The sequence below is a fragment of the Polypterus senegalus genome, chromosome 18 (genome assembly GCF_016835505.1).
Source record: "Polypterus senegalus isolate Bchr_013 chromosome 18, ASM1683550v1, whole genome shotgun sequence".
In the NCBI taxonomy this organism is placed as follows: domain Eukaryota; kingdom Metazoa; phylum Chordata; class Cladistia; order Polypteriformes; family Polypteridae; genus Polypterus; species Polypterus senegalus.
Window position 1 is genome coordinate 56,866,407 of NC_053171.1, and position 72,089 is coordinate 56,938,495.

The window sequence follows — 72,089 nt, forward strand, 5'->3', positions numbered from 1 at the left end:
GACGTGGTGATTGCGCTTCGGGACGCTCTTCAGCGTGTCGCCCCATTCGGGGAGTCCCAAAAGAGTTTAGAAAGCTTACTATATATATATATACTGTACATATACTGCATATATCTATACTAATAAAAGGCAAAGCCCTCACTCACTCACTCACTCACTCACTCATTCACTCACTGACTGACTCATCACTAATTCTCCAACTTCCCGTGTAGGTAGAAGGCTGAAACTTGGCAGGCTCATTCCATACAGCTTACTTACAAAAGTTGGGCAGGTTTCATTTTGAAATTCTACGTGTAATGGTCATAACTAGAAGCTATTTTTCTCCATTCACTGTAATGGAGTTGAGCTCGAAATTCGTGGGGGGCGGAGTTTCATGTGACATCATCACGCCTCCCGCGTAATCACGCAGTACGTAGAACACCAGGAAGAGCTCCAAAAACCGTTGAAGAAAACATACATTATATAATTAAGAAGGCAGCGAAACAATAAGTCTAGCTTATGATGCTGCAAGTTATTGCGAAGCTAGCCCACACGATGCCGAAGAGAAAAGGTGATTCTGAACATAGAACCATAACATAAAACATAAAACTGATGGGAGGCTGAGTATATGTTTACTGATATTGCCGGTAAACCCGTGTGTCTCATTTGTGGAGCTAATGTGGCTGTAATTACAGAATTTAATCTAAGACGGCACTATGAGACAAAACATCAAGATAACCTGAAAGACTTGAATGCAATGCAGAAGATACAGAAAGCAGAAGAATTAAAGAAGAATATGACACTTCAGCAGACGTTTTTACCCGTGCAAAATTACAAAGTGATTTCAAGTGAAGCTACTTTTATGGGAGACACAAATGCACCAGTGCAACTTGCCCCACTTTCCCTGTTGCCAAGTAATGTCGAACCAAGTCGGCACAACGGTGTTCTCAAATACGCACTTTGCTGATAAACTGAGCACACTGCGCACTGAGTTCGCACGGCGCTTTGGTGACTTTGAAGAACAAAAAAAGAATTTTGAGTTGTTTCGCAACCCATTTGCTGTCGATGTGGAAACTGCACCTGTGCAGATTCAGATGGATGTGATTGAGCTGCAGTGTAATAGCACACTGAAGGCAAAGTACGATACTGCAGGGCCCGCACAGTTTATTCACTCCATTCCCACAAAAATGCTCCAGCTCCGTCTACATACGGCTCGAACCTTGTGCATGTTTGGTAGCACATATCTGTGTGAGAAGCTCTTCTCAGTCATGAAGACTAACAAAACAGCACACAGGAGTCGCCTCACTGATGAGCACCTGCAGTCCATCCTGAGAATCTCCACAACACAGAACCTCACACCAAACATAAACGAACGTCTTGCCAAAAAAAGATGCCAGGCATCCAGCTCTGATAAAATGACATATGAGCAAAGACAACTGAATGATTTGATTTGTTATTGCTGAAAAGAACAAATTTTATTTATATTTCCAGGTTTTGTTATGCACCATGTTCATATTTAAATTTGTATAATTTTGACAGGATATATTTTTATGGAGAGCAAAATCTTTTGGGATATTTAAAATTTAAGTTTATTTTTTATATAAAATTACATAAGAGTAAAGAAATTTGAATGTTTGTTCTTTTAACGTTTACTTTATTTCTAACTTGTATAATTTAGACAGGATATATTTTTATGGAGAGCAAAATATTATAGTTATATAGTTATTTAAGGTTTGAGTTGATTTATTCCGGAATAATATTCTGTCAACTAAATAAAAATTCCTTCTATTTAAAATTTAAATAGAACTTGAACATATACGATAGTTGTGTGTGTGTGTGTATATGTATATATGTAGATATGTATGTATATATATATGTTTATATATATGTGTGTATATGTAGATATATATATGTATATATGTGGATGTATGTGTGTATATGTGTGTGTGTATATATATGTGTATATGTGTCTGTATATATGTATGGATATCTACAGTATATATATATATATATATATGTTTATATGTGTGTGTGTATATATATATATATTGTCAGAGATGTACGGGGACACTGCCCGGCCGGGACGCCTGGACAGTCCCCAACGGGGACAATACTTCTCCTCAGCCATGAGAGGGCAGCCGCCCGGGTCTATTTGGGGGCCACAGAGACGGAGCTGGGATGCCCGTGTGAGGATGTGGCCACCGCCAGGGGGCGCCCGGTCAGTTGGGGAGTCCTGGAGGGCAACATTTCCGCCATACCAGGAAGTGCTCCCGGAAACGGTTCTAAGACGACCCGGAGTGCTTCCAGGGGCTTTCCTGACACTTCCGCCACACCAGGAAGTGACGCCAGGGGAGCACCTGGGACTCATCCGGGTCCTGATAAAAGGAGCCGCCTCCTTCCAGACGGAGAGCCAGAGTTGGGAGGAAGGAGACGAAGCTGGTGAGGAGGAGGAGGAGGTCCAAGAGAAAGAGAGAGAAAGAAAGAGGGAAAGAAGAAAAGAAAGAAGAAGAAGAAAGGAAAGAGTTGGTGAAAGAAGAAGAAAGGAAAGAGTTGATGAGAGAAGGCATTGTGGTGCAGTATAGGAAAAATAAATAGCGTGTTTCATACATCCTGGTGTCGGTCTGTCTGTGTTGGGGGTACGGTTTCCACAATGGCGCCCGAACAGGGACCAACCCCTGCTAAAAGGGGGACCCATCTTTATAAATATTTTGTGGAGCCAACCCGCACAACAGACGGCGCGCTACCGCCGCGACACGCAAGCCTGCGCTGACGCCTCTGGAAACGCCCGCTGTAAACCACGCCAGACGGACGTCTCTGTTATGGGGAAGAAAAAGGGCAACCGGGCCCTGAAGGTAGCGATGCCTCTACCCGGCGTCGTCGTTGCGGCTGCACGGGGCGGCGGGGCGGCGGAAGAAGCCGCCGGCGACAGCGGATTCGAAGACGGGATTCGGGAGGTAAGTCTCACGCCGGAGGGTGATACGCTTGGCGGGACTTACCCTGCGGTCGCCTGGTCATGTTTTTTAGCAGGGGACTGCCCGAATCCGCGTCTGTGGCCGAAGCATGCCGACCCGTGGTCTGACAACGAGACGACGACGGAGACGAAGAGGAGCCGCTCTCGACTGCAGAATGGCTGCGGGGCGGAAGCTGCCCGGAAGTCTCTTCCCCGAAGACGTCTGCTCATAGGGTGGAGGGAGCGTTGGAAGACCGGAAGTTCCTCCCAAAACAAGTACGGATTGACGGTGTGTGTTGTGTCCCGCCGGTGAGTACAAGAAGGCGGGACCAACGAACGTCAATCCTGGGACACCCGAAGACCCAACGGAGCATGCGCAGGAGCTCCACGGCTCCCAGCCGGCAGGTGAGTCAGAGAAATGTACGACTTCAGTGCCGGCTGGCTTAAGTGACTTGTTATTGGCTGTACAGGAGTTAGAGAAAGTCTTTCGTCCTGTACAGCCTCTCTTGCAGGTATTACAGAACCTGACGAGTGTGCTCAAGACGCTGGAGGAGACTACGGACGCGCCCCTGAGAGCCGTACTGGGGTGGTTAACGCGGCGCGACGTGGGATTCTCCAGTAAGTCTGATGCGTCGGTACAGGTAAGTGACACCGGTACCGAAAAGGATTATGGAATCCTTAGCGAAAAGAACCTGGATGTAACGGAAGGGATTCAAGTAGCAAGGGTTCCGACAGTAGATCGGGGGACGAGTACTGAGACCGCAGTACAAGCAGAGTCGGGGCGGTGCGGCTTGTATGTGTCGGCACCCAGACCACCCGCGCCAAGAAGCGGCGGTGCTCGGAGCCCGATCGAGAGGGGTGCAAACGGCAAGGGGTCCCGCTTTAATTCATAAGGGGATCCAAGCTGTTGCGGCACCCCAGAGCAACGGGAGGCCCGGAGAAAAATGGAGGGTCTCCGGACAGGGCAAAAAGAGTGAGCAAGAGCTCGTGTGCGGCGAGAGAGATCTCTCCGAGGCAATGGAGAGCTGCCCCGAGCCAAGCTGAACGGATACAGGCACGGGCGTTCCCGTCCTGTTTTCAGGCCCGGAGAACACCTGAAATACAAGGGGTGCGCCGGTGTTACAGGTGCCATGGAGCTGGGCATTTGTGGAGGCGTTGTCCGTATGCCCCGAGCAGAAATGCCATTAGGCGGCGTCGGGACGACGTCTCCGCACCTGTGTCTTCTTTTCAGGTCCAGACCATGGAAGATGGTACGCCGACCCCAAATGGGAAACTGTTCACCCTGCGGGGACGGGCCGCTTTGCGGATGGGCTTCAGCTGGTGAGGGGGCAGTGTCAGAGATGTACGGGGACACTGCCCGGCCGGGACGCCTGGACAGTCCCCAACGGGGACAATACTTCTCCTCAGCCATGAGAGGGCAGCCGCCCGGGTCTATTTGGGGGCCACAGAGACGGAGCTGGGATGCCCGTGTGAGGATGTGGCCACCGCCAGGGGGCGCCCGGTCAGTTGGGGAGTCCTGGAGGGCAACATTTCCGCCATACCAGGAAGTGCTCCCGGAAACGGTTCTAAGACGACCCGGAGTGCTTCCAGGGGCTTTCCTGACACTTCCGCCACACCAGGAAGTGGCGTCAAGGGAGCACCTGGGACTCATCCGGTCCTGATAAAGGAGCCCTCCTTCCAGACGGAGAGCCAGAGTTGGGAGGAAGGAGACGAAGCTGGTGAGGAGGAGGAGGAGGTCCAAGAGAAAGAGAGAGAAAGAAAGAGGGAAAGAAGAAAAGAAAGAAGAAGAAGAAAGGAAAGAGTTGATGAGAGAAGGCATTGTGGTGCAGTATAGGAAAAATAAATAGCGTGTTTCATACATCCTGGTGTCGGTCTGTCTGTGTTGGGGGTACGGTTTCCACAATATATATATATATATATGTATATATATATATATATATATGACAGCAACACTCATCACTCACAACAGTGACAAAACAATTACATTGACAATCATGTTACGTTATTTTCAAAATGTTTCCTTTTCTTTTCATTGCTTCTTTAACACACTACTTCTCCGCTACGGCGTGGGTATTTTGCTATATGTATATATGTATATATATATATATATATATATATATATATATATATATATATATATATATATATATATATATATATATATATATATATGTATATATATAGAACTGTGTATATATATATATATATATATATATATGCCAGCAACACTCATGACAATGACAAAACAATTACATTGTCAATCATGTTACGTTATTATTAAAATGTTTCCGTCTCTTTTTACTTCTCCGCTGCCAAGCGCGGGTATTTTGCTATATATATATATATATAGATATATATATAGATAGATATGACAACAACACTCATATCAATGACAAAACAATTACATTAACAATCAAGTTATGTTATTTTAAAAATTTTTCCTTTTCTTTTTCATAACTTCTTTAACACACTACTTCTCCGCTGCGAAGCGCGGGTATTCTGCTAGTATATACATAAAATACATCTGTCTGTCTATCTGTATGTCTGTCCGCTTTCACAAGAGAACTACTTAATGGATTTAGATTGGGTTTTTTTCTGTAATTTGCTTGAACATTCCCGTGGATTCTGTGACTTTGTCTGTTTGTGCTAAGTATCATAGTTCACTTGCAGTAGCGATTTATTTGCACAAATCTGAGATAGACGCTGTGGGCTGAGGAGAGGGGGCAGGGCTGTCCTCACTCACACACCAGCCTCAGTCTGAGTCGGTCTACCTCTCACCATGTGTTAGAGCGTACCTTGCCTCTGCTTAACTAGTGATACCTGTTTGTTCAACAGACATTATCATCTAGAGATTGTTAAGGAGTAATGTTTGACGTTTTTGAGAGAGGGATCAGAGCTCCGTGTGTTTTAGTGGGTAGCTGTTGATTGCCAGAGATATCACGGCCATGCGCTTTTCTGCCCATGCAGGGAACACTATCAGATACAGTGGCAACGTTTGACTTTGGAGAGTACCTACCTTCCACTTGGTCAGATTTAATTTTTTTTTTTTTTTTAATTTTTATTTTTAAAGTTTGTCCTGTTTCACTACTATGTGGGTGTAGCCACAGGGGGCAGCTAGTATAATATACATTTAAAGTGTTCAGACATTTTCTTGAGTCAAATAAAAAGATTTTATATTCAGTTATCCAGTATAACAAGAACATACCTTTAATTTATCTAGAGTATTTTTCTGTCCTCAAATATGCCAATGTTTCATAATGCAAATATAGCAATTTTGAAATTGTTATTGTGATCTGACTTGTACCCACTGTTCCTATTTGTTTTTTTTTTTTTTTGCTGGCTGCACCCCATCAGTGTATGCCACAGGAAATTCCAGAAGAAGTGTCTTTGATGCAGCTTGTTTGTGCTGAACCTACAAATCCTGGTATAATCCAGCTCCTCGACTGGTATCATGGACCTCGGGAAATTGTTATAGTGATGGAACTAATGGAGTCTTCCGTGGATCTCTCTCAGTTTGTGAAAATGCAACGGAGTCCGCTCAGTGAGACTCAAGTGAGGAACATCTTTCGTCAGATTGTTAAAGCTGTACAACATTGTCATTCCCGAGGAGTCTTTCATCGGGACATCAAACCAAAAAATATCCTTATTCAGATTTCTACTGAACAGATAAAACTAATTGATTTTGGGTCAGGTACTCTGCTACACAATCAAGAATACATAAGATTTTGTGGTAAGCTTTTGACAACCTTAACATCCATATTGCTGGTATTGAGATGGTCAAAGCATAATTGTGATTTGTCTGCTGCTCCCTAGGCACCTGGCTTTATGCACCTCCAGAATGTGTTGCACGTAAGAGTTATGCTGCAGTTCCTACTACAGTATGGTCCCTGGGGGTCACACTTTATATGATTCTTTGTGGCCACCTTCCATTTAAGACGTCAGATGAAATCATCAAGTACAGGTTTAATATAACGCGTGATCTCTCGGAAGGTAAAAGAGGAACACTTTTGAATAATTTATTTAAAACAGTGGCGTTCAGAATAAATTTGGGCTTTACTAGGAAAATTTGGAAAACAGTATTGAAAGATTAGGGCCATCTGTCACAATAATATATGTTTACAATTAGTCAGAAAATATCAACTTATTAAAAAAAAGGCAAGAATAAAGCAGCCCTGTCAATACTGATTAATGCCAAGCAAATAAATAAGTAACTGCATGAACGTCCCCAAGGCGTAGCACAAAATCTGGTAAAACAATGAGTACCTCTGAATTCAAGGAATGCCATAGCTGACTCTTTTTTTATATTCCACCATCAGAATGCGAAGATCTAATCAGACAGTGTCTCAGCTTTTCACCCAAATGGCGCCCCACCTTGGAAGACATCCTAGTGCATCAATGGCTTTGTTGAACACAGCCAGAGAAGTAGGAAAAGGTCAGTGGAATTTTTTAAAAATTCCATCTATATCAAAAATTGATTATGTAGCATGTGGTCAAATTGTTATTGAAAAGAACACAAAAAAAAAAACAAAAAAATATGAACATATCACATAACCAATTTAAAAATATCCCTCTCAGTATGTAACCCCAGCCCCTGTGAGGAACCAAATTGTACAAAGACAAGAGAAATGACTATAAGAAGCCTTCATGACATGAGAGAACAGTTCACAGCCAGACTGAAAAAGAAAAGGAGGTTGACATCCTGTTATTACAGATCCCCAGACATCCAACCACCCAAAAGACTGGTGAACCGAAACTCACTTCTTAATGCTGTGGCCAGATGATCCATTGATCTGCAACACAAAGAAGTCAACAAGAATCAGACTATAGAAAGAAAATTTTCAAGAGTCTGCTGATAATGAATGAAAGGGGTTTTCTGCAAAAGACCATTGCTAGCTTGGCATAGGCAGTATCCAGGAAAAACTACCTTTAGATTGGATGAAGTGAAAGTTTCAGTAGAAGGAGACTTTGAGGTGAGAGGGAAATTTGAGCAGAAAAGTTCAATGAGAGAGACAAAAGATTGACAATGAGTGACATAGGGAAAATTCTAAAACATGTAGAGGAAACTACCAGGGACATTTAGGGAACAGAAGTAATAAAGGAGATAGGTGGAAAAAAACCTTTGGAAAACATTTATGAGTGGTGATATATAAATGATGAAGACAGTTAAACTGTGTATAATGATGATTAGAGAGTCTCTGGAAGACAACATGATGTTCTTAAACATTTCATTCCAGGATAAGGTGATAGAGGATAAGAAATCAAGTTGCTTCATTGAATATAGATGCAGGGCTTGTAGGAAGCAGCAACAGCAAGGAAGAAAAGACAAAACAAAAGAGAACACACTACTTGTCCTAAGATGTCATCTTGGTTGAAGATAAAAGATTCACAGATGAAGTACCTGGAATTTGTGTCTGTAACATCCAGAGTGCAGAATCCTCAAACCCTTCTGTCATGACATTAATACCTAAATGTGCCCATGGTAGAAAATAGAGATGGGAGGTCCTCCTATGTGCAGAGCTTCTAGGACAATGCTTAACTTACCAGAGGGATCAGACACCGTGGCTTCTGTTACAGCTCAAAGCACCTGGTGAGTAATGTCTCTCTCCTCTGTGAAGTGAGTTGCAGACAAGATGTTTGCCTAGGTTAAGAAATGGACAGAAGGGGATCACAGGAGGGTTTGGAAAAAAGGCTCCTGTAGTAGGATCAGTCTGCAAAACTGGGAAATGTTGTTTAACTGATTTCTTGAGCTAAATCGAGAAATGTGTGCAAAAGGCAAAATAAACAATGATAAAAATAAAACAAAGCAACCAAAACCCAGACAAGAGGCAAAAAACACAGTCAATGATCAGGCAAGAAGTCAAAAACCAGGCAGGGAACGAAAAGCAATCACAAAGGGAATTCAAAAAGCCTCAGAAGGTTTTATCTACAGATCTCAGTGCAAAAGGCTCACCTTGTATCTGCTAATTAATTCAAGGTCACAACCCTGGAAACCACACCCCTAGAAACGTGGGACTCAACCTTCACAACAGTACATTCCATAACAGGAAAACGCTATAAGACCTCAAATCGTAGCCCTAATCATGACACCAGGAATGGAAGGAGCTGTTGAGAAAGTAACTGTGTGAGTCAGTTGGCTTTTAATAGACAGAGGTTTTTAAGTTCTGGAAAGCAGACAGAATAAATGATATAGTTGTGGTGAAAACACTGACTATAAACCTGAGAGAAAGATGGAAACTGGTAAAATCATTAATGAATTGATGTAGCTGACTTCTAGGGTAAAAGGCAGTACCAACGCAGTCATCGATATATATCTTTTGTACAGGTCTGGAGGAAAGAAAAGAAACGCTCTATTTCTGAGCTGACAAGAGATGTTGGCATACCAAGCTCCCATTCTAGTACCCATTGCGATGCCAATGACCTGGTGAAAAAAGTTGTTCTCAAAAGCAAAGGCATTATGGGTAAGAACCAATGCTGCTAGTCCGTTGAGGGTGTTCAGGATAATTAATTTTGCTTTGTGGAGAGAAAGGGCCAAAGGCTCAATGATGAGCCTGAAAGGGAGAGGGGAAAACACCTCTGTGAATTAAAAAGAGCCGAGATGTTTGAACTGCTAAAAAATCTTATTAATTAACTATCTGGATCAGCCAGAGAAACCCAGTCCATGCAATTGATCGGCTTTTAAGCATCTAAACAGAAATCTATGGCTGTTGAGGATAAGCAAGGAATACATCAGCTAAGTAGAGAAGACAACAGATGTTGTCAGCTGCATGACATGCCTGAATAAAGACAGCTTATGCCAAGCAAGAAGTTTGGACCAAAACTTGGCATCAGAATTCATCAAGAATTCTGTTTTGGCAGAAGAGTGATCAGTATTATATTGATTGAGAAATTAAATTTAGTTGAAAAGATGACAAACTAGCATCTGAAAAAACTGGGTAGATAATGGATCCCAAGAAAAGTGGTGGGCCTAGCTGTTTCAATTTGCTCATGGAGCCTAAAGCTTCCTTAAGTTCTAACTTTGGTAAAAAAGAAGAATTCAAAAATGAAGCCTTATGCTTGGTTAAAAGTAGAAACGGTCAGACCTTTTAAAAAGAAATTTATATCATAAATTGAAGAGCTTGAATTTTCAGAGAATAACTCAGAATAACATGAAAAGCATATTTACGAATATCTCACCTCATCTCATTTTCTGAAACCACTATTCCTAGAGAGGGTTGTGAAGGCAGCAGGCCAAGCAGGACAGCCCAGACTTACCTTTCCCCTTCTACGGATTCCAACTCTCTCTTGGGAAATCCCATGGGTATTCCTGCAGGTGTTCCTAAGCCAGAGGAGTATTATAAACTGTCCAACATGTCCTGGGTCTGTGGGACATGTCCAGAGCTGCTCTAGAGGAAGCCACCCAGGGATATATCTCAGCTGGCTCCTCTTGATCTGGAGAAGAAGTGTCTCTATCTATTGATGAGCTTCTCACTCTATCATGGAATGGCAGCTCAGTCTCCCTGTGAAAAAAAAACAAACTAATTTCTGGATTCTCATTCTTTTGGTCATCACCACTACCCCATGAACATAGGTGAGGACAGTTATGTAAACTCTGAATTTTGTCTTTAAACTCCGCTCCCACTTCACCACCATGGATCATTGCAGTATCTGCAGAATAGCTGCCACTGCTCTAATACACTTTCAGATCTCATATTCCCCTTTTCCATCTTGAACAAGATCCTGAGATACATGAACTCCTCCACTAAGAGTTTTATTAGTGCCTGGGTTTATTTTTTGTGGCAAATGCATCACACTTCTAAAGTCTGAGTGCTGATAATATTTTCATCTTAGTCCCAGATGTATATTATCTAGCCCTTGTGTATTGGATTTTGAATTCAGATGTTTGTAAAAGGCTACAATTTAATTATTATCTGGTATAAATTATTAATGATTTGTGTATGGAATCAACCACAAGAAGGTTTGCATGCTCTAAAGATGGCTGGTGTGCTTCAAGTTCTGAGGTTTTCTTTCTTTCGAATGAGTCAAGATTGCTAGTATATAAATAGTGAAATCGGAAATTGCATCTTTAAACACCTAACCAAAGGAGGGCAGGATTATCCACTGTACTAACATTTTAAGATATGAATTATGTCAGGTGAGCTATGAGTTTTTGTCAGAAATCTCTATTTTGGAGTAAACACAGAAAGCGGTAAGAGCCCATACTGGCATACATGACAGCAGGAAAGAGTGATTATGAGATGAACGTGGAATCAATAGTAGATTGGGAGTACTGCGAACAGGAATTAAGATTATTCTTTTCTGTAGGTATTCAATGATAAAACTAAGTTTAAATCCATACTAAATTTACAGAAAGCCTAGGTGGTGTTGGTTAAGCATTGACACAAGGAAGAGGGTTTTGTTTAAAAGAGGATTCATCAAAGAATTTCTGTCATCCCCAGAATTATTTCAAAGCTTTTCAAGTCAGTGATGTGCAGTATGAGAGCTAAAAAAATGAGAAGGACCATACCCATAACATAAAACTACAGTTCTCCAAGAGAACATGCTAGAATCTACCCAAAGAATTGTACAGTCCATGGGGCTCAGGTCGAGTTTGATTAGCATGAACAAGACCTTATATTCATCTCCTAAACCAGTGGCAGTGGTTCTCAATGATTCGACTAAACCTTGCCCTTTTTGAACTTTTAAAGGTGCCAGACAAAGATGCCCACTCTTACCATTGTTCTTGAATCTCTCCCTTGAGTCGTTATCAATTGTCATGAGAACTAGTGAATTATTTACTAAAAACTTGACGTTTTGCTCCCACCATAAAATATCATTGTATGCAAAAGATATTCTACTCCTCCTGGGAAATGTCGCCAGTGATCTCCCAAAGAATCTTAAATTATCTGAGTCTTACGAATGTCTTTCATATTATAAAATAAAGTGGCCGATATCACTTTATGAAGTTTGCTCCTTAATTCAATGCCCCTTTAGCTACTCCATTTAAATACCATGGCATTGACATTTTTCCTTCATTGTAAGACATTCTTACTCTCGTCGCTAAACACTCAATAAGCTGGGTGAGCCTCTGACTTCATGGTCATGTATGCCCTTACCTTTCAGATCTAGATGGGCTATTATTAAAATTAATATTGTACCCCACCTCAATTTAGGTAGTACAATGATTCCACTCTCACCCACCCACCCCCACATGTTAAGTACCGGTTTAATGTAAGGTCAACCTGTGGTACAAAAAGACCTATCATGAAATACACCACACTGCTTCAAGTCAAAGGTAATAGTGATGTTTCCCTGTCAAATCTTGAGTTTTACCATTGGGTTTTTCCACTGCACCCAGTATTGCTATGGCTATCCCTCTCTGTGGACCCTCCCTCATGCTCACTCCTGGAGTCCAATAGGGAATCTTCAAGTTCTATTTCCATCCTCACCTTCTCCAATATTAAACTTAAAGGTAGGTTCTCCAAGTACTTACGCTTTCCGATTATGGAGTAAGGTGGAGAGACGTCTTGGCCTGTTTAGCCAAGCACATACACATGCACAAACACCCAAACACACACACACACACATTTTTTCACAACCTGACCCTGTGCTTTGGAGGTAGTCAATTTCTGTTCCAGCCATGTTCTTGTAATGGTATTCACCCTCTGGGTGATCTACAGTATTTGATGAATCAGATCTTCCCTCTGCTTCTCCTTATATTCCTTTTTCTTACAGCTTAGATCTGTTTTTAAAGCTTGCAGGGTTCCAATCTCTTCGGCTGCTGCTTGCCATCATTTGTAAATTTCTCTCCTGGGAGCAAATGTATATAAACATTACACTCAAATGTTTTGTAAGGTACTGTACAGTACTACCCATTATCAAATAAGTCAGTGTGGCTCTGAGATTTTTCTTCCACTCCTTCTGTTCCATGGAATTTAGATTTTGAAAATGTCTGACTGGTATCAAGGAATCCAAATTATCAACAAACTCAATTTAAAGCTGTCCACCTCCTGTAAATGATAAGCCTGGGAATTGTCCTCTGATCCTTTGTTCCCTGAACACACCATGTACTGTAATGCACATGTATTGGGACTGTTCTTCTGTTTTTGGTTTGGGGTATCTGAATTTCTTATCTCCATTCGCTGATTTTCTTACCTTCAATCCCCACATTTTTTACTTGTTGACTTTCTTCATTTTATTTGTTCTCCAGCAGAGACTGTTTGAGTTTGGGACAAATGCTGCTGAAGTTGCCCTTGCTTCTTGATGGAAATATCCTGATTCTGTTTCTGTTTCTGTCTATAAGTCATCTTTTTAAATTGAATTGTCAGTGGTGAGGATTTAATGGGGAATCTGGCTGTTGTATTGAAAAATGGACTGATACAGTACCGCTGGTCCAAGCAAGGATGCCCTGGTCCTAGTTGCAGCCCTAATCCTTAGCTTCTCCTATTGTTAATGGGGTCGATGTTGTGCTACTCCTTTGCTTGTTGATCCTTTGTTCTTTTTGCTGTTCTTAATTTGTGGTACTACAGCTCCCCAAACACGACACAGACAGACAAAGTCACAAGTCCAGGACCACACGGGCTTTTTATTTTGTGGGAAACTCTGTAAGTGTTTCCCACCTGCACAGCACAGTACAAAGTTCAAAAGCTCAAAAAAAACTCTTGCTTCCTTCTTTGTCTTTTTCTTCTCTCTCTTTCTGCCTCCTCCTTCGTCCCTCTTCCTGCTGACTCAGGCTCCCTGAGTTGAGGCAGTGGGCTTCTTTTATGCAACACCCAGGAGTACTTCCAGTGTCTCATAAGAGTGATCAGGAAGCAGTTCCTGCAGTATTCCTTGGTGGCACCCCTGGAACCCAAAAGGGCTGAGCCAACGAACTCCAATTCCTAGTGTGACCTGTGGGAATCCGTGGTGCCGTAGCAATCCAGGGGGGCTGGCATCAAACGATCAAGGGGAGATAACACCCCATGCACGCTCTCTTCCTGGTCCTTCCAGTATGAAGGTCTCCCGACTGGGTAATGGTTCTGGCCGTCCACCACACAAGGCTGGGTTGGGTTGTGTTATGAGATGGTGGGGTGGGCGCCAAGAATTGGGTTTTCTTTTAATTCTTGTCAAAATGGCTTTTGTTTTCTTTTAAAATGTTGGCTTTTATATTTCAATAAACATTTGATCACAAAAAAGTTTAGATTCTTGTACAAAAAAAAAATATATATATATTTTCTAAGCCAAAGAAAACCAAAAATGATGGAACTTTTGGTACTAGAACCAAGGCCTCAGATGCTCCAGGAACTGTCAGGTTGGCCAGTGGATCTAAAGAATAATAGTGAAAACAAAGATTGTAGAAAACAAAAAATTAAAAGAAAGGAAGCGGTACGGTTGCATCTCCCTACATTCACCATTCCTCTGACCATGCAGACTCCAAAACCCTCTCAAAAGAATCCCAGCAACACTTCAGTCCATAAAAAAGCCCAACAACTCAGAATCCAAAACTGGTACACCATCCACCCTCTCCCCTTTTCCAATGCACTTGAATAAGAGAAAGGAATGAACAAAAGGAAGCAGAATGAAGAAAATATGTTTAAGAACTGTGATATCCCATGTAGCGGGAAGTGGCCCCAGCCTACACTCTGGACATCTGACAGCTCATGAGCCGAACAGGATCAGTGGAGAGATGAGACACAATCAAAAATTAAAGGGTGAATGGTGCAAGTTTATTTACAAGCTGCTGTACAACAACAATGCACTAGTGTCAGGTGGGCTTTGAGACACAGTCCTTCAACACTGACACTTCTTCATAAATAAATAAAAACAAAAAAAAAAAGGAAAAATATGGTGTACTTACAAAAACTGTGCACTCCTACAAAAAACTACACACACTCCAATAATGAAGGTTGTCGTCTTTTATACCTGGCTCAAGACGCTCCTCCAGCAGGAAAGAAAAATGCACAAAAACAAGTGTGTGTGTATATACAAAAATAATTGCACCAAAATCGAAAACTATCCCAGCACCAAATAAGTGTATATACCTCCACCAAAAATAATCACTAGGAGATATATAACTATACATACAAAAAGAATACGGTATATACAAAAGCCTCCAAAATTACAACTACTACTCTAAATAGCGCAGCAGTACTTACTCCTACCTCGCTTTTAGGTCTACTGACGACCCCCGTTGGCTGGTGACTCCTTAAATGTAACCGGTGTTCTGACGATTTGTCCTACTTTGTCAAAGTATCCTACCGTAGTTTATTGTAAGTCGTAACATTAAACTTATAAAGTTATACCATGTCATAATTTCACATGTTGTATTTAGAAGTCGTCTATCAAATTTATGGAAATGTTAACATTTCTCAATTTATTATATATGCATCATTTAATGCCCGAAAGAGAGACAGCCTGATGCAAAGACGGTCATTTCTCGTGCATGGACTGTACAAGATTAAAAGTCACACATGCAAAATATACAACTTATAAAATGTTGACAATAAATACCTATGCAGTAAACTGTAAAATGCATTAATGTAGTAAGGCTAAGTTGCGTAATTTTGGTCTGCGCATGCGTAGTATCAGTAAGTAGATCATTTCGATGGATAGAATGTTTCGTTAGAACACCGGCAAGATTGTCCAGCCTATCTGCCAACCCGTGTACCTCACGCACCTGTCCAAGTAGACGCTAGCGCGTTCACGCCATGCGCCGCCACACGCCCCAGGCAGCTATGTATTTAAAACCAAACTCTTGCGGGTCGCGCGTGTATAACCCCCCGGTACGCCCAACTGTTATGCTGAGCTCAAGCACACCCGTTGCCTACTCACCAGTAAGTAAAACCATTTTTTTAACGTCATGGGATCCCCATCTCTGACTCAATCATATGCCGGCTTTCTCTTTTAGGCGCGCCGCACTTTAAACCGCCTGCACTGGGCAGGCTGCGAGGACACCGGCGTGTAAAAAGGTACACATGCGTAGGAGCCCGTACCGGCCATTATACCGGCTCCTCGTGTGTCCAGACGCATCGCGCCTCACAGCGCTCACCCGCGTCCCCAACACACAAACGGTAAGCGCTCTTCCTTACAACCATGTAAATGCCGCTGCTTTGATTTCAAGGCTGCTTCAACTTAAATTTTACCACAAGAACACAGAGCTGCAAAGCCCACACAGTTTGGCTGTGTTCATGTGGGTTTCAGTTGGACTATTCAGAGAAATGCAAGGTTGTGGCTGATTTTTCTGCACAAAAAGAAATTAAAGATAAATGGCATTTTTTGTGAAAATAAAGAGCAAAATAAATGTTTTAAATGTGTTTTTTCACTTTGATCCAAATGTAATTTAACCCAAAAAGGGAATTTCTGGCTGACCAGGTTATATGTTTTATTTTATACAGTTGACTAACGTTAAAGGTCAGTATTAATGGCACAACTTGGACAGCTCGGGTAGCTTTGTTTTCTCTGAATTGTCCAACTTGTAGCTTCGAGTTCACATGTCATTCAAACGGAATTTCCGATTTACTATCTATGAGAGCACATGAACACAACATTTTAGATCACACTACAAAAGCATTATGAAAAAGAGTCCAAATGAATAAATCACTGAAAACCAAACGGCATGCAGAATATTCCAAAAATAACAATAGCCTGGGGGGTGGGCACCTATGTTTCATTGTACATGTCACCGGAAGGCTGATCTGCCCTGAGGTGCAGCGATGTGAGGAATGAGAACAAAGTGACTCAGAACAGTACTCTTGAGGGGTCAAGATGAGTCACCAATAACATCTTTAAGAAGAGACCGAACAAAGAACACCAGTCCATAAGCCATAGTGAACAAAAAGAAAAACCGTTTACTGGTTCAGGAATTATAGGCTCAGTTCAGGAACTGGATTTAGGACAGATGCACAGGTATTATGGGCAAAAGAAGAAGATGAAAAAGAAGAAACAGTCATTATAAGGAAAGAACAGAAGTGGTCTAGAAGTTTGCAATGGCTACCTCTATTACTGTTTTTGGAATCTCATATATTTCACAAGCAATAAGAAAGTCATACTTTTTGTCTAGGTTAACAACAAAGCACTGCAGTCTAGCTTTGTGCGCCATTCTTATTACAGGACTCATGATGCTGAGAGGACGTGCTGCGGCAATTTTATAAACAAGGGAGGCAGCAGAGAGCTGCTTAGAGTTAACTAAAAAAATACACTTTGCTCCTATAAACTTGTGTTTTGGTTGCCACTAATGAACTGTTTGGGAATTTTTAAAGCTGTTTTTTCCTTTAAAAGGGTTTTTTGTTATGTATACTTGTTTTTGTTCCTTGTATTTAAACTAGCCTCGAAGAGGCAGTAACTGATCTCAGCAATAACTGATATCTGCATCTGTAAATAAATAACTGTGTCATAGCAATAAATAGTTCATAAGTTACAGAAACTGCAATTCTTTAGTTTAAAAAAAAAAAAGGCTGCAGTCGACTTCAAAGCAATAAAGTGGAAGCCGTAGTTAAGTGGCCAGCGTTAACATGCCCGATCCGGCACAAGAAGCTGTAGGAGCAGAAAAGACAGTAAAAAAATCAACTAGCAGCAGATATTCACTAAGCAAGTTTTATTTATTTTGATTGAACAGTTCTTAGTGGTCTGGAAGTAGAGCAGTTAAGTGGGTGACAGTGTAAGGGTTCATTAATACAGGGAATACAAACTGAGATTGGAGAGCTTTTAAGTAAGGAGTAATAAGAGAGCAAAGTTAGGGGCAAAGAAAGAAAAAAATAAAGATAACCTCATAGAAGGCCAAACAGCAGACATTGGAGAGGGAGACTAGAGCTTAAGGGGCCAGAAGGTGTAAAATAGTTGTAGCAATTCTATAATCTAATTTCTTTTGCTTAATTTTTTTTTAGTTTTGCCATTTAAGTTAAATCTTTTATGAATGGAATTAGGATATAGTGGGTTGGACAATGGATGGATGGAATTAATATAGTGGATTGAGAATGCTATTTTAAAATGAGTTAATGAAGAACATGGGGGCATAGTTGGAAACTTGTTAATGGTAAATTTTGTACAAACATTAGGAATTTTTTTACACAGTGAACCACGGACACATGGAATAAGCTACCAAGCCTCATTGTAGACAGTAGGACTTTTATTTACTTTCAAAACTCGACTTCTTTAGAAGAATTAAGTGGATAAGATTGGCAGGCTTTTGTTGGGCTGAATGGCCTGTTCTGGTCTAGATTGTTCTAATGATGTTTTTTAGAAGAACTAAGTGGATGGGACTAGCAAGATTTATTGGGCTGAATGGTCTAGATTATTCTAATGCTCTTTCATATTTGTGCCTTGGAAGGACTGATGTCCTCAGCTCTCTGACCTTTAAAGAGTAAACTGAGATTTTCAAACATAATAACGAGCATTTGATGATCCACAAATTTAAGAAACCATATTATTGGTAGTTTTAGGCAAGAAGAGTTAACATTAGAAGTACAATCCTGTGACATTTTTCAGAGAAAACATAGTTCCTGTCCTCCAAGTCTTAATTTTATGAGATGCTTGCAATGGAGTTGTCAGGATTTTACATTCACGACAGCTTATTGAATTCAGCAAGACGTCCTTTCCATTCCATAAGTTACAGAATGCTGAAATGTCGTGCTACCAGAAAAGAACTTAGTTCAAACCTCCATCGAGGCTGAATGACAACTCTTCTTAAATTATAAAATGTAAGTTTGTTTTTAACTTTTTACTACTATGTAGTGTGAGACCGTGGCTGTAGTGTGTGACTGTGATGTGTTTTTCAGGCTTATATCCACAAAGAGAAATTTGAAAGTAAATTTCTTTTACAGAAAATAAAAACAATAATACTAATAAATTAATTAATTGTGCCTTTCAATCTGTTTAAAGGAAAGTTACAAGATAAAACCAATAAAATGCATAACTGTAGATGGTAGCAACACTAGATACAGTAAGTATGCTCTGAAAATACACACAACCGAATTCTGTCCTCATCATAAATATCTTATGCATCAGAGTCTTTAACCCTATGACTTACAGTACAGTGTTTTGATCTGTTTGATATATTTTAATGTTTATATTTTCTTGCATACAGTACTATAAGAACACCACTTTCAGGTACTAGAAAAAATGCACTTATTTAGTACTGTTTGATAGTAACATTCTGCGGTGTTTGCTGCCTTGCGCCCTGTGTTGGCTGGGATTGGCTCCAGCAGACTCCCATGACCCTGTAGTTAGGATATAGTGGGTTGGATAATGGATGGATGATATTAACATTAATATGAAATCATTAATTAATTGTCCTTCTAGCAGTAATGATTATTGGAAAGGGTGCTTCAAATCCTGATCAAAGCATTAACTTTTGTTCTCTGTCATGAATATCTGCAAATCAGTTACACAGCAGACGTCCTTGAAATAAAAAGGATACCAATTATTGTCTTTCAAGCCCCAAGTTCAGTCATTGTGTGAAATTTGCATATCCTCTGCATGTCTAAGCGAGTTTTCCTTCCAAAGCAAATTAAGTTTTAATTATCATATACAATTATACACACAGTGCAATATGTGGTGAAATGCTTACTTACTTGGACTCCAAGACTGGGTATTAAAGAAGAATATAAAGTGACAATAAACGATAGACACATTTAGAAATATCAGTAAAAATCATTATATCCAATGAGTATGGATATTATAAAAATATGTAATAAATAATTTATATAAAAAAAAAAAAAGAATTAACAATAGGACGTTGTTTAGCTCTAAGCACTGTCCTCATTTAGGATGCAGATGGACTGTGGACAGAAGCTCCTCTTTAGTTCCTCTTAACTGGCCTCCAGACAATAGTACCGTTTTCCTGACTGCAGCACAGAAGAGGCCATTTTTGGGATGGCTGGTATCTTGGATCATTTTCTTTGCCCTACTTTGACATTACTTAGTTGTAGATGTCATGGAAGTTAGGGAGTGCACACCCAGTGATGCATTCAGCGAACCACACCACTGTATGCAGGACCTTGTAATGCTGCTGCATGCTGTTCTCAAACCAGGCAGTGATACTTCCTCTCAGGATATTCTTTAGTATCTGGGATGGAAGCCTAAAATCCCTGAAGCAAATGAGGTAGTAAATCAGTTATTGTGCCTTCTTCACCACAGTGTCCAATGGCTTGGACCAAGTTAGGTCCTCTGTGGTGTGAACACGGAGGTATCTGAATCTGTCCACCCTCTCCACCTTAGTGCAGTCAGTTCTGAGGAGGTGGCAGTGCCTGTGCTGTTTACTCCCAAAGACCACAACTGGCTCCTTTGTCCTGCTGACATTCAGAAGAAGCTTGTTGTCCTGACTCCAGTTTCGCTGACTCACGATTTCATCCAAGTAAGCCTTCTGTTATTGGAGACTAACAAAATACCCAAGTTACATTCTGTGTTTGTCAATCGTTGTAAAGATAACAGGTTTCATTCACTGATTCGTTTCTTACTGCATCAATAAACAGCTCGTCTTCTTCATCTGAGACCTGACACACTGCATGCACGTTTTTTTTTTTTTACACTGTCTTCCTTTAGCGGGATATTGACTTTTTCTACCGTGTGCTTTGTTTCCGCAGTAGCTGCACTTATGAATATGCTTGTATGTATCAGACGCTTCATATTTTTGCTGCCTTCTCAATTGTGTAATTCGGTTTTTGTTCAGCACTCTTTGGAACTGTTGCTTTTGTCTGCGCACTCGTCAGTTCACGTGAGCCGCTCGGTGTACATGCATCGAAGTTTCCCAGCTGTGCTGGTGCCATCTCGTGCGATGTCCATGGCTGTATGTAATGTTAGCTAAGACCCGGCACTTAAAAGTTTCTCTCGCAGTTTCACTGAGTTTGTGCCAAACACCACCCTGACCATCTCATCTTCCTCTGCATAAGCACAGTCCTTCACCCGTGAATATTTAGCGACAGTGTTTCTATTGGATTGCCGCTGACGGACTGCCTTATATGGGCAGGCACTAAATTCCAAACGCCAGCAGCAGCCTGTCTATGAACTTAATTTAAACTTTAGGTTTAGACCGTGCTTTGTTTCCGAAGTAGCAGCACTCATGAATATGGTTGTATATATGTCACTCGCTCGCTTCTTATTGTTTCGCTGCCTTCTCAATTATATAATGCATGTTTTCTTCAGCGCTTTTTGGAGCTCTTCCTGGTTTTCTGCGTACTGCGTAATTACATGGGAGGCGTGATGATGTCGCCCCCACGGCTTTCGAGCTCAACTCCATTACAGTAAATGGAGAAAAATAGCTTCCAGTTATGACCATTATGCGTAGAATTTCGAAATGAAACCTGCCCAACTTTTGTAAGGAAGCTGTAAGGAATGAACCTGCCAAATTTCAGCCTTCTACCTACACGACAAGTTGGAGAATTAGTGAGTGAGTGAGTGAGTGAGTCAGTGAGGGCTTTGCCTTTTATTAGTATAGATTAGGCCTATCATGGCTCTGTAATAAGCAAACTTGACAATGATGCTAGAGTCACGTGCAGCCATGCAGTCATATGTGTTGAGGCAATACAGTATGGGACTCGGAACACAACCCTGGAGACTTTTGTTGAGAGTGAGGGATTATAAAATGTGACTACTCACCTGAACCACCTGGGGTCTAACCTAAGCTTGGTGATGAACTTAGAAGTGTTATTGTGTTAAATGCTGAACTATAGTCTATAAATAGAATTTGCATGTAATTCCGTCTTTAATTCTCACTGTATATGGGATGAAGGTGATAGCATCCTCTGTTATACAGGGTTTCCCACGAAAAAGTGGCCTGCCTCCACCTAGTGCAAAGAGTGTACATGAACATGCTGAAATGGGCACAGAGAAGTATTGATGCACAAGGAGATCACTTTCAGCATCTTCTGTAAATGTGAGTACCAAATTTGATCATTTTTCTTTTCGCCACGTAATGCAGTCGTCTCGGTGGAGGTGGGCCACCCTGTACTTGAGCAATATGTAAACTGTAAAAGTTCCAGTTCTTCAGTGGTAAAGAGCATACTGTTTGTCTGTCTGTTATGACTAGCCACAGATTTTTTTTAAAGCATATTAGTATGACAGACTAGCTTAAGGAGAGATTAAATATTACCATAAACAATGGTGCAAGCTGATCGTCACAGAACTTAAAAACACATCTTGGAATGCCGTCTGGACCTTCCTGGTGTTTCACTTTATTAAAAGCTCTCCTTATGTTGTGTAAGTGCTGTTTCTTCTTTGTATAGAGCTCCTGACTTAGATACGGTGTACTGCTGGATGGTGCTAGCGCCATTTATGTCAAAGTGTGTGTAGAAATTAAGTTTGACTACTACAGGGGTGTTGGTATTCACCATGGTGGGTTTTAGATTCATGCCAGCTCAGTGAATTTCATCAACGAGATACCAAATAAATCATGTCACAGTTTCCGTCAACACACTGATGATGTCATCAGAGCTGTGTCTAAACATTTAACTATCACTCACATATAAGAGCAGAGACACTCCGACCCCAAAAGCCCAAGTTATAGTTACATTTTCAAAAAAAAGTGTCAGATTCCTAAAATCAGTAGCACTTATAGAAAGGTATTCTCATCTCATGTTGCTGCTGCCATGTTTGTGATATTATTAATTTTGAAATAAATTTAAATAAGATACATCAATATAAATAAAACATTACAAACATGAAAAAATAGAGGAAAAAAACACCTTCCCCATGGCACCCCCACTCCACCATTTATGTCATCCAAACTGCCCTCTAAAAGAGGCCTGTAAAGGATCAAAAGTGCTCAGTGCTTACACAGACCTGGAGGAGAAGTACAGTAGGCACACGAGAGCCCAGAGCAAAGAAGTACAATCAGACAAGCAAGTCTACATTAGAAATGTGATACTGACTACTGGCCAGCGATATTCTGGCTAAGTTCACAGTGGCCTGCCATCTCTTCAGGATTGAAATACTGAATTGCTGATCCACGCTGCTGAATCTCTACTTGAGCATCCTTCATCTAGATCCCAGTTCTCTTGGATCTTGCTATTTCTGATACAGAAACTTCTGGGACACATTGCCAAATCCTCTATTGTGTTGCATTCTTGTCTCTGGATGGACGACTGGAGTACTGGACAGATATATTGCACACATGCATTTTCATTGCTTGTTCAGCTGAATTATCCTCTGGCCATCCACTTCATAACCATATTCCAAAATCTGAATTCCATGTCCTGACTAGTTTTTCCAGGCCATAACTTAAGGTATTGAACAAGTAACACAATCACATTATGCCAGTGATGGTACATAAATGTTTGCACTTCACTTCAGCAGGAGGGCACCTTTTATGGGATGGGGAAACATTGGAATATGTTGTAGTAAATGGAAACATTGGATCATCAGCAATTGCCTGGTGTGGCAGGGTTGAATTTGCTGAGCTTTTGAGCCAGCTGTTGAATGATGTTTCCTATGGTAGGCCTGCCTGTTCTTCATGGTAGGTCAGTCCTCCTGATTGGACATGACATGCCTGCGGTTAATAACAACAGTCGTGTAGCATCACCACAAAAGGCTTGAGGAATCAACTAGGTATTCTGTTTCCTTTTACTTGGTGAACACTCACCCATAATACTACCAGCAGATTTGATCTGTCTGGCTATTTCTTCTGTGGAACCTGTTTGACTCACGTCCTTGGTCACTAAATTAGTGACGTGTGTTTGGGAAGTCTTGTTAGGTATGGATTCTTCATGGATTTTGCAGATCTATGTCTTGTGGTCACTTGCTTTGCTCTTCTCTGAGGGAAAGAACAGACAGATATATTAGACTTTCAGTAAGTGGCTTAGCCACATCCTGCGTCCACCTAAATTTATCTTCATAAGAGGTACAGACTGAAAATCGCAAATATGTATATATTATCACAAGTGTATGACTGCACATTGACAGTTCACACTAAAGACTAACCACTGATATCTTCTCAACGAAGTACTTTGTAAAAATATAAAGTATCTTTATTTACTAATAAGAATTTATAATAGCAAAAAATGGAATTAAATACTAAATAAAATTTAGAATTAATAAATGAAAAATGGTGAATATCAATAAAGAATATAGCATCAACTTAGCAATGCTCAAAATACAAAACATGAGCAAGGAGAAACACAACTGTACATTTAAACAACCGTCCAATACTAGAACTTGGTTTAAGAAGACTAATGTCAAAATACATTTGCCGAAGACTGTTCAAAACTGCTGCTCCTAAGACTGAGACAAAGCCACAGCCTATGATCAAAAATCCAGACAGCAGAGATGTCTATAACGCAAAACAAATAATCCAAGAAGAGTGCAAATGGAGGAAGAACTGTAATTAATTCAATCTTTCAGCAAAATGCTTTGGGGTTTGACCTTAAGTAACCATTAATCAGTCGCAACACTTGTGACGTGAATAGCAGTTGGCGGCCCATCCCCTCAGGCTCCCTCCACATTACTACACTTCAGTTTAAAAATGCAGACATTAGTTTTAATTTTTGCTGTTTGTCTACACGACTCCAGCATTTTTAACTCTTGAAAATGGATGCTTTGGAAAACCTCTGAAAACAGTATTGCAATGTCGATGGGTGAAAACGTAGACTTTTTGAAAAAACCAACTCTATTCACACTTTAATTTGTTTGTGCTTATTATTGATTAGATCCTGCTCATTACAACAACTCATTCTCTGATTGGATCCTGTTAATTTCCAGTCATTTTAGAGTGGACAGATATACACCATTTGAACATGCTAGTGTGAGATTGTTTGAGTTTACAAAATGCCATTTTTAAATGAAAATACAGTCGTGGACACAGTCTGAGGCTTAGCTCTTGATTGAAATGAGTAACTAACAATTAACAATAATCTAACAAAAGACATCAAAGAAAAAAAAACAATTTTACATGAAATCACCACAAATTTGCAGAAGTAATTCTTTAGTAAACTGCATTTAATTTAATCCTAGGGCTGCCATTTAATCACAGTAACTTGCACGATTAACGTGTTAAAAGTTTCTGAGATTACATTTTTTAATGCATCACCTTCATTTGTTACTTAAATGCAGTTAATCTGATTTTGCTTCGAATGTTGTTAATAAATTAGTCCAAGTCTATCAAAAGTAGTAGCGGGTGTGACGTCTAGGGGGTGTAACAGCACCCCAAACCCTGGACACAACTGACACAGCACAGTCATGGCTTAAAATATAATAGTTTTATTTGAATTAGAATCCTTATAGGCCCTTCTAGAATCTTCCAGCACAGCACACACAACAATGAAGATCTACCTATTTCTGCATCCTACTCCTCTTCCTTCCATCAAGTGTCAACCTCTGCCAACCCAACCCCCCAACTCCAACTTGTCTGGATGAAGTTGAGCAGCTCCTTTTATCTTAGACCCAGGAATCACTTCTGTGTTAACTAGAAGCTTCAGAAACTAGGGATTATGGATTCCTGAAGCATCCCCTAGTGGCACCCACACCAGCATGCCTTGTAAAGGTAATGTCGCCAAGGGAAGCTGCCACCTAGCATGTTGGGGGAGCATGTAGAGCTGACTGGTTGTCTCCACTGGTCCTTCCATCACACTACCCTCCTGACTGGGTATTGTTCCCCAATCCAGTTCAACCCTGCCCGGATGCCAGCATACTCGCTTCTGCACTTGCATCTTTTCCTTGTGTCTGGCCAAGGCAGGACAATCCTCGCCTTCATTCTCATGTCTCAGAAAGGCTAGCCTCCTGTCCAGGTAAGAAATCTTGCCCTATCCTGGTCAGGATGCCCAGACATGCGCACTGTTCATCACATGGGCCACTGAGGTCGGCATCTCTTAATCATTTCAGGTTGCATTTACAGTCTTTCTTTTGTGAGTATGATACTGCAATGTTGGGTTATTTTGTATCACAAATTAAAAGTGGAACCAAAGGAGGAAAAAAAGGTAATAAATGAAAAGGTTAAACTATAAAATGTCCAGAGAAGAGCGACTAATCTATTCCAGGGCTACAGGTGTTGAATTATGAGGAAAGAATTAAAGAGCTGATCCTATACAGTTTTAGGAAAGCAAGTTTAAGAGGTGACATGACTGAAGTGCTTAAATTATGAAGGGAATTAGTCCAGTGGATCGAGACTGTTATTTTAAAATGAGTTCATCAAGAACACGGGGACACAATTGGAAACTTAACGGTAACTTTCACGCAAACATTAGGAAGTTTTTCTTTACACAAAGTATGACAGACACTTGGAATAAGCTACCAAGTAATGTTGTAGACCGTAAAACTTTACGGACTTTCAAAACTCGACCTGCATGTTTTTTGAAAGAAATAAGTGGATAGGATTGGCAAGCTTTGTTGGGCTGAATGGCCTGTTCTCGTCTAGAGTGTTCTAATGTTATTTGTGTCAGCAGTGGAAATCAGTTGTATATTTTGCCTTCCTGGTCAGCCATTAATAATAAAATTGACAATTTGCACAAGCAAGAAAGAGAGCAGATCAGTCCGATTATGACAGGATATTAATTTGTTGCTTTAACAGGCGACTGTTGCTTGTCTTGTTGTGCAACATGTCATGTCACTGACAAAGATTGGATTTTTTTTACTCATTTGCACTCTGTGTTAAATGTATTGAAGAATGACACTACTCAGAACACTTCTTGTCTTTGGAGAGATCATGGGGAGTTTATGAGAACGTGACGACTTTTACCACTGACAATGCATGTAATGTGCCTATTACTGGTGATGGAAGCTACAGGAGTACAAATACCCAGTCCTGGCTTATTTAGCTAGAAAATATTTAGCATCCTTGGCCACTACTGTCCACTGTGAATGTTTGTTTTCTGTTTCTGGATATGTTGTTAATAAAAAAAGAGCATCATCTGAACCAACCACTGCAACTAAACTGGTCTGCTTAAGCAATTGGCTGAATAAATACTTTTAATAGCCAATTTTCATCTTCATATCATTCTATTATTGTCAGAAGTAATCCAAGTGCTTGATTAATTTGTGTTGTGATGGGGCTCAGAATAAAAAAGCCTACTTTGTGCTGTTGACCAATTAGTGTTTTACTGTTTATTCATATGTTTCAGTCACACAATTTCTCAAAAAAACTGACTGGAATAATTTAATTACTACTGTATATATTCACGTACAAGTCGGGTTTTGAAACCTGAAAAATGAATCATAAATCAGTCCCTGACTTATACGCCCGTTCAAAAATGCGACAATTTTTTTTTTTTATTAACATCTTCCTGCCTCCTCCAATCTCACATCAATTTCTCAGACACATTGAATTTTGTTGCAGCAGCTTAGTTACCAATTTGTTTCGCTACTGACATTATGAAATACCAGAAATTATACAGTAAAATCAAGTCCCAACTTATCTGTGAAAGAACCTATCCGCGAGTATATATGGTAGGCAAGTGGTTTTTATATAAGAATGTAATCAGTCAGTTATTACTGTTTTATAGAAAAAAATGGAATATGCTTGCAGGAAATATGAAAAATTTCTTTTAATATGAAATTTGTTTTGATTACACATTTTAATTGTGTGATTAATTGTGATTACATTTTTTTAATCTTACAGCCGCCATACATAATTGTAAATTTTAACTACACATTTACATTTTTGGGAACAAGGATGGTACTTGTCTACAGTCCTTGTCTGAGAGGTTGCTGGCATTATGGATTCCCATTTTAGTAAAAAGAATATGGATACTATTTTGACACCATTTGATGTAAACACTTTTTTACTATTAAGAAAAAGTACCAGTGCGTCCAACTCTTTACCTAGTGGAGTATACTACTTCTAATACAAGTGTATTTGCAACCTACAATATACTTTTGGATTGAGGCAGTGCTGCATTGGTAACACTGCTGCCTCACAGTAAGCGTCCCAGGTCCTTCCTGTGTGGAGTTTGCATGTTCTCCTCAGGCCTGTGTGGGTTTCTTCCAGGTTTCCTCCCAAAGCACAAAGACATACAGACTAGGTAAATTAATGACACAAAATTGGCCCTAGTTTCTGTGGGTGTGTGTGATCAACATGTGATGGACTGGTGCCCTATCTAGGGTTTGTTCCTATCTTGTGCCTTGTGTATGTGCTACCTGGGATAGGCTCCGGGCCAGCCACATGACCCCGATCTGGATAAAACAGGTTAGAAAATGTCAATATATTTCTTGTAAGCAAACTAAGCTCCTGCATTTATATCTTCAGTGCTGTATGAGAAACCTTTTGAAATGCATCCTTATTTTAATTCTCTGATTGGTATACGGTACACCATCCTTTAGATAAGGCACTTTCACAAGACTTAAGACTGAACAATTGTCACCCACCTTATTGTGTCTGTTGCCAGCACCAAAAAAGACACCAGCCACTCCATTGATAATCTGAATAACACACAGCAGAGCCTGGAGTATATTAGCCAACAGTATGATGGAAAAGAGGATTATATTCCAGACAACCACATTGTGTGGCTCCATGCACACGGTATACCACTGCGTGTTGTTGTAGATATAATGCACTTCGCTAAACAAAGAGAAAAGAGTCTTGCTCAGTTGGCATCATTATTATTTATGGAATTACATTTTCTTTCTCTATATAACCTTGAATTTCTGCTTTATGGAACTGTACACTAGCAGTGAAATCATAGTACAGTACATCTAAAATTTTTAGGATTTCCAACTTCAAGTCATCCTTCATCTAAACATGCATTTTCCAGTGCAGACTTTCACGGCCTTGGCACCCATCCTGGAAGAATGCAAGAACCGATGTGAAGGACATGGCAGTGAACTACAGAATTACAAATACGTTCTGCAAAAGTCTATTCTCAACTCTTATTAAATGCCATTTGTAACCAAATATTTGTGTCAAATATATAAAAAAAATACTTTGTAATTTTCCATCCATCTATCCATACATTTTCTGCTGTTCATTCCAGATGTTAAGATGTCCAGACATTCCTTTTTCCCCACCACCTGCTCAGACTCCTCCAGGGGGATACTGAGGTGTTGCCAGGAGAGCTGAGAGATATAACCTATCCAGTGAGTCCTTGGTCTTCACACAGATCTTTTCCAGGTTGGACCTCCTTGAAACACCTTCACAGGAGGCATCCAGGAGGATCTCTGTACCTTGTTGTGTCCCATTTTCTTCAAAACATATACAGTAAACTTCTGTTTTGTTGTAGTTATAAATTTACCATTATCTTTTTTTTTTTTATTATGAACAGGTTTTGCACCAGCATAAAGTTGGCCTTTGTTTATGACGCATTATGTGTAATCAGTTTGATCTTTAAAATTACTATGTTTTTGTAAATTGTCTTGTATATACAATAGTACAAACATAAAACTCAAAATTTTAATGCTTTTCAGTATTTGACTAGCATCAGCACAATTTACAGTTTAAACAGACTGTAAATTTCATGGGAATTGTTACATATGCATAATAGAACTAACTATTTTACATTACAGCAAGTAATTAACCATAGTAAAAAATAGTAAAACGCAATAAATTGAAAGAAAATGATGTCTCTTGTTGCATTAGAGGTATTTATTGCGTTATATGTTTTCGTTCTGTTTGGCTTTGAAATTAACACGCAAATTTTTTTTAAACTTGCACTTTTACTGTAAAACTTCAGTAAAAACAATTTTTTGAATTAACTTTTCGTCAATATCGCATTTTATTTTGATTACGTGTTTGGATTTGCATCGTGACAATGCAATGTATAACTGCCCGTGAGTGAATATCGTTTCTTTCTAATAAATAAATGACTTTTTTCGAATGTTTGTCCCTGTGATTTAATTGTCATAGCAAAAGCTATTCTAATGGGAAACTGTAAACGTTTTAATATGAATGGCATAGCAGGATGTTCTTTGGTGTCTAATGTTATCCGTGGAAGATGTACTACATTACTTTTCTTGTCGTGTGTTAAAATTTTACATGTCAGAATTGTTTGACCAATTTTGAATACAACTAATCTTGTCCTATTGCATAGCTCATCACTTAGACATAAGTTACACAATAGCATTACGATACATCCTTCTTTCAACAGTAATTCGGCCAGTGGAAGGCGGTTGTTTTAACGGTTGTAGATATTTTTCAGGATATTGTAAGTTGATGTTTTCATCTTCCACACCATCACCACCAACTGTTGCAGCATAGTCTATTGATACACATTTAACCAATTTGCCGTGTAACCGATGGACAGTTTTTGCGTTAATTCATTTGACTTCATCGTTTCTCGGTGCTAACATTGCCCGTGTACTCATTTCTTCTGTTGATAACCCTTCAGGATGAAATTCTTCAATAAGATTTGGACATAATAAGTCCTCTTTTATTGAGAACTTAAAATGAGGAAAAAGTAGAAATTTATAAGAGCTGAAAGCGCAGGAACTGTATCTGACAAAAGCATTCACGTGAATGAGACACACGAATGAGTGGTGAGAGGACTGTGAGCATGGTTGAAAATGGTTGAGAGGGGGGCAGGTCTTGAAAAAATCTCTTGGCAATAGTCTCATCTCAATATTTTCTTTTATAATAGAGAGACATGATATCATAATCATTATGAGAGGTGAAGCTTCCCTCCAGCAAATATATTCATATTTGCATTTCATATTACTTAATATAATCAATATTGAAAAACATTTCTTCTCCTTCTCCAGATGTTTATAATCAGAGTACGTGTTTCATATAGGTCACCATTTTATTAGGTTCATGGGTGATCATGTATGCTGATCAGTTTAAAAGGGTGCTAAAATGGACAACACTTGAAACAAACCAAGTCTAGAAGGCAAGAACTATCTATCTATCTATCTATCTATCTATCTATCTATCTATCTATCTATCTATCTATCTATCTATCTATCTATCTATCTATCTATCTATCTATCTATCTATCTATCTATCTATCTATCTATCTATCTATCTATCTATCTATCTATCTATCTATCTATCTATATTGTCACGAATGGGTGGATGAGGATCACTTTCCAGGCTCAGAAAAGCTATGTAATAACCACCTGGACAAGAGGTGGTGCCAAAGCTAGCTATACCATCCCTTTTCTCCTCTATAGCTCCTAGAAATAGCCCACTCAGAGTAACCTAGCCACTCCCACACTAAATTAAATTATGCCTTTTCCAGTCAGGACGAAAAAAATTCAAGGGTTCCCAGAAGATGGCATCTCAGAGCTCCCAGGCATGCTTGAGAAAGTCAATAATTTTGAGAAGTTGCAGAGACTAAATGGCATATATTGCACCTGATTTCTGTTGTGCCACCATGCACTCATTTTTATTCATTGTTTTGGACACTGGCAGTAAATGGAGCAACCCAGTTGGCACCCCAACTTTTCCTTGGTTCTCCCCTTCCTCTCTCCCTCCCTCTCCTTTACTTAACACTATACATAAAAAATGCTAAGATCTCTCTGGCTGTCTCACTATTACTCGCAAACTACTGAGGCTGGAATCTTGATCTTTGTCTTAATTGAAAGTTTATGACCTGATCTGTTCTGCATTATAAAAATGTATGTAGCGGCAACTTTGCTAAAATGACCCATTCAATATACAGAAATTGCTAAAGTTGGTCTGCATGTCACACGATTACTCGCAAACTACTTGAACCTTGATCTTGGTCTTAAATGAAAGCTTATAACCTGACTGTGGTAATGTGAGGTCCGTAGATGGTTGGCGTATGGGGGGTGTGATAGCGTGGTGAGAGTGGTTCCCATGCGTGATGCAGACGCAGGCAGCCCTGCACTTAGTGCACAAGTGTAGGATCGCCTGTGACCCTAATTGGAGCTGCTGATTGCCACATCCTCATTTTAAAAGAGAAGCATGAGTGCAAGAGAGGAAATTCAAGAATTGAATAAACACAATAAATGAAAGGAGGTTAGAGAGAAAGAGAGAAGAAGGCAGGAGGTGGAAGGAGCTGGTGCAAGCGAGCTGAAGGGAGCAGGCTTGAGGCAGAGAAGGCAGGCAGCTGGGAAGGAGAGCCCCTTGAGTGGAGTGAGAGGGTGATTCCCAGGGCGGGGCTGAGTGACTGCTTAGAGCGATATGTGCTAAAAGGAGAGCCGAAACTGCGGCTGAACTCGCTATACTTATTAATCCCTCGTTAGAGAGCACGCTATTGGATTTCAGAAAAAGGGTTGAGCAGCATAGTGTTGGAAAGTTGTCTTCCATTCACTAAATTTGACATGCCAAGAGATTTCCGGTCATTTTAATCGACATGATCGGACAAGATCAGATACTGCAGTTGGGAAGCCTGACAGACCCCACAACTAGAAGTTGTGTAATATTACATCAGCTTAACTTGTTTGTTTGACTTTGCTTCTTGTTTTTTGTATTGGGCTTTCGACAATCATTATTTTGAACTCCTCACAATTTTCTCACCCATTTGCCCATTCCTGACTGATATCATCTACTTCTTTTGTGTCTGTTAGTCCTGAGATTAAGTAGAATGAATACCCGTGAGTAGATAGATAGATGCATTCACAATAGAGAAAAACAATAGAAGGCTGGTGCTGTAGTGAGTAAAATTAATCCATACTTGAGTAAAGCAAGCCACCCTGTATTGCTTATAGAAAATAAACTCTAACGGGCTCTGTATACAAATAAACTGAGTTGGTGTGACTCAGTACTAAAAATACCTTACAGAGGATAACTAAAGGAAAAAATACTCTACTGTATACAGGATGAGAGTAAGAAGGTTAGTGTGTGAAGAACAGCCAAAGAGATCATCTTATCTTTATAAGATGTTTTGGTAGTAGGGCCTTGTTACCTTGTACTTCTTGCTTGCAGAGGATAGCCCCAGCTTGTTTCTTGATCGCAGGTCAAGTATTGGCAAAAGGGTCCTTTTGCCAGTCCAGTGAAATTCACGACAAAGCAGATACCTGAGCCAAGCAGCCCTAGTGCAGAATACGGGATTGAGCACAGCATCTAAACAGAGAATTATTACAAAAAACCAGTGAAACTCAAAGGTTTGCTTTCATACTTGTCCAACAGTACAACAGGTTTATGTTATAGCTACAGTCCCCTCTTCATGTAAGGGAGTAAGACAGCAATGTGACACTAACTGAGCCATATTTGTACTTTTATTTTTCTTAATGTACAGATGAAAAGTTAACTTTAAATAAACCCTCGAGGACTTAAAAAGAACATCATAGCAGCTCTTACCAAGAGTGTAGTCCAAATGTGATTGTCATTACCTCTTGTCACATCAGTTCATTGAGAATTGTTTTACAATTTAATATATTTTCTTCCAGTTTTTGGTAATTTTTCACAGCAATTTTGATTTGCACAGAATTTAGTCTCAGTAAAAATGTTGCATTTGTGGGGTAAGGTGGAAAAACAAGAAGAGAGGGAATAATTCTGACAAGCTTAGAAATTGGACACATTGCATTTTTTTTTTCTTAGCTAATCATAGCTCTTTCCTCTTGGAACATCTGAGGACTTGGTTTGGGGGTTAAGTGTGTTGGTGTTCTTGATTACTTACGGCAAAGAAGAGTGGATATAAAGTTTATTCAGGAATACAAGCTATTAGCTAAGGATGTGCCCAGATTTTCCAACAAAAAACACTTCATGGCAACCTCTAAATAGACTTGTGTGGTTTTTATCTTCTGGTGCAAATTGTAACCAAAAATACTTGGTGCTTTTTCAGATGACCGAAGCAAATTCTGCTAGGTGCTGATTGAACTGGGTGGTAGGAAGATAGCCCTGTGTTGCATTTATTCACCAATACCATACAAGCCTGTATTCCTTAAGCAGCTAAATTCTAAATCTGTAGGGTTTTGAAGTAATTGTTAGAATGGGGCACACAATGTTTAATAATTCACTATATCTAATAGGCAAACATCTGTTAGTATTGTTTAGGCCTTTCACACAATGTGGCTCATGAACCCAACCCCCACCCCCCACCACAGTCCATCTGCATCTTGAATAAGGAAAGTGTCTAGAAATACATGATGCCACATTGGTAATTCTCTTACATCACGTTATTTATTTAGTTATTATTTATCACATATTTATAATTCTGTTAATGATTTTTGAGATTTATAATGTATTATTGTTATTGTCCTTTTATAGGCACAGTCATTGGAGTTGAGCAGCTAAGCATTTCACTACAAATTGAACTGTACAAATCATTTATGTGACAAATATTGTTTGATTTGATTTAAATGATCTCTTTTGTGGTAATACTTGTGGGCCACTCTAGACTATACATAAATTCTACTCCTGTCTTTATGTGAGTGGATGGTGAAAATTAGATGTTTAACACTTACTGTTGAGCGAACTCTCCAGAAGCCAGCTTTTGAGTGTTTGGTCATGAACTGCCTTGCAGCAATAAACACCTGGAGAGGATAGAAACATTTCAGCATTCAAAAGATGTCCTGAGTAACTCTTATTTCTAGATAATAATTGCTTAATAAATATAGATGTACATTCACTCAGAAAAACTGAAAAATATATTTAATCGCTGACTAATGTAATATATGTTCATATTGTAAATAATATTGCAACATACATTGTAGTTTATTAAACAACTTTCTTAAACTTTTTCAATCCAATTCAAGGTGATGGAGGGGTGGAATTGAGCTACATTTTTACCCTCACTGATTTTTCAATTAGATTTACGTGGATGTGTCTTTGCTATTCTGTTGTGGGATGGTGGTCAGCATTGATGATTTTAAACTTGCATGTTTGTCTGAGGAGGTGCTTAGGGATATCTTTGCAAAATTTTTTTTTTTTCTTAAAATGAATATGTTATCTCCCCCAACCAGTGATTCTGCTCATTGTTCTTTCCAAATGAAGATTCTCAATTTCAGAAATGATTTAAAAAAATAAGGAGTTGAATTAAAGTGCTCCAGATATACGTGAACATTCACCATTGTTATAACTCATTTTGATATCATGCATTAACACGAAGTCCAGTAAATTTAGCAGGCCTGTCTTTTTGAAAGCCTGTATACAAAATTTATATTTTTGTCAATTTTTCAGGTTAAAATTCTCTGCTATTTTATTGACATTAGATTTTTTTTCTAAACAGTCTGTCATTATTTTAAACTCCGTAGTATTCAAAATTAACTTTGCCAAAACAGTGTGAAATTTAGGCATTATCTTTGACACCACCATGCCGTTTTAAACACACATTACAAAACTATCCAAAACATGTTTTTTTTTTTTTCCCATTTTAAAAACTTGTGTTGTAAATATGCAGGATACCAAAAAATTAAATCATGCATTTATTTCTATTAGTGTTGATTACTGCAATGCATTATTCACAGGCTGTTCAAAACTACAGTGGAACCTCGGGTCACCTGAAGTAATTTCCCCCATAGGATTGTATGTAAATACAATGAATCCCTTTCCGAACCATACGAGCTGTATGAAAATATATTTTTTAAAAGATTTTTAAGCACAAAAAAATAGTTAATTATACCATAGAATGCACAGTGTAATAGTAAACTAAATGTAAAAAAATTGAATAACACTGAGAATACCTTGAACGGAGAAAACTAACCTTTCAGGAGTTCGCACTATAGCCTAACGAACCAATTGCTGTAAACACTTTTAAGTTTTAAGCACAAGGAAAAAAATGAACATTTGAAAAATACGTAATTTATACAAAAAACTAACCATAAACAACCAAGAAAACTAACCTTGTATGAGTTGAGTTCTGGCATGAAGGAAGTGAGGAGGAACTGGGTGGAGAGGAGATTACAGTTTTGAGGTAAAGTCCCTCTGCGCGATGCACGTCTGACCGAGAACAATGTACTGTACAGGGAGAGACTGAACACGTGCGGAAATCATCAGCACATATGAACCGGAAGGGAAACTGGCTTGTTTGTCACCTGAGTGTGTGGTCGTGAACAGATGCAAAAGTTCGGCGAACTTTTTGGTCGTAACCCGATTTGTACGTGTTCAGAGACGTTCGTGACCCGAGGTTCCACTGTATTTGTATGCAGCTTTTGGTTATTTCAAAATGCTGTTATGAGAATTTTTTACAAGAACTACAAAGTAGAAACACAACTCCAGTTCTCAAATCCTTACACTGGCTCCGGGTAAAGTTTAAGGCTGATTTCAAAAATCCAACTTTTCACATAAAACTTTAAATAAAGTGTCCTGTTTATCTATTTATAATTAGCATTACTTACAAAAAGATTTCACAATGCAGTCCTACTTAAGATTCCAAAAATTAATAAAATGATAGTGGGAGGCTTAGCTTTTACTTTCAAAGTCCCTTAGCTGTGGAATAATCTGCCTGCATATATAAAAGCTGCCCCTTCAATCCCAGTGTTTAAATAAAGGCTAAAGACTCCTGACTTTAGTCTATCATAAACTGACTAGTGCTATTGACTAGCTGTCCATCTGTTTGTTAGTCATTTGTGCAAAAATAAGTAATACAATATTTATAAACTAGCCGATGCCCGCCGTAGCATAAGTGGTGTAAGAATAGGAACGAAAAACGGTGAGAAAGGAATTCAGAAATCAAGAAGAAAGAAATACTTCTTGAAAGATGCAGTTGTGAATAGGTGTTTTGCTGGAGACGACAGATAATGAGTCGAAAGATCTAACTCTAGAAAAAGCCATGTACAACTGACCATGGCTGAAGACTGGTTGTTGTAGATTAACGCAAATCTTTGCAAACATTTGTCCTTGGGACTTGTTGATAGTCATGGAGAAGGCGAGTCTGAGTGGGAATTGTGTGTGTTTAAATTTAAAAGGGAGATTGGTGTCGGAAGGAAAGAGAGAGATTCTGGAAATGAAGATTATTTCAGAATTTTGGATAGCGATCAGTTTGCACTCAATAATATTTGTATGTATTCGGGTAACGATGAGTCTTGTTCTGTTGCAAAGACTCGGCGCACACATGGCCAAAGTGAAAGGTTATGTGGTCAGGCTAGATATAGGGTGGTGACGTGACACCAATGGGGTCACAAGAGAGGAGCGGGAAATGCGGTAGTCCGAAGGAGGAATAGGAATTGAGAAAAGCGGTGTGGGGGTGTATGGGAGGCCGCAGGCAGCATGGGGAAGGGTTTGGAAGAGGAGGAATAGGAATCAAGAAATGCCATGTGGGCTGCGTGTGGGTGGGACCAGGTTTTAAGAGTAAGCAGGATGAACCAGAAGAGAAATATATATAAGAGATCATTACTAATCCTCCTCTATTCTGTTTCTCTTTTCTGTTTCTGGATGTGACACTTGGTGTCACTGCTGTGCTGCCAAGCTCTTCTGCTGCTCAAGGAAAAGTCATCTCAAACAACGGAGTATTGGAAACATTGAGTGGAAAGATTCTCTTATCAGACTGAATGACCAGCACAGACTCATACTATAGAATGCCCAGGAGGCGGGTAGTTGGCCAAGGTTCCTAGGACTGTGACTGTGTCCGACGTCATTGGATTTTCTCTCTTGCAATTGACCGCTTAACCCCCAGAGGTTTATTTCTCCAGAGATGCTGATGACTGGAGTTTTGTTTTCCTCTCCTCTGTCATCAGTTAGCCATGGTTCAACAGTTAATGGACAGATATTGTTGGCATATGTGAATGTTTATCAGTTTCTTTTTTGTTTTCTGTGTGTTTTAACAAATCTGTGTCTTTACGTGTACTAATTTTGTTGTTAGTAATTTGTAAAATCTATACTTGAGACAGCATGATGGCGCAGTGGTAATGATACTGCCTCACACTAAGAAGACAGGGGTTCCAACGCAGGTCTTCAAAGCATGGAGTTTGCATGTTCTCCACATGTTTGCATGGGTTTTCCTCCTGGTGCTCCAGTTTCCTCCCAGTGTCCAAAGACATGCAGTTTATGTGAACAGGTAACGCTAAATGTGTTTGATGTGTGTGTGTGTTCACCCTACAATGGACTGGTGCCCTGTCCAGGGTTTGTTTCTACCTTGTTCTCTATGCTGGCTGGGATGAGCATGACATAAAATCTGTACTTGCATTTTACCTCAGAACTTGTAACAGTGCTCTGCGTCTGCACTCAGTGAAGAGAACTATGCAAAAATAAACTGAATTGAATTGAATTAAATGATTTATTACCAAAACGCCTCCTCCCCAAAGTCCACTCATCATCAAAGCATATAAGGAAACTTTCCTCTGCAGCAGAAACTGGTACTCAAAGTTTGGAAATATCAAGAGCATGTTGGCAAAGATGCAGATCAATCCCAGAAAAATGAGACTGGCTCCAAGACAGTGGGTGCGGGACAAGATATCCATCTGCAGCAGCCTGCCTGTAAGAATTCATGAAGCACCGGTCAGAATTAACACACTGATTAAACATTATACGCACCACTTTTGATTTTTTTTTTAATCCTAAAAAGAAAATACAGTGCTGTCAATTGTTTCAGTAATACTAAATTTATCAGCAATTATAATTCATGAAATGTACAAAATCTGTGAAGAACAAATATTTTGTAACGTAAGCTATTTCAAATTCCCCTGTAAAAGATATTTAAATTTAAGTATGTGGATAAGTATACTGAAAAGTGTACTTCTATTTGTAGCACAACTCTACATGGATAATGTTCTGTGTGTTTTGTATTTCTGCCATTTCTACTCATATCTGTGAGCAAATAAGTCCTGATTGTGCAATTGGGTACGTCACATGCGTACACATGGGAGACAGCTCAAGGGCTTTGGTGATGGTAATTACCCACAGGTCCAGTGGTTGGTGTTGTGTATTAATGCCTTCTCTACTCCTCCCTTTGTGGAATGAAACACTGACAGCCACTCCATTGCTGATGTCACTTCTATGTCCATCTGCCTGGACCCTGCCTTTCCTGCCATCTGAACTCATAACAGTGCAATAGGCCCTATTGTTTCAGTTTCTATCCAGAACTCCAGTCTAGAAATGACTACTCCCACTTATTGCTGATCTTCCTTTCCTTTTTCAACTCCAAGCATGTGGGGTTACCAAGGTGGTATCCCAACTCTTTACTTATGTTTGTGTCCTATTTTACAGGTGATCTGTCTATTATAAAAGGAAATCTTGAGACTATACTTAGATACTTTACTAATCCCAAGGGGAGATATATATCTATACGTTTTACTCACTTTAAATTCCCAATTAAAGAAGACTTATTATGTCCAAATCTTACTGAAGAATTTCATCCCAAAAGGTTATCAACAGAAGAAATGAGTACATGGGCAATCCTAGCACCGAGAAACGAAGTCAAATGAATTAAACGCAAAAATTGTCAATCTGTTACATGGCAATGACATGTAAAATTTTAACAGGCGACAAGAAAAGTAATGTAGTACATCTTCCACCGACAACATTAGACACCAAAGGAGATCTTGATATGACATTCATATTAAAATGTTAACCATTTCTCCTTACAATAGCTATTGCTTTGACAATTAACAAATCACAGGGACAAATATTTGAAAAAGTTGGTTTATTTATTAGAGAGAAAGAGATGATCTTCACTGACGGGCAGTTATACGTTGCATTGTCACGATGTAAGTCCAAACACGGAATAAAAATTCAATGCAATATTAAAGAAAAGTTAATTCCAAAAATTGTTTTCGCTGAAGTTTTACAGTAAAAGTGTAAGTTTAAAAAGTATTTGCATGTTAATTTCAAAGCCAAACAGAACAAAAACGTATCACGCAATGAATACCTCTAACGCAACATGAAACATAATTTTCTTTAAATTTATTACATTTTACTATTTTTTACTATGGTTAATTCCTCGCTGTAATGTAAAATAGTTCTATTATGCATATGTAACAATTCCCATGAAAATAATCTGTTTAAATTGTACATCTGCATCCCCATATGCAAGTGGCAGATCTGCGAAGTGGCTAGCGTGTAGCACAGACAAGGGTGTTGGCGAGCAGGGGGCAGAGCCCCCTAGTACCTTCAAAGGATGAGTTCAGCAACCATGGTATATACTGTATACATTTGTCACTCAAAATTGTCTTCAAAAGTTAAGTGTTTTAAATATAAATTATAAACTATAAATTTAAAAAAAAAATACTTATCCGGCCCTGGTGTTTTATAATGAAAAGTTATGTGATGTGGGATGCTTGGAAACCAAAAGCCTAAAAACTTACCAAATTCATTTATTTTTTAACCCAATAGAGTTGTTGGGTATTGATCTGCATCCTGATTTTATGCACATATTGTAAAATAGCTTATAAATATCATTTTCAAACAAACAGCACTATTATGAGATTCAGCCATTTTAAAAGAACACCAATGTGCTCACTATATCAGTGCCTGTGATTCTCTGCAACAACCTTTCACTACCCCAGAATATGGTTTCCTCTCAAAACACAATCATAATAAACTGCTTTATGCCATGTACTGGGTGTATTGTATTGAATTACTTACAGTATTTATGTAAGCTCTCCTCCCAGGAAGGCCAATTATAAGGCCACTCATAAGGAAATAGAAAATATATCCTTACTTCAAGAAAAATAATACCAAGAATATGCGATAAAACAAATTATTTCCAGATCTCTTTTGATGTCACAAACAAGGAAAGCACATTTTCACATATTGAAACATTTGCTGCTGCAATGGAGGTGTATTCAGTAAATTTTTAGACTTTTATTTTCTGGTGGCACCCAGTTACCCATAGCTTCAATTATAAAACGCCAGGACTGGCTATGTATTTTTCAAATTTATTGAAAACACAATTTTATGTGACAAATGCATATATACCATGTTTGTGAAGAGATAACTTCAACAACTTTAAAAATTCCTGAAATGTTGTGTCTTTCGCCTTCTTTCATTTTTAGCACTGAAATAACCTTTACTCCTTTATTCCTAGCACAGGGCAACTAGACATTGATTTAAAAGTCAAAATATTAACCCAGAGCCTTACCTAATGATAAATTGTATCCTTTGTTTGAAACATTTTAATTTATCCTATACTGTATAACATGATCGCTGTGGATTACTGGCCAAGTGCATTATGTGCTTAGTAACCACATAGCATTATCGTGACCACACCAATAGATAGTAGCACCAGGAATATAAAATGCCAGCCTTCATGCACTAAATGGTAACACCAATGAAAAAGACAACTACAAAATGGTGTCACCATCGTAGCAGTAAATAAAATACCAACACAAAACATCTGTGAAATCTTCAAACAGTCACATTAAAAATCAAGACTCAAATGCACACATATTTTCAATAAGGCTGGTATTCTCCATCCGTCACACAACATATCAAGTGCAGAATATTCCTCAAGGAGTACAAAGAGTTTTTGATTCTGCTGAAGAGAAGGAGCTCTGTTAAATTATGTCCATGCAACAGTACACTCACAATGTCAGCTCAGATTGGGAGTTTTTGCCCCTCCTTGGTCTTTCAATACATGCTGCTACTGAACAGGGGTGGGATATTCGATGCCATTATCTTTATTTCCTTTGTTTAAAATAAAAGGCTTTATTTTTACTTCTATTTTTTGAAGTATTTAAAATATGCAGATATATATTTTTGTCTACACATTTAATCATGCTTGTGTTAAGCATTAATGTTTTCCTTCTGCTGTATGTTACTTTGGTTTTAATGGAGTTATACTGTTTTAGAATTAATAATATGCGTGCCAGCAGCCATACCACCCACACTTCGGAACAGGCAATTCACCTTGTAACCAAAATTGAAAAAGATGTACTCTTTAGTAACAAGACCTCAACAACAGCTTCTTTTAGTTTTAATAACAGTTACAAAGCATCAATAAAGTGCTTATTCATCTGTGCTAGATGGCCACCTGAAATAACCTCACTATGGAATGGTCAGAAGTGGCTTACCTTAGTGTCTCTGGATATTGCATACTTCAGTACAAGACTTGTGAATCCTTCATCTTCATAAGTAATTTTACCAGAATATCAAAAGCCGTACTTTATAAGCATAAATAAGACCTAACAGAACCCTTAGTTAAGGACTTGTTACATAAGAGTAAATGAGTAATACAGTTCATGTATTTTTGCAGTATACTAAAGTATTACCGAAAAACCTTGTAAGCCTTACAGTCCAAGATGCTAAGTTGTTATAAGACGATTTGTTGCCACCAGCTCTGTGTTTCCGCTGTTATACATGGGTGTCCTGTGCAGGTTTAGTTCCTGCCTTGTGTCTGATGCTGCTGGAATTGGCTCCATCCTTGCACCCTTGAATTGTACTAACTAGGCTAAAACTGGATGGATGCAAGCATACATGCAAAGGATTTGGTTGTTTGTGTTAGTAAATCTGCCATTATGTTATGGTTTTTCTAATTCATAAACCAATAATAGTGTTAGTAGGCTTAGATGTTATTAGGTTAAACAAAATGGGCATTTACCTGTATTTCTGGGTAAGGGGTGAAGATACGAAAAGCAAGTGTAGTTTAGATAAATATTGTAAGTACAGTACCATATTATACTCTTGTGTTGAAGTCCTTTAGGTTTATTATTTTAATGAAAATGGTTTTAAACATACACACACACATGCATATATATACGCTTTTCACGAGAGAACAACTTAACGGATTTAGATCGGGTTTTATTCTATAATTTGCTTCAAAATTCCGGTTGATTTTGCGACTTCTCCGATTGCGCTAAGTAGCATAGTTCGTTTGGCAGGAGCGATTTACTCCTAATGCGTGACTTCAGGAGTAGGAAGCCGGACGCGACCCTCCTTACTCAAGCTCCAGCCTCCGTTTAAGCCGGTCTACCTCCGCTTAGCTAGCGATACCTGTTTGTTTATTGATTTTTAAAGTTTGTCCTGTTTTACTACTACGTGGGTAGAGCCACGGGGGACAGCAAGTATTAAATATAATGGCTCTTTAATAGCACTTTACTAGGTTGTGTAGTTCATTGTTGGACGATCACTCGACAAAGAACTGTTTTATTCTGAGAAAGATTTGCATATGTAATTGTTCTTTGGGATTTGAAAAGGTCCCTAATATGTGGGCAAAACAGAAATCTTTAAAATGCAGTAGTTGTGGGTTACTATAGGCAGCACGACTACTTTTAAAAGTAGGATCAGATTAGTATTAACAAAACTGACATAAATTTGTGGAGGCCTGATGTGGATCTAAAAGGTTCCGTCTGGAATCTCCATGTGGATGGTCCTTTTAAGAGCTAAACATGGTTCCCCTATGGTATTGTTCTGTAGAACCACTTTCGCATCCTTTTTTTTTTAAAGTGTACAGTTATACAATCTATGATGTCGAACTTTTATTTTAGCACCGTATTATTTGTATTGTTACATTTTTGTATAGTGATTTACCTATTTAGAAATTGTTCGATATTTTTCAAGTGTCAATAATGACAATGATTATTAAATTAAAAAATAAATAACTGTAACTACTGCTAGAAGCGTCCTTCGTTTTACAACTTGATACTCGCACTTTTAGGAAAATAAACTATGCAGAAACTACAATAATAATAATGCTACTGTACATACTTAAAAATACTCGAATATTAAAGAATGCAACATCTTAATTTCTCAACATGACATTGCTAGCTTAAACTTGTGACATTTATCATTGTTCATTAGAATTCCACAATACTCGCTATCATTATCGTTAATTTAAACATTCTATGAATGTTCTGTAAAATTGTTGAGAAACAGAAACAGGAAAATTGTTAAATAAAAGCCTTTTAATGATACTCACCTTAGACGCACCGATCAACTTTCCTCTTTGAGCTGAATAACTCAGCTCTCTCGTCTCGCTTCTTTTTATCCCTCACGATTGCAGCGCGCACGTGGCTCCGCCTCCCGCCAGTTTCCTCAGTTGCGTCAGAGTCGCGCTGCGTTTGTGGGGTTAGAGGTTTGTTTTCATCATTTCAGTTCATTATCGCATGATAGTTGCTGTTTAGTTTCCTGCTGCTCCAATCACGTACTTCGCACCACCAACTCCTGAGTAAAGGATATTCGTTAGTACCTCTTTATTTAATATGTCGTTGAAATAAAAATACAATTGTACGTGTATAACGAATTCAGCACAATACAGCATGCATACAGAAACAAATGTGTATTTATACTGCCGTTCTGGCTTATGAGTGTAATAAAAAATTGCCAATGTCCTTAATTTTGTTGGAATGAAAGCAAAACCTGGCTTCTTGTGTGTTACTGGGGACACAGTTCTAGTCCACTGGGTACCTGTACATAGTCAGGAGGTCCTGACCAACACAGTCCTTCTTCATAATACAGAGTCGGGCACAATTAATTATTAAAACTCGAGATATAGCTTGCTTTTATACTTTGACTCTTACAAAACTTAAGATATACCTTAATTTATACTTTGATTCTTAACAGGTTGTCATATAAGGCAAGTAAAGTACAACAGTAAATTAATCTAAATCTAAATTCACCTTATTTTCTGATATCATTTTCATCAAGAGAGGCGTTTGGGAGTGGCAAGTGGGGCAACAGCCCTAGGCCCCGCACGTAAGGAGGCCTGTTTGAGCAGATTTGTCAAATTATATTCTCCAGTATATATAAATATATACAGTATACAGTGCATCCGGAAAGCATTCACAGCGCATCACTTTTTCCACATTTTGTTATGTTACAGCCTTATTCCAAAATGGACTAAATTCATTTTTTTCCTCAGAATTCTACACACAACACCCCATAATGACAACGTGAAAAAAGTTTACTTGTGGTTATTGCAAATTTATTAAAAATAAAAAAATTGAGAAAGCACATGTACATGAGTATTCACAGCCTTTGCCATGAAGCTCAAAATTGAGCTCAGGTGCATCCTGTTTCCCCTGATCATCCTTGAGATGTTTCTGCAGCTGAATTGGAGTCCACCTGTGGTAAATTCAGTTGATTGGACATGATTTGGAAAGGCACACACCTGTCTATATAAGGTCCCACAGTTGACAGTTCATGTCAGAGCACAAACCAAGCATGAAGTCAAAGGAATTGTCTGTAGACCTCCGAGACAGGATTGTCTCGAGGCACAAATCTGGGGAAGGTTACAGAAACATTTCTGCTGCTTTGGAGATTCAAATGAGCACAGTGGCCTCCATCATCCATAAGTGGAAGAAGTTCGAAACCACCAGGACTCTTCCTAGAGCTGGCCGGCCATCTAAACTGACCGATTGGGGGAGAAGGGCCTCAGTCAGGGAGGTGAGCAAGAACCCGATGGTCACTCTGTCAGAGCTCCAGAGGTTCTCTGTAGAGAACTTTCCAGAAGGACAACCATTTCTGCCGCAATCCACCAATCAGGCCTGTATGGTACAGTGGCCAGACGGAAGCCACTCCTTAGTAAAAGGCACATGGCAGCCCGCCTGGAGTTTGCCAAAAGGCACGTGAAGGACTCTCAGACCATGAGAAACAAAATTCTCTGGTCTGATGAGACAAAGATTGAACTCTTTGGTGTGAATGCCAGGCAAGGAATGTCACATACATGTGATTTCTCAGTTTTTTTGTTTTTAATAAATTTGCAAAAACCTCAAGTAAACTTTTTTCACGTTGTCATTATGGGGTGTTCTGTGTAGAATTCTGAGGAAAAAAAATTATTTAATCCTTTTTGGAATAAGGCTGTAACATAACAAAATGTGGAAAAAGTGATGTGCTCTGAATACTTTCCAGATGCACTATATATATATATATATTGTCACAAAAACGAGACATAGACAGATAAAGGTTTGGGGCAGCCACCCGTGTAATCTGGTATCCTGGCTGCAAAAGTCATTTTTGTCAAAATAACCAGCACTGAAGTGCATACAACGGAGTCCAAAACAAGACTGAGGAAAAAGGGAAAAGGGGCAGGTTTTTAAAGGGGAAGACAGGAAGTGAGGTCATAAGGATCGAACATGTGGTCTTCAACCATTGGGTCACAGCCGGACGTGACATCAGAGGGGCCGGAGCTGGTGTGGTCGACTTCCATTGGCTCGGTCCCGGAAGTGATGTCAGGAGAGCCAGGTGGAATCCCCCGGGAATGGTCTACAGGCAAAGGAGAAAAAGAGTCAGTGTACTCTGCCACATCCCTGCATGCCTCCGAACTGCCTTCACTCAAGCCCTTTAGCTGCCTCCCATGTGCACATGTGTGACAAGGCCCCCCCCTCAGCCCAGACCCGTCGGGTTGGGCGACCCTAACCGAGAGGTCGTGAACCCGAGAAAGAGCATCAGCATTGGCATGGAGAGTGCCCCAACGATGAACGAGTAAAAACTTATATGGCTGTAGGTCAAGAAACCACCGGGTGACCCGCGGATTCGACTCCTTGTGCAGGGCCATCCACTGTAGAGGTGCATGGTCCGTGACAAGGGTGAATTCAGGTAGTACCTAAGCTGAGTAATTGCCCGTTTAAATCGCCAAAGCCTCCCTTTCCACTGCTGCATACCTGGTCTCCTGGTCCAACAGTTTCCGGCTCAGGAACATGATTGGGTGTTCCACACCATCGACACTTTGGCTCAGCACGGCGCCCAGGCCTGTGTCCGAAGCGTCTGTCTGGAGGATGAAAGGCAAAGAAAAGTTAGGTGCCTTCAAAATAGGTGTGGACGTAAGGGGCCTACTTTAAGTCACCAAATGCAGCGCCTGTCTTCTCAGTCCATACCACAATGTTCGGGGCCCTCTTCTTTGTTAAATCAGTCAAGGGCGCCCCTCTCACCGAGAACTGGGGTACAAACCGGCGGTAGTACCCGGCTAACCCGAGAAAGGCTTGGACCTGCCGCTTCGTTCGTGGACGGGGCCATTTCAAAATGGCATCAACTTTGGAGCACTGTGGCCTTACGGTACCCTGACCCACCAGGTACCCTAAATATTTGGCCTCGCTTAATCCAAAGAAGCATTTCTTGGGATTAATCCGGAGCCCGGCCTCACCAAGTGTCCGTAATACCGCTCGGACATGCTGTAGGTGTTCCCTCCATGTGCTGGAATAGATGACCACGTCATCCAGGTAGGCAGCACTGTGTGAATTATGAGGCCGTAGCACTTTGTCCACCAGATGCTGGAAGGTTGCTGGAGCCCCGTGTAACCCAAATGGAAGGACACGATACTGCCAGTGTCCTCTAGGGGTACTAAACGCGTTTTTTTCCTTCGCGGTGTCCATTAAAGGAACCTGCCAGTACCCTTTTGTCATGTCAAGTCTGGTCAAGTCTCGAGGAGGTTGTCCACGCGTGGCATTGGATAGGCATCAAATTGGGAGACTTGATTAAGCCGATGGAAGTCATTGCAGAACCTCCAACTCCCGTCAGGCTTACCGACGAGCACAATGGGGCTGGACCAGGGACTATAACTTTTCTCAATTACACCTAGTTCCAGCATGCGCTTGATCTCAAGCTCCACTTCAGCCTTTTTTGCCTCGGGAAGATGATACGGGCGTTCTCGGACAATAACCCCGGGCTCTGTCACAATGTTGTGCTCAATCAGAGAGGTCCTTCCGGGGTTTTCACTGACTACCTCCCGAATGGTCCGGATAACTGTTTCCAGCTCCTGCCGCTGTCTGGGACTTAAGTCCGTACCGAAGTTAAGGTCGTGTGTGTGAGTGAAGAGTGAGCGGGGCTGGCCGAAGGAGGGAGTGGGGTCCCTGTCCTTACACGGTTACAGCAGGTTCACATGATAAACCCACTCCTTCAGCCGACAATTGGGTTGACTCACCAAATGGTCGACCAGTCCCTTCCTCTCCTTAACTTCATAGGGGCCTTGCCAATGGGCAAGCAACTTAGAGTGGGAGGTAGGCACTAGGACCATGACCCGATCACCCGGGTGGAAATCCCGAAGAGACGTGCCGCAGTTGTAGTAACGGGCCTGTACTGCTTGAGCCTCTTCCATGTGACTTTTAAGGAGAGGCCGAATCTTTCCAAATCTATCATGTAACTGCGCGATATACTCTAGTATGTTTGTAGAGGTAAGAGCCTCTTCTTCCCATCCTTCTTTTAAAATATCTAATATGCCCCGAGGTTGTCGCCCATACAGTAGTTCAAAAGGGGAGAACCCCATGGAGGCTTGTGGGACTTCCGATAGGCAAAAAGGACGAGGGGGAGGAGCTGATCCCAGTTCCTTCCATCCTCGCTGACCACCTTACGCAGCATTTGCTTGAGAGTTTGATTAAACCTCTCTACTAATCCGTCGGTTTGAGGATGATACACCGAGGTCTTTAAATGCTTTATTTTCAGTAACTTGGCAGTCTCCTTGAACGTTTCCGAGGTGAAAGGGGTCCCCTGGTCTGTCAAGACTTCCTTGGGGATCCCCACGCACGCAAAGACCCCTAGTAATTCCCGTGCGATGGCTTTAGAGGTAGCTGAGCGCAACAGAACAGCTTCGGGGTATTTTGTAGCATAATCCACGAGGACTAAAATGTACTTGTGTCCTCGGGCTGAGGGATCTAGGGGTCCAACCAAGTTGACCCCGATTCTATGGAAGGGAACATCAATCAGGGGAATAGGAACGAGAGGAGCACGGTCCCTCCTAGGAATTTGTCGCAGTTGACACTCCGGGCAGGAAGCGCAAAAGCGACGAACCTCCTCATTGATTCCCGGCCAGTAGAAACGGAGCTTGATCTGCTCCAGAGTTTTCTCGGTGCCCAAGTGGCCACCTAGAAGGTGGGCGTATGCTAGCTCGCAGACCTGCCGCCAGAAGGTACGTGGAATTAGCAGCAGCTTTCTCTCCTGCCCGTCATGCATTGCTACACGGTAAAGAAGGTCGTTGTCTAATACAAAGTGAGGGCCCTGTGGTATCGACTGATCAGTGTGCTGGCCATTGACAAGGACCACTGCATTTTTTGCAAACTTCAGGGAGTCATCATTCCATTGCTCCCTTCTAAAAGAAGCCGGCGTCTCTTTAAATTGGAACCGCAACAAGGAGAGAGGGTTAGCGTCGACCTCAATGGGCGTGGTTTCCTCCCGCTCCGCCGCGGCGTTGGTGGATGACGTGTCAGCACACGATGGCCCGGGAGTTGCCACGTCACCTAGGACGGCCGCTTCGTCTCTCTCTGCCGGCTGATTACACGGCGTGGAGGCAGCTTGAGACGGTTCATCTCCATCCATAACGAGCCCCAAATTAATCCCGGGAGTGGTATGTGTTTCACCGCTTTTAATTTTAGACCAGTCCCGCCCTAGTATCTCCGGGTGTGGAGGATCAGGAAGGACCGCTACGGTGAGTTTGCGAACTGATCCTCCGTAACTGATGACACAAGCCGTGGACACAGGTTTTACCGGACTTAAATTTTAGCCACTGTTGCAGTAGCACAATGGAAATGTTGCTGCCGGAATCAAACAAAACAGTGGTCTTGTGTCCGTTGACGATCACCACGCCACTATGTGGGACCGCCAACGGATTAAACAGATCACACCAACCCCTCCTCGCCCTCCACCTGCATTCCTCCTTGCCTCCAAGCGGTTTGTGCGCCCGCGGCATGGCGGACGCCGATACAAGCTCCGGGTTGTAGAGGGAGGGGCTAGGTCTTGGGACGTACCCCGGCTGAGTTCGACATAAGGACGGTTCTGCTCCCCCAGAGTGTGAGGCCGCCCTCTGTGTCTCCAGAAGCTCTATGAGCTCTGATATGTTCTTAAATTGCTTGCCCCGGACCGGCTGGGTGAAGCCATGGGGAAGCGTTTTCAGGAGCAGATAGCAAGCTACCTGCTCTATTATTTGGTAGGGCTTGTTTTCAAATTACCGTAGCCACTGCCCTACCATGGCCCAGAAGGACCAGGCTTGTTTGCTGGTCAGCCGCTCAGGGTCCAACCTCTATTTTTTTTATTTCACTCACCTGCCAGCCTAGGGCACCCCTAGGTGGTAAATGGGGCTCTGGTTTCAGAGGGAGGCAGGCACTTTCCCCCAAGAGAGCATACTGAGCCCCCTTTGCCTCCCCCCTCCAGGGCAGCCCAACTCTGTGAGCCCCACCCGCACACTCCTTGGCCTCTCTAGGTGGCCTAGTTATGTGTGCCGGGAGCAGAGCCCGCACCGGGTCTCGCCGAACCACGGGACACCCTCCCCGCCTGAATACTCGGCTCTGGTACGCTCCCACCTGGGTGTATTGCAGGTCCTGTCCCCTTCTCTTCTGGGACTTCTCCATCCTGCCGACTATGCCACTGTCACAAAAACGAGACATAGACAGATAAAGGTTTGGGGCAGCCACCCGTGTAATCTGGTATCCTGGCTGCAAAAGTCATTTTTGTCAAAATAACCAGCACTGAAGTGCATACAACGGAGTCCAAAACAAGACTGAGGAAAAAGGGAAAAGGGGCAGGTTTTTAAAGGGGAAGACAGGAAGTGAGGTCATAAGGATCCAGCATGTGGTCTTCAACCATTGGGTCACAGCCGGACGTGAAATCAGAGGGTTGGTGTGTGGTCGACTTCCATTGGCTCAGTCCCGGAAGTGATGTCAGGAGAGCCAGGTGGAATCCCCCAGGAATGGTCTACAGGCAAAGGAGAAAAAGAGTCAGTGTACTCTGCCACATCACAGCATGGCTCAAATATATATATATATATTAGAGATGCTTCTAAGGGGAACCTTTATAGCATATTGAGACTCAAAGTATACAGTACTTGCAATCTGGGTACTTTTCTAGAAGAGGCCCTGCTAATTTCCACATGGCACTGCATCGCATTTTGCACTGTCGTGGTATTGTCATGAATTATGAATTGCGCTTTTTTAATAGATTATATATTGTTATATTTTGATAAAGTCCATGTGTTATCTTGCAAAAATTTAGCTGAATACTGTAATGAGAAAATCCGGTGTATGTTAACATTATGTTTATTAAATTCGTGCACAAGTTTATACAGTCCACACATACTGGTAACGGAGTTTGATGTAACATGGGGTTGGTCAGCCCTAGGTCCCGCACACCCCTAAGGCCACCTCTGAATTCTGAGGACACCTTACCACAATATCTCTGAAAAGGATGTTTAATGATTATGTCCATCAATTCGGGGATGTGCCCATTCCAGCAGCATCGGCGCAAGTCAGAAACAAAAGCTCTGGACGGGGCATCAGCTCATCGCAAGGTGAACACAAGCACACACATACACTAATGTCATTGTAGCTTCACCAAATCCCCAAACCTTCTTGTCTTTGGATGGAAAACTGAGCACACTGTAGGTCTGAATTAATGATAAAGTAAACTACGAGGTTAAAGCCAAAATTTCCACTTTAATTACAAAATAGACATATTTATCATGTCCTTGTTTTTTTTTTCTCTGTGGCTCAAATACACCGCTGTACATTCTCATGGTATTGTAAAGGTGCAAAAAAGATTTTTAAAATGTATCGTGTCATTGCGATCGGGAATATGCGATAAAAGCACCATGAATGCATCTGTATGTCGGCATTTTGCTTCACCGTATCAAACCATTCATTAAACATCGAAGCACACACATCAATCCTGGAGGATCCTAAAAGTGGCTGGAGTAGCAAGAAATTCAGGCCAAAATACAGGGTTTGAATGTGGAGAGTTATGACGATATTTCAGAAGAATATATGAACATGAATAAATACAAGATATCCTCTGAAAATAAGCCCTAGTACATCTTTTGGAGTAAAAAATAATATAAGACCCTGTCTTATTTTCGGGGAAACACGGTAGTTGCTCTTTTTCTGGACAGTTACAATTGCTAGATTAGAATTCTAACAGAAAAAGACAGATATTTTCCAAACAGAGAGTCTTCAAATGCATCTTAAACATATTGAGGTAGTCAGAAGATTGAATAGAGGTGGGCAGTTTGTTCCACCAGCTAGAAGTCAGGATTGAGATTTGATACCATACAATGGAGCACAGGTCCTCACAAGTGTCTCAATGTACATATACTGCAGCTGGTGACCCATTGACTACTCTGCAGGCAAGCATCAAAGATTTGAACTTAGTATGTTCTGCTACAGAGAGCCAATGTAGCCGTCTGAAAAGAGAAGTGACACGCGCCTGCCTGGGATGGCTGAACATCAGATGCACTGTTGCATTTTGAGTCATCTGCAGTGGCATGGTGACACATGCTGGTGCTCCTGCCAGCAGACAGTTACAGGAGTGCGGACATGACAAGACCAAAGCCAAGAGCAGGCAGGAGCTGTGCTGTATACTCCGTCAGACAAAGTCTGAACTTGTAGATGTTGAGAATGAATGTGCAAGACTGAGAGACAGTTACAATATGGTCAGTAAAAGACAGTTGGTCATCGATCCCCAGCCCACGGTTGTGCATTGCCTTGGCAGGTGTTAGTGATATTGTGCTGAGCTGAACAGGGATGGGGTGGTGAATAGACTGCTGAGCTGGGATGGCAAGAAGTTCCATCTTTGCTAGGGTGAGCTAGAGATGGTGTGCTTTTATTTAGATTGCAATATCAGTGTGACTTGCAGAGATTCTAGTTAATACTGTGTGGTCCTCTAGAGGGAATGACAGAAACAGTTTTGCATCATCAGCATAGCGCTGATAAGAAAAATCACGGGGATATGACGATGGGACCTATGTATAGAGAAAATCATTTCATATTTTTTGTCTAATTTTGTGTTACTCAAAATCTAAAAATTGCACCTTATTTCATTTTCACTCAGTGTTTTTCTATTTGCTCTCAAGTAAAAATGTATTAACTTTCAAAGTGATTTTTGAACAGCTTACTTTTCCATCGGTCTACTTCGAAATTGTCACTTCAGGAATGCATCACCTTAAAATGAGATATTATTTTAAATGTAATTTAGACAGAAAACATAACAAAAAACATGGAAGTGATGGAATACAAGCCTATGAGCTCTACTGAAAATAAGAGCAAAATGGTATTTTATATTAAACACAGACACTGTCTTCAAGCTGAAGACTTTAAAAATTTCCTTCACGTTCTCTGTGATAAAATTAAAAACCTAAATAAGTGAACTAATACAAATCTGTCCTCTTTTTATATTTTCCCCCGATCCAGATCCTTTTCCAAAATTGCACCTGTTTCATCTCCATTTATTAATGACCTAGGGCCTCATGTATAAATTTACGTTTGTGGTAATGTGCCTCACTGGCATTACCAGCAAATAAACAAAAAAATAGTTTTCTGTCCTCTGCAGGGTTATGACAGAGGCTTGTGTTTGGAAAAAAGGACAAAATGTATATGTTATTCCTTTTACAAAGCGCAGGTGGCGTCTTCGCTGACGATATCAGCGCCTTCAGGGGAGCGTCGGGGAGAGTCGCGGACCGTCTCGGGTAGTGTGGAGGGGCGGTCCTGCCATTAACCGGCCAGGATGGCATTGCCTGTTTTCCACTTGTGCGCGTCCCTACCGCGACTTAATAGCCCTGGAAAAAGAGGAAGTGCAAAGCGCCGTAGTATCGGCATACCGCGGCTTATAAAAGGGATCCCGTATTGGCAGTTGTCTGGCCAGCAGATCTGGGAAGGGAAGAAAAAAAAGTGCTTACTTTCAGTTTTTGGGAGAAGCGGAGTAAGCGTCTCAAATGCCGAAACTGCCATGCGAGCGCACCGGCTGCAAGCAGTTTTGTACGAATTTTGCTGGGCAGGAGACGTAACTCTTCGTAGACGTGTTCACGCCATCGCGTGCCCGTGGAGGGATAACGTTTAGCAGGTTAATTGGTCAATACAAAAGGGAATTTTGTGGCTAGATCGTGCAGAGAGAGAGAGAGAGGTACTGTACTTGGTAGAACATTGTCTTGAGTTTAACAAGCACTGCGGCTTCTGCCTTGATTTTTGTAAATATTTTTCTTCTTATGTAGATATCTCTGGATTAGCTTTGGTGGAGGTATTTATTGGGCTGTGGTTAATAGTGCACTGTTTATTTTTGTATATACAGTTTTTCGTTTTCTGTATTTTGAATATTTTTGTTATCGGTAAACCCTGTATTATACACTGTTTAGAGGAATCGTTTCCTAACTTGGATTTTTGTGGAGATACTGTGAATAGTCATCATTTTTGGGCTCTGATTTATAACTATTTTGTGTGTCCTTTGTGGTATTGGACTGGGCATATACAGTTTATCCGGAAAGTATTCACAGCGCATCACTTTTTCCACATTTTGTTATGTTACAGCCTTATTCCAAAATGGATTAAACTAATTTTTTTCCTCAGAATTCTACACACAACACTCCATAATGACAACGTGAAAAACGTTTACTTGAGGTTTTTGCAAATGTATTAAAAATAAAAAAATTGAGAAAGCACACGTACATAAGTATTCACAGCCTTTGCCATGAAGCTCAAAATTGAGCTCAGGTGCATCCTGTTTACCCTGATCATCCTTGAGATGTTTCTGCAGCTTAATTGGAGTCCACCTGTGGTAAATTCAGTTGATTGGACATGATTTGGAAAGGCACACACCTATCTATATAGGGTCCCACAGCTGACAGTTCACGTCAGAGCACAAACCAAGCATGAAGTCAAAGGAATTGTCTGTAGACCTCCGAGACAGGATTGTCTCGAGGCACAAATCTGGGGAAGGTTACAGAAAAATGTCTGCTGCTTTGAAGGTTCAAATGAGCACAGTGGCCTCCTTCATCTATAAGTGGAAGAAGTTCGAAACCACCAGGACTCTTCCTAGAGCTGGCCGGCCATCTAAACTAAGCGATTGGGGGAGAAGGGCCTTAGTCAGGGAGGTGAGCATGAACCCGATGGTCACTCTGTCAGAGCTCCAGAGGTTCTCTGTGGAGAGAGGAGAACCTTCCAGAAGGACAACTATCTCTGCAGTAATCCACCATTCAGGCCTGTATGGTAGAGTGGCCAGACTCTAGGCACATGGCAGCCCGCCTGGAGTTTGCCAAAAGGCACCTGAAGGACTCTCAGACCATGAGAAACAAAATTCTCTGGTCTGGTGAGACAAAGATTGAACTCCTTGGTGTGAATGCCAGGCATCACGTTTAGAGGAAACCAGGCACCGCTTATCACCAGGCCAATATCATCCCTACAGTGAAGCATGGTGATGGTAGCATCATGCTGTGGGGATGTTTTTCAGCGGCAGGAACTGGGAGACTAGTCAGAATAAAGGGAAAGATGACTGCAGCAATGTACAGAGACATCCTGGATAAAAACCTGCTCCAGAGCGCTCTTGACCTCAGACTGGGGCGATGGTTCATCTTTCAGCAGGACAATGACCCTGAGGACACAGCCAAGATATCAAAGGAGTGGCTTCAGGACAACTCTGTGAATGTCCTTGAGTGGCCCAGCCAGAGCCCAGACTTGAATCCGATTGAACATCTCTGTAGAGATCTTAAAGTGGCTGTGCACCAACGTTTCCCATCCAACCTGATTGAGAATGTGAGGTGCTGCAAAGAGGAATGGGCGAAACTGGCCAAAGATAGGTGTGCCAAGCTTGTGGCATCATATTCAAAAAGACTTGAGGCTGTAATTGCTGCCGAAGGTGCGTCAACAAAGTATTGAGCAAAGGCTGTGAATACTTATGTACGTGTGATTTCTCAGTTTTTTTATTTTTAATAAATTTGCAAAAACCTCATGTAAACTTTTTTCACATTGTCATTGTGAGGTGTTGTGTGTAGAATTATGAGGAAAAAAATGAATTTAATCCATTTTTGAATAAGGCTGTAGCATAAGAAAATGTGGAAAAAGTTATGTGCTGTGAATACTTTCTGGACGCACTGTATATTTTCTGCAGGACATTATTTTTTGATTATCTTTAGGTGTACCTGTAAATAAAATTTCACTTTATTTTTGCAAAACCCAACCCTTTTGTGTCTGTGTCTCCCTGTCTTACACCATCATCCTGGTCATGCTCGGTCCCGCATACTAGACACGTAGAGTGTAGGCTGATGACCCCAATTCCCAATACACAGCGTGTCACACCGTTTCTGCGCTCACATCACAATGTATAAAAGCTAAACTTGGCGTAAAGCCACACACATTCTCACATTTTCATGCCAGGTCAATCCCTTCCTTACGGAAGTTCTCCGCTTGGTTTTGCAAACTGGTGACATCCAGTGTTAAAGCAGTGCTACTGTTTCTGTTTGGTTTCTTTTTTAGATCCACATCCCTGACGCGGCTTTATCAAATACACTGAAATTAACAGTATATCGTTTTTTAGTTTAAGGCATCTGATTGTAATCAACCCATAACTATATAATGTTCCATGGAATGGCCAAAGTATTCCAAATACTATAGCTGCTTTAGCGGTGTCACTCTCAGTGCACCACTCAGAGTATTTAACCCACTGTATCTGAGTATGGAATCACAGCTCTACTGCAGCTGATCGGATTATCGGGGTACAGCATCTAGGACACGCTGCCTCAGCCATGTGCACAGTCTTTTTGAACTGCTCTCATACAACAAATGCTTCAGAGCCTTTTCTGTAGGGACATCACAGTTCAGAAACAGTTTCATCCCAAGAACTCTAAATGCACTCAATCAGTCCATCAAGTGTTTTTGGTAGAACTGTTTGTACTTATAAGTACAATTACCTCACTGTAAACTTGCAATACAGTTATAATATTGCACAACCTGCACCACTTTATAAAGATTATGATGACTGACTTCTAAGTCGATTTAGATTTCCAAGCACTATCTTCTTGGAGCTCTTGATATCATTTTACAATGAAATGCAGTAAAGTATGTATATTACATTATGCAGATAAATTTGAAACTTCATTTAAATAATGTATATTGTTAATAATTAAACGTGAGGACACAGTGGACAGCGGTAGTGGTGAGCTGGTGCCCCGTTCAGGAATTGTTTCTGTCTTGCGCTGTATGCTTGCTGGGATTGAGTCGTCCCTGGATGGATAGAATAATTAAACATGTACTACAAAGATATTTCAGTGTTCCATAAATGTTGAAGATCAGCGTTCTAAACCTAGAGATGGCTTGGCATCAATTACAGAGCTGATTGTGTGTCGATTTGTTACTTGGAGAAAGAAAAGGAAGGACAGGTATTGGCAGGTTAATACAATTGAGAGAGACAGTACTGCTGCAATAAATTATTTCATCGAAGGTCGTGCAAGGCGCAGCAAACATCTTGTGGGAGGCAGGAACCATCTCTGGACAGGGCGCCAGCTTGTCACTACCACTGCGCCATCGTGTACCCATGTTTAATACATGCTTTAATTCCTATCATTATGTAGTGAAAGTCAAGCAAAATGACACATTTTACTGGCTAACTAAAAAGATTAAATTATGCAAGCTTTCGAGGCAACTCTGGCCCCTTCTTACATTTTGTCTGAAGACAGACACGGACTCCAGATGTCTTCAAAACAAGCACCCTTTATTTATTGATACACACAACAACACACAGTGCCCAAATCACCACACTATAATCAATCCTTCACTTCATGTCACCTCCACTCTTCCTCGTAAGCTCCGTCCTGTTCCACCCGACTCTGGCTCCTTGAGTGGTGACTGCAGACTCCTCTTATATCCCACCCAGAAGTACTTCAGGTGGTAATTAGCCTAATTAGGCTGCACTTACGGGTGTGGCTGCATCACAGCCCAGACGGGCTTGTCAAGTCGTTCTGCTCCCCCTGGCAGTGGCCATGGAGCCCAAAAGGCATGAGCTCCGGTGTTCCACGAATGTGGCACCGATACCGCCCAGGCGGGCTGCTCTCTTGCACCCAGGGATAGATAATGCCCCTCTAATGCCCCCCTAACCCTTCTTCCAGGCGTCCCGGTGGGGCAAGATCCCTGGTCGTCTGCCACACGTGCTACTTTAGTTACGATGGGATTTGAGAAACTAGTAAATGATTTTAAGATAAAGTTTGACATTCTACTTTAATGACAAAATAAACTACATGATTAAAGTGGAAATTTTGAGATTAAAGTCACTATTTTGTTTTTCTTTTCTCTGTACCCTTACGCTTCCAGATGACACTCAGATGTTGGGCTATGACTCGCCTTTTTCGCGGTGACTTTGATATCTGACCATTTCTTATTTATTTTGGGCACTATGCGACTTTCTGAACATGAACTTTCGAGTTTTTCCGCCACTCTGTCACTCAATCAACTTCCTTTTGTTGTTTATATCACTGCTTAAACCAACAGATAGTAAGTTTTTCCTTGTCTCTACTTAGTATTTGCTGAAATTCTTCTTTTTCCCCTGTGATTTTGTCATTATCTTTTCACAGAACACAAAAGATAAGGGGCTATTTATATTGATTTGCATATTCAAAGAGGCGTAATTCTGGGAGGAGTCAGGGTAGGACGGCAGGCGCTTGCATGTGCGTTACTTTTCAGGCTGACCAGGATTTATGGAGCAGAAGAACGTGGAAGTTGGAGTACACAGAGATTTATGTATTTGGATTTTTTTGTGCATATGCACATTTCTGCTTTTGTCCATACTCCATGTTTTAGTGTGAATTCTACGCACGCCATTATGTATGAGGCCCAGGTTTGTAAGATGAGGTTTACTGCTTGTTTACTGAAACTCATGCCCACCATACTTTTCAAATAAATGCAACCCTTGACACCAGCTCTGTGCCTACTACTTTGAAAATCTCTTCTGTAACCCCAGCATTAAAAAGGTCTGCTATTGATGCTGACAATCTGAACAATGTTTGGCCTATATCTCGCTTACATTGAGTGTGCTGTAGCCTTCCAACTCACCAGTTACGTAGCTTGTAGCAATTTGATGGGACCCTTTCAATCTGGTTTCAGGGCATAGCAAGGCTGTTAAACTGCTCTCCTTTGAGTAATTAATGATTTGCTTATGGCAACAGACTCTGAGCAAACAGCATAGTAATTGCATTAGACATTAGGGCAGCACTTGGTACTGTCAAGTATGATATTCTGCTGTCCAGTATGGAGAACATGTTGAGTATGCCTGGCACTGCCCTCCAGTGGTTTACATCCTATCAGATTGAGAGGCAAAGGTTTGTTAGTCTTGGCAACAACGGGTCCATCTTAGCACCATTCACATAACAAATCCCTCAAGTCTGTCCTCAGCCCTCTGCTCTTCAGCATCGACATGCTTCCCTTTTGGCCATATTATTCATAGCTTTGGACTGGTTTATCATTTATATGTGGATGATACTCAGATCTATTTCAGTCTTAAAAGTGGAATTTCATCAGAGCTTTCTCAGATCAGAGCTTGCCTCAGTGAAATTATAACCTGGATGGAGCAGAACTCTTTAAAATGAAACTGTTATAAAACCAGCACCCTGCCTTCTCAATCACTCTTGGTGATGATGTCATCAGTCCTTCTTCATCTAGGAATTTTGGTGTCATGTTTGATTCCTTCCTTTTTATTCCACCCACCTTCATCTCCTCTGTAACATATCCTGTGTTTGCTCATTCTTCTTCTTTTCCAATGCTGAGAAACTTGTCCATGCTTTTATTGCATCCTGCTTCAACTTCTGGAACTCCATTCTGTTATTGCAGATCCTATTGGTTCAGAACTTTGCTACACAGTCCTTACACAGACACACAATAGCAGGCACATAACTCCCATCCTGCTCTGCTTCACTGGTTCTCTGTGTCTTATGGGATTGACCATAAAATTCTACTAATAACCTATAAAGCTTTTAACAGTCTTGCACCATCACTGTGTTCCTGTCCGCCCACTAAGATCCACTGATTGTCAATGTCAGTCAGTCATTTTCCAACCCGCTATATCCTAACATGGGATCATGGGGATATAGTAGAGCCAATTCCAGCAAGGTAGGAACAAACCCCAGGCTGGGCGCCAGCAGGACACACACAAACACACACTAGGGACAGTTTAGGATCACCAATTCACCTAACCTGCATATCTTTGGACTGTGGGAGGAAACCGGAGCACCTGGAGGAAACCCACGCAGACACGGGGAGAACGTGCAAACTCCCCACAGGGAGAACCCGGGAAGCGAACCCGGGTCTCCTAACTGCAAGGCAGCAGTGCTTCCATTGCGCCACCATGCTCCAAACTAACCTACGCTTGAGAAAGCTACTGAGAAACTTGTCCATGCTTTTATTGCATCCTGCATCAACTTCTGGAACTCCATTCTGTTACTCCAAATCCTATTGGTTCAGAACTTTGCTACAAGAGTCCTTACACAGACACGCAATAGCAGGCACATAATTCCCATCCTGCTCTGCTTCACTGGTTCTCTGTGTCTTATGGGATTGAGCATGAAATTCTACTAATAACCTATAAAGCTTTGAACAGTCTTGCACCAGACTACCTCTGTAACCTCCACCATCACTCTGTTCCTGTCCGCCCACTAAGATCCACTGATTGTCATTGTCAGTCAGTCAGTCATTTTCCATCCCACTATACCCTAACACTGGGGTCTGCTAGAGCCAATCTCAGCAAGGCAGGAACAAACCCAGGGCAGGGCTCCAGCAGGGCACACACACACTAGGAACAATTTAGGATCACCAATTCACCTAACCTTCCTGTCTTTGGACTATGGGAGGAAACTGGAGCACCTGGAGAAAACCCACGCAGACACGGAGAGAACATGCAAACTCCCCACAGGGAGGACCCAAGAAGCGAACCCAGGTCTCCTAACTGCAAGGCAGCAGCGCTTCCACTGCACCATTGTGCCATGATTGTCATTGTGCCCCATACTAACTTACACTCTATGAGTGACAGAGCCTTCAGCTCTTTAGTATCCAGACTTTGGGACAACTTCCCTAAATTAATGAAATTAGCTGACTCAACTCATTCTTTCAGAAAACATTTCTCCAAGATGGTATTCTACTAACCCTGACTTTCTGAGCCTTCTTTCATTTTAACCACTCTGTCCAGATGCCCAAGAAGATATGTGCTTGTGAGTTGAGTTTTGAAGATTTCTAAAGTCCTGTTCTCCTCCACCACTCTACATGGCAATTTATTCCATTTGTCTATGGTTCTTTGTGCAAAGGAAAGCTTTATAAGATTTTGAAAATGTACAGTTACTAAGTTTTCATTTGTGTCTCCATGTTCTTAAGAATTTATTTTTAAAGTAATGGTTTTTATTTTGACAACAAGGAATACTCAAACATCCCTGGTTCATGGGCGCTGGACACCGGATTTAATTTCTCCATTTCAAGGCAGCATCACTTTTCCTCAGTGTGCTCTCGGGGAGTGAACGCTGCTAATCTTCGCATGCTCACCCATGCTCATCCCGCAGAGAGCTCTTCTACTTCTATCAAGGCTGCACTTTTGAACATGAGATCAGTGTCTAATAAAACTTTTATTCTCCAAGACTTTATTATCTCTATATATAATCTTCATTTGGATCTTGATCTTTGTTTGTCCGCGAATGAATTAGAAGAAGAAGCACTAGATGGCAGTAGAGAGACAGCTAAAACATAGGCATTGCATTAAGAATCTCCTCCAGGCTTATACTACTGAAGACTGCAGTACTCCAGTCACACCTCAAAACACAGACATTCAAACTAAACAAATTGTTGTGCTTTAAATTAACTAAAGAGATCTTCATTTAGATCTTGATCTTTGTTTGTCCGCGAATTCCACGCATGCGTAGACCACCTTCCAGTTTAGTACGTTGTTGTTACTCACGGATGTCAACAATGTGCCGGAATAACGAAAGGGGTGGTGGACAGTGTTACGCTGGTAAGCTCCTGAGGCCTGGTTAGAGAATGAGATTGCTGAAAGGTAAAAGGTACGTGCCTACGTAACATATGAATGAAAGAAAGACAGTGGGTAAAATGAATGACAACGTAACAGCACGTTCCGGAAATTATTATTGTTACGTTGTTGCCGGTGAGTGCTGTGCGTCTCACAGTTGTACCATGGCTTGCTCACATGTCAGTGAAGTGATCCCCATTTATGCTTTAAAGAGCCTGGATACCTATGTGTCCCTCTTTTATAACCATTGCTCCGTGTATATTGCCTTACTCTTTGGATTGCCACAAAGCAACCTGTGAGATTTGAGAAAGGTTGAGAAGAGATCGTGAGAGAAAATGACAGCGTCGTGAAAACGAGACGGACTGTGAATGGACAGAAGCAGAAATGCTCCTACACCACCACATAATTACGATTCGGACAGTGATTCTGAGTAGGATGTTCCTATCGAATCAATATCCAAGGGTTTTCTTTTGTAATTTTGTTTCCCTTATAAAAAATCATAATGCCGTGCGACAAAGGGCCCAGTTCACGACTGGCAGCCACGTTTAAACAGGGAGTCCTTCACAGACAACTTTAACACACGCAACGTAGTTGGGCGCACATGGCTAGTCTCAAATAATCTGGATTTCTTTTTCATCACTGAGACCTGGATTGTAAATAATGACTCTTCATGTTTTACTGACTTGGTACCATCAGGTTATTCATTTTTAAACTCTCCTCGTCTGACTCGTCGTGGTGGGGGCATTGCCATGGTTTTTAAGAGTATGATCTTGTGTCAGAGCCTTACAAAGGATCCGTTTAATAGCTTCGAACTGCAACTTTTTGAAGTGTGCAGCTCCCCTTCTTTGTTGTTTGCTGTGGTTTACAGACCTTCTGTAATTAATGATATCTTCATTTCTGAATTCTCTGATCTCCTGGCTGATATTACCCTCTCCCATGACAAAGTATTTATTGTTGGTGATTTTAACATTCACATTTGTTGTAAATCGAAAAACCTTTGATTAATGACTTTTTATAACTATTGGAATCATTTGATTTTATCCAGCATATTAATATGCCAACTCACTCTCTTGGTCACACCCTTGATCTCATTCTTACACTTGATATTTCAGTTAATGATATTGATTTATGCAATGTTTCTTTTACTGATCACTTTTCTATAATGATGGATTTGAATATTACTGTAGATGTCCCTACTACTAATTGTGCTTCACGCTGCTCTCGCTTTTTCTTCTATTATATCTGATTTTAAAACCATATTCTCTAGTCTTAATGTGCATGTCCAATATGATTGTATCGATGATTCTGTCTTAGAATTTAATTCTTCTTGCAAAACGGTATTAGACTCAATTGCTCCTATCAAGATCTGCTGTAATAAGGGAAGACCTGCTCCCTGGCTAAATGAAACTACGCGATCGCTGCGCCTGTCAAATTGCGGAACGGCGTTGGAAAAAAGATGGTCTGATTGTTTCTAAACAGATTTTTAGGAATTCTATAATTAACTTTCAGGTTGCAGTTAAGAAAGCTAAACAAGATTTCTTCGCTGATTTAGTTTCCCATCATTCTAAGAATCCTAGGGTTTTATTTAATTCAATTAATGCGGCCATTCACCCTCATTCTGTGATGGGATTAAATAGCACTGTTCTTTCATGTGAACAATTTCTTTCATTCTTTGTCAGTAAAATTGATAAAATTCGCTGTTGTATTGTTCCAACTGACTATGAACTTCCTACTGTTATTCATGGTATTGTATTCAAATCTTTTGATTGTGTCTCATATTCACAGTAATAAAAAAGAACTATTGATACCCATAAACCAGCTCCTAATCTACTAGATATTGTACCACCACACCTCTTAGTGGAAGCCTTTGATGTCTTGGGCCCATTTTAACTAGCCATTATCAATGATTCTATTAGTGTGGAGGTTGTGCCCTCATTTTTTAAACATGCTGCAGTGCATCCTGGTCTAAAAAAGGCAGAATTAGATCCTGGAGTTTTAGCCAATTTAGCACAATTTCCCAATTGCCATTTCTTGCTAAAATATTTGAAAGAAGTATTTATAATCAATTGGTTGATCAACTTAACTCCAAAATTTATTTGAGATCTACCAGGCTGGCTTTACACATTCTCATGGTCTTGAATCGGCCCTCCTTAAAGTATTCAATGACATCTCTATTATTACTGACTCAGGTGGCGCTGCAGTCCTTGTTCTCCTGGACCTGACTGCTGCCTTTGACACTATGGACCATGATATATTGATGTTGCGGCTTGAACATGTTGTTGGGCTTAAAGGGTCTGCTCTTAACTGGTTCAGGTCATATCTAACTGGTAGACACTTTTCAGTGACTTTAAATTCCTCTTTATCGTCTACTGCTCCTCTTAAATGTGGTGTTACTCAGGGATCCATTTTGTGTCCTATCTTATTCTCTATATACCTTCACCCTATTGGAGCTATTTTTTTAGGAAATGTGACATTTCTTTTCACTGCTATGCTGATGATACACAGGTTTATATTCCCGTCTGCAACTCTGCAATAAATCAACTGCACAACTGTCTTTCTGAACTAAGATCCTGGATGGCTAATAATTTTCTTGATCTGAATCAAAATAAAACAGAGGTGCTTATAGTGGGTCCATCAGCTAAAGCCCAAATTGGTCTTGGACTTCTCGGCTCTTTCTCTGTCTTTTGCAAACCTCAAGTCCACAATCTTGGTGTTATCTTTGACAGTAACCTCTCTTTTGAGAAACAAGTTAATTCTGTAGTCAAGAGTTGCTTTTTCCAGCTTTGTCTATTAGGTAAGATCAAGCCTTTTTATCTTCTAGGGATCTTGAGAAAGCTACTCATGCTTTTATCTTTTCTCACCTTGATTACTGCAACTTGCTGTATTCTGGGATTAGCAAATCCCTGATACACAGGTTACAGTTGGTCCAGAATGCTGCCACTCGCTTTCTGGTTGGGGCAAGAAAGTCTGATTCTGTTTCTCCAATATTAGTTTCTTTACACTGGCTGCCTGTCAGTTTTGAATTGATTTTAAAATCTTGTTGCTAGTTTTTAAATCTTTACATGGGCTTGCTCCTGCCTATTTATCTGAATTGTGTGTTTTACACCAGCCATCTAGAATGCTTAGATCTTCTGGTCAGTTTTCTCTTGTCTCCTCGTACCAAGTATAAAACTAAGGGGGACAGGGCTTTTGCAGCTGCTGCTCCTCACCTGTGGAACTCTTTACCTCATCACATAAAGGAGTTGTCTACAATTGAACTGTTCAAAACAAGATTAAAGACTCATTTCTATTCACTTGCATTCCGTGACCTTCAGTAATACTGATGGTTTCCTCATTGTGATTATGTAACATTACTTCTATTTATTATTTATATTATTTATGTTTATTTATTTTATTTCTATTTATGTTATTCATGTTAATTGTATGTTTTTCTTTAAATTCTATTATTGTAAAGCACTTTGGCCACAGCATTCCGATGTTGTTTTAAATGATGCTATATAAATAAAGTTGACATTAACATTATTAGTTATTATTAGCCAACATCCATATCAACTGCACTTCATGTACAGTATGAGCCTGGATAGTACCTACTTGGATGGGAGACCATCTAGGAAAATCTTGGGCTACTGCCGTTGAGGCCATCAGCATGCACTTACTCTGTGTTATTGGAGTGTGCTGAAAACATTGTCACCGTCCTTCAGATGAGACATAAAAATAAAGTCCTTTTCTCTCTGTGGGCATTCCCTGGGCATCTTTTAAAAAGAGTAGGATGTACCCGAATGTAATGGTTAAATTGCCTGATACAGCTTGGTTATTCTTACCTCCTAATCATCCCCTGTTCCTTTTTAGCTATCTCTCTCACTTCTTCACCACCTAATAGTTAATGTGCAGTGAACATACTGACAAAAGGATGGTTGTCTTTTCATCATCCAGGTGGTGGTTGAAGTGGTTTACCATTGTCTATGGCTATGCAAAGCATTCGAGTAGTTAGAAAAGTGGCATATACATATAACTAATTAATTAAATTAAATATGATATATTTTCTTAGATTTATTCTCTAAGGAAGCTATGAACATAAAAATGTACCATCTTCAAATGGTAATACATTGTTCAAATTATGTTGGTATAAATTAACACAGTTTAAGAAAGAATTCAAGCAATCATTTCCAAAGTTACAATGTAGTGTTTGATCTCTTACTAAGTCTTACACATTTTCAGATCCATTGTAAGTGTCTGGGAAATTACTGTACACTTCCCTTTAAGCTCCTATCTTCTTTCAGAATATTTTTAGTATGTTGTAGGAAGAAACACATGCTATGTTTGATGTGAGTCAATGATGAGTCAGGGCAGCAATTATAAAAACCCACAATTTAGTTCCTGTGTTAAAATTAAATAAACTATATATCTTGTATTCACCCTGCCCAAGGTTTGTTTCCTGCCTTTCACCCTGTGTTGGCTGGGATTGGCACCAATGAACCCCTGTGGCCCTGTAGTTGTGATATAGCGGGTTGGATAATGGATGGATGGATATCTTGTATTTATCTATCCATATATCCCACACTCCAGGTTCAACTATCCCGTACAATGGTGGGTTGTCAGAAAGCAACCCTACACAAGATTCCATTTTATCAATTGTTCAATTTGTTGGTTTAGTTTTCTGTACCTACTTACGCAATACAATATAACTTATTTTCATATAACACTTTTCAATGAGGGCAGGTGCACCGTCTTTACTTCATTAGGGTGTAAATGAGGCTGACGCCATTCGAAAGTAACAGGGCTCAATACAAACATAAGCTTGTAGTGTAAGTCCAGTGCAATGATTGTATTTTTATTTTCCGCTCATTACTTACTGGCTCAACTAAATGAATGTTTAGCTAACAATTAAAGCTGAGTGCTTTACATGTGTAAAAATTTATTGTAGTTTGAAAATAAAGCATAATTAATTAATTTTTTTAAACAACATTTTAATATACATTCACTGAACAAATTCTTATAACCAGTCTACTAGTACTAGGTAGGACCTCCTTTTTCTCTCAAAACAGCCTCAATTCTTCTTGACATAGATTCCACAAGATGTTGAAAACATTCCTTTGAAATTCTGGTACATGCTAACATGGTTGCACGTTCATGCTGTGAATCTCCACTCGTACCACATTCCAAAGGTGCTTTGTTGGATTCAGATCAGTGAAGGGTAAGTTCAATAAAGAACACAGAACTCATTGTCATGTTCATGAAACTAGTTTGCTTTATAACGTGGTGTATTATCATGCTAGAAATGTCCATTTGATGATCAGTAAATTGTTACCATGAAGGGAAGCACATTTTATTAACGATACTCAAATGGGCCATGGCATTGTGATGGACAGTGTGCATGGGTGGGCATCTCAACCGGGATGGGGCAAGGTTCCTTACCTGGACAAGAAGATGGACTTTCAATGGCACAAAAACATCAGAAATTACCAAAAAGAGGAAGAAATACTTAAGTTGGTATCAAACCCTGGCTAAAACATAACATAGCCCTCCCTCTAATGAGGGCTTGTAGATACCCCAAAAAATAATCCATAATAGTCTAAAGAGCCATAAGAAATGTGAGGAAAAGAAATATTTTCCCGACTGGGACAACACAATAAGAGGACCTGAACTGAGATAAGAAAACCCTGATGTTGAAAGGATGAAACAGGGGTGATGAAATGAGAAGGCCATAGCTCAGTAGGGATGACAAAAACAAAGGAAATCATCCTCAGAGAGGACAGTTGGCCAGAGAAATACAAGTTCAGGGTTGAGTTATTCAGATTGATGCTCCACTGTCAAACATGACACACACATTTAATTTTTCTATATTTTTCTAAGACATTTTGGTTCAGAGTAATACATTTTACAGTAGTATGTTTTTTAGAATTTCAATTAATAAATTGTTATTCCATCTCAAACATTTTTCTGTGAAGGGTAATGGTGATAGTTTGAGACAATTGTGTGATGAATTAAGTTTAACATTAATGTAACTATTGAATTATTTACAAAATTTTTCCCATAAAGAGAAATGTCCTGGTTTGGATGTGAATCACCAATTGGCTATTTGTAAATTTCATATTTTTTACTACAGGAAGAATTATTGAACAATTACTGATTCTGCTAAACAATAAGTCAAATTCTTCTATGAAAGGTACTTGAATGATTAGCAAACATTGAAGACATATGAATTGTTAATGTGGCAAGAAGCGATTACTTACATGATTAACAACTTCAAGTGAGTCTTGAAGAGAAGACCAAAATGGACTTTTAACTTGGCGTCGGGACCAGAAGTGACGTCTTCAGTTATGAGTCAGGTAGGGTTTCCAACAGCTGGTTTTCAGAGATAACAGGAGAAGGTTTAGTGCACCCCACCACCCCCTGGCCTGGCGTGGAATTACCTTCGCTTGATCCATACAACGTCCTCCTACTTTCACATGCGTGACACTGTATAAACCAATATGCTTGTACACCTGCTTGTTCATGCAATTATCTGATCAGTTAATCATGTGCCAGAAGCACAATACATTAAATCATGTAGATGCAGGTCAGGAGTTTCAGTTATTATTAACATCAAACACAAGAATGGGTAAAAATATAATCTCAGTTATTTCAACCATGGCATAATTGTTGGCCCCAGATGGGCTGGTGTGAGTATTTCTGACTTTCACGCACAGTTTCTAAAGTTTACTGAGAATGGCACCTAAAACAAAAAAAAAGTTAGTGGCAGGTCTGCATATAGAAATGCTTTGTTGATCAGAGAGGTCGGAAAAGAATGGCCAGAATAGTTCATGTTGACAGAAAAGTTACAGTAAGTCAGATGAACACTCCATACAACTATGGTGAGCGGAACAGCATCTCAGATTGCACAACAAACCAAACCTTAGCTACAGTGGTGTGAAAAACTATTTGCCCCGTTCCTGATTTCTTATTCTTTTGCATGTTTGTTACACAAAATGTTTCTGATCATCAAACACATTTAACCATTAGTCAAATATAACACAAGTAAACACAAAATGCAGTTTTTAAATGATGGTTTTATTATTTAGGAGAAAAAATCCAAACCTACATTGCCCTGTGTGAAAAAGTAATTGCCCCCTTGTTAAAAAATCACCTAACTGTGGTGTATCACACCTGAGTTCAATTTCCGTAGCCACCCCCAGGCCTGATTACTGCGACACTTGTTTCAATCAAGAAATCACTTAAATAGGAGCTGCCTGACACAGAGAAGTAGACCAAAAGCACCTCAAAAGCTAGACATCAAGATCATGCCAAGATCCAAAGAAATTCAGGAACAAATGAGAACAGAAGTAATTGAGATCTATCAGTCTGGTAAAGGTTATAAAGCCATTTCTAAAGCTTTGGGACTCAGCGAACCACAGTGAGAGCCATTATCCACAAATGGCAAAAACATGGAACAGTGGTAAACCTTCCCAGGAGTGGCCGGCCGACCAAAATTACCCCAAGAGCGCAGAGACGACTCATCCGAGAGGTCACAAAAGACCCCAGGACAACGTCTAAAGAACTGCAGGCCTCACTTGCCTCAATTAAGGTCAGTGTTCATGACTCCACCATAAGAAAGTGAGTGGGCAAATACGGCCTGCATGGCAGATTTCCAAGACGCAAACCACTGTTAAGCAAAAAGAACATTAGGGCTCATCTCAATTTTGCTAAGAAACATCTCCATGATTGCCAAGACTTTTGGGAAAATACCTTGTGGACTGATGAGACAAAAGTTGAACTTTTTGGAAGGCAAATGTCCGTTACATCTGGCGTAAAAGGAACACAGCATTTCAGAAAAGAACATCATACCAACAGTAAAATATGGTGGTGGTAGTGTGATGGTCTGGGGTTGTTTTGCTGCTTCAGGACCTGGAAGGCTTGCTGTGATAGATGGAACCATGAATTCTACTGTCTACCAAAAAATCCTGAAGGAGAATGTCCAGCCATCTGTTTGTCAACTCAAGCTGAAGCGATCTTGGGTGCTGCAACAGGACAATGACCCAAAACACACCAGCAAATCCACCTCTGAATGGCTGAAGAAAAACAAAATGAAGACTTTGGAGTGGCCTAGTCAAAGTCCTGACCTGAATCCAATTGAGATGCTATGGCATGACCGTAAAAAGGCGGTTCATGCTAGAAAACCCTCAAATAAAGCTGAATTACAACAATTCTGCACAGATGAGTGGGCCAAATTCCTCCAGAGCGCTGTAAAAGACTCATTGCAAGTTATCGCAAACGCTTGATTGCAGTTATTGCTACTAAGGGTGGCCCAACCAGTTATTAGGTTCAGGGGGCAATTACTTTTTCACACAGGGCCATGTAGGTTTGGATTTTTTCTCCCTAAATAATAAAAACCATCATTTAAAAACTGCATTTTGTGTTTACTTGTGTTATATTTGACTAATGGTTAAATGTGTTTGATGATCAGAAACATTTTGTGTGACAAACATGCAAAAGAATAAGAAATCAGGAAGGGGGCAAATAGTTTTTCACACCACTGTATAACAGCAGAAGACCATGTTGGGTTCCATTCCTGTCAGCTGAGAACAGAAAGCAGAGGCTGCAGTGAGCACAGACTCAGCAAAACTGGACAGTTGAAGACTGGAAAAATGTAACCTGACCCAATGAATCTTGATTTTTTGTTGAGGCACACAGATGGCATGGTCAATATTTTGTGCCATCAGCATAAATACATGCACAGCACCTGTCTTATGTCAACACTCCGTGATGGTGGTTTAATGGAGTGGGAAGTGTTTTCGTGGCACGCGTTGGACCAATTAATACCAATAAATCATTGCTAGAATACCACGGTCTATTTGAGTATTGTTGCTGACCATGTGCATCCCTTCATGGCTAAAATTTTCCTGTCTTCTAATGGCTATTTCCAGCATGATAACACACCATGTCACAAAGTAAACTGGTTTCATAAACATGACAGTGTTCTCCATTGGTCTTCCCAGTCATTGGATCTGAATCCAATAGAACACCTTTGGGATGTGGTAGTGCAGGAGATTCACACATAATAATAATGGTAATAATAAATTCCATGTATAAAGCACTTTCTTACTACTCAAAGAGCTTTACATTGACAAGGGCAAACCACTTCAACCATCACCAATGTGTAGGCCCAACCTAGATGATGCAGCAGCAGCCATTATTACGCCAGTACACGCATCACACATTAGCTGTAAGGTGCTTAAGGGGATAGAGAGATAGCCAGTTAGAGACAGGGAATTGATTAGGGGACCAGAATGGAGAAGCTGTGGTGGGCAACTTAGCCTGGACATTGGGATGGACCTTACTCTTTTTGAAAGATGCCAAGGGATCGTTAATGACCACAGACAGCCAGGAACTCTGACGGTAGCTGAAAAGCAGCATCAGGAGAGAGCAGCCTGAAGTACAGCAGCTGGTGATCTGTCATGTCCAACAGCAAGCCATGCCGTCTTGTGAAGTCCAGTAGCCAGATCGGCTCTCAACAGATCAATGTCTGTGTATTTATCCCACACGAACCTTGCCGTAGATGCATCGGCTGCGCGAAAGCGCTCAACTGGCAGCAGATCCGCTGGCGAGGCATCGGCTGGTGTTTGATCAGCTGATGCCGGCTTTTCACACTCTTGCTCGATCTCCTGATCACTGTCAATAAAATCCGATTCTGGAAAATCAGAATCCGACTCTGCGATAATGCGCAAAACATTGCCTGCCGAGTGTTTTCTTTTCTGCACTCGCTTTGCTCCCTTGTGACATGTCGATGCCATCTTGCCATTGTTTACATTTTGCAACGCACGCACACGCAAAGATTAGTTGCCGAGTCAACGAGTCTATCATTCCTCCAAGCACAGAGGGAATGCCTGTGACGTGACAGTGAGATCTGTCGCCATTAACAGCTGATTATTGCCCTCTATCCCTGGATGTCGACTTTAGTCGATATGCGCCCTCAACCCCTCCTGTCGACAAAAGTCGACATCCGCCCTAAAAGAGTTAATGACTCATTTCAAGGATGGAGCCATTTTTACAACACATTGCCCCTCTTTTTTGCACTGGGGCATTGGGATCTGCAGAAATTATGCGATGCAGTCATGTCAACATGGACCAGAATCTCAAAGGAAATGACATTTCCAATATCTTTTGGAATCTGTGCCACAAAGAATTGAAGCTGTTTTGAGAGCAAAAATAGGCCATACCTAGTATTAGTACAGTGGTCCTAAGAATCTGCTCAATGAGTATGTAATGAGAGGATAAATATATCCTTTGATTGGTGTGTTCTAGTTTATAAAACACTTTTCATTTGCATACACCATTAAAATACCTCTTATCCTAAGACGTTGGTGCAACATCTAGTGATATGATGAAAAATGCTGTCTCATGGGTTCCTGTTGTCATATTGTCATCTTAAAAAGGAACTTCACTCAATGCTTACATCTAAACCAGAAAACCAGGACATAAATGGAAACATAAGATCTGCTGGATCATTATCTGCCTTGAATGTGAGGAAGAGAATGACAGTCATGAGCTCCTCCCAAAGAAAAATGATCTGTGTATTTGGCAATTTACAGCCTGGTTGTGTAATAGCAAATTTCCAAATGTATGCGTTTTGACCACTGTGTCACATTTTGAATTTTTGTAAATACTTGGTTTTCTGGTATCATGTGCTGCACTTTAGGTTTTAGATTTTTGAAGAATTAAAAAAAAAGTTATTAGGAGAGTGATATTTAAAATAACTGTCTCAAATGTTGTCTTCTTTCTATACCAAAACGTGAAGCCAGTATTCAGGGCTTTTTTTTACAGGTGCACCAGGTAGCTAGCATACCAACTTGCAATAACAGCAATGTGACTTCTGTAGCAAGTAGGTTATTTGTGCCAAATGTAATTTGTGAAATTTATTTCACAAAT

The 72,089-nt window shown here is 40.5% G+C and overlaps 2 protein-coding genes across 3 annotated transcripts; one reads left to right on the forward strand and one right to left on the reverse strand.

The window, feature by feature from the left end:
• The first annotated feature begins 2,837 nt into the window (after positions 1 to 2,837).
• LOC120518406 (serine/threonine-protein kinase pim-2-like) lies at positions 2,838 to 7,337 on the forward strand. The gene is made up of 5 exons (XM_039741191.1): positions 2,838 to 2,933; positions 3,442 to 3,570; positions 6,284 to 6,659; positions 6,743 to 6,919; positions 7,246 to 7,337. The coding sequence occupies exons 1-5, from the start codon at positions 2,838 to 2,840 to the stop codon at positions 7,335 to 7,337; spliced, it is 870 nt and encodes a 289-aa protein (XP_039597125.1).
• A 13,939-nt stretch (positions 7,338 to 21,276) lies between these two features.
• LOC120518958 (transmembrane 4 L6 family member 1-like) lies at positions 21,277 to 43,461 on the reverse strand. 2 transcript variants are annotated; one of them, XM_039741996.1, is made up of 6 exons: positions 43,432 to 43,461; positions 37,862 to 38,052; positions 34,106 to 34,174; positions 32,605 to 32,762; positions 28,169 to 28,361; positions 21,277 to 23,627 (listed from the first exon to the last, which is right to left on the reverse strand). In XM_039741996.1, the coding sequence occupies exons 2-6, from the start codon at positions 38,036 to 38,038 to the stop codon at positions 23,532 to 23,534; spliced, it is 693 nt and encodes a 230-aa protein (XP_039597930.1). In that variant the 5' UTR covers positions 38,039 to 38,052; positions 43,432 to 43,461; the 3' UTR covers positions 21,277 to 23,531. The 2 variants fall into 2 exon arrangements, with proteins under 2 accessions (XP_039597930.1, XP_039597932.1); XM_039741998.1 differs by lacking the exon at positions 28,169 to 28,361.
• Positions 43,462 to 72,089: the final 28,628 nt, after the last annotated feature.

Excerpts from the sequence above, each read along its gene's own strand:
- LOC120518406 (XM_039741191.1), top strand. The coding sequence starts at position 2,838 with ATGCCTCTACCCGGCGTCGTCGTTGCGGCTGCACGGGGCGGCGGGGCG. Across the intron at positions 2,934-3,441 it reads TCGAAGACGGGATTCGGGAG|GTATTACAGAACCTGACGAG; the intron begins GTAAGTCTCACG and ends CCTCTCTTGCAG. Across the intron at positions 3,571-6,283 it reads AGTCTGATGCGTCGGTACAG|TGTATGCCACAGGAAATTCC; the intron begins GTAAGTGACACC and ends GCACCCCATCAG.
- LOC120518958 (XM_039741996.1), bottom strand. The coding sequence starts at position 38,038 with ATGGATATCTTGTCCCGCACCCACTGTCTTGGAGCCAGTCTCATTTTT. Across the intron at positions 28,362-32,604 it reads CTGCAAGCAAGAAGTACAAG|CGAAGTGCATTATATCTACA; the intron begins GTAACAAGGCCC and ends CTCTTTGTTTAG. Across the intron at positions 23,628-28,168 it reads CTGGCAACAGACACAATAAG|AGAAGAGCAAAGCAAGTGAC; the intron begins GTGGGTGACAAT and ends TCTTTCCCTCAG.